We start from the raw sequence: 72089 nt of genomic DNA, 5'->3' as shown, positions 1-72089 counted from the left end.
TCCGGTGACCGTTAAAACAATGAGGGTGATGGATGACTCTCACATGAAAGAAAGACTAGCGCTCTATGTTTACTTTATCGTATATTGTCGTTGTTGCCATTCTCTTCCCCCGTGAAATACTAGACCAAGGACGACAACACATATGCAAAGAACTCAGTTGGGATTATTTTCCAAACAAATCACTACATGGTATAACGCCTTCAAATCGAAATAATATCCACAGATAAATACTAGATAAATACCAGAACTCCAGGGAATCTAAAATTGAAACAATACCCATAGAAGGAGACGCAGACGACTCATATATCCGGTAAGGAAGGGAGAAATCGGTGAAGGAGACACGTGAAAAGCCGGTAGGGGGAGAAGATCGCATGAGAAACCAGCGCGTGAGGTACACGTGGGGTTATTAGGTTTTAGTTTTTCTTTATATTAAAAACTACAATTAAATTGTAAATAAATTTTAAATCACTACCTTCTCGTAAATATTTTTTAAATCCGCAGCCCCTGGTACAAAACTCAGATAGACTGGTGTGTATAGTACGACCCAATCGTTTAACTGTTATGCCTTTGAAAAATAATATTTTCTGGTTAAAGTGTGGCAACATATACTAGATTAGTCGATATTGGTAGCTGAAATTTGTGTTTCCTCAATTATGTGCAGACCATTAACCAATCATTCCCCAGTGTGCAGAGAAGTACATGAATTGGAAGTTTGGAACTATCAAATTAAATGAACATATTGCTTTCATTCATCTTCTTGCTTGCCAACGTAGTAGCCATTCAAACAGTGCAAGTTAACCAACCAACCAAAAATAACATTAAATTTCCTTGTGTTGAAGCAGCAAAATTTCAAGGTCTCAGTGGCTTCAGTGAATCACTTGAGCCCTCATACAATTTTGGTGCCATTGAGCCTTATTACGTCTTTTTTAAAGCATCCACAATGGGAAGTTTAATGAGATGTCATGCCTACTTATCATTCAATGGATGCCTACTTATCATTCAATGGATACAACTCTACCATTGTGAAATGTCACCTTGACATTCAATGAATTTTGAGTTCAATGGTCATTGAACTCTTGAATGGGAAAAATGAAAGTCTTTAAATCTTTAAATAAATATTTTTTTAATATGTTTCATTTGTAGAGTTTAATGCATTGTGAGATAAAAATGAATAGAATTATATGGAATAGTGAATGATGATGTGACATTCCATTGAACTCTATAGAGTTCAATGCATTGTAGATGCCCTTAGCAGTACCTTATGTCGATTAAGATGCCATTTATATTTAAAACTCAGAGATAAATTAGCATACAAAGGCTGTAAAAAACAAAAACCCACCGAAATTACAACGCTTACAATTACTTTATAGCAAACCAAGAAGTAAAAATACTATAATAAGGAAAAAACATAAAGTACATTGCAACTTCTTGCAAATAGCAGAATTCTTCATCCTGCAATACCTCCGTGTCCTTTTCCCTAAATATGTATAGCCTTATTGCCATAATACAGATTATCTATACATCAGCATCCAAGCCACCTTCTAGATAAGATATAATCTTTTTCTTTTCTCAAAGCATACATTAAATATGAAGGAAGAATTAAAATTTTGCAGAATAAATAAACTGAACATACAGTTAAGTGAAGGAATTAACTTATTTATCTACACAGTCGAATGTAGATCACTAGGATAGCCCGGATCTAATTCAGATGTGTGAATTACAACATTACTAAATAGTAAATAGTAAATACTAATCTAAGCAAGGAGCATCAACTATTTATTACAAAGATTCTGTTGCATCTAACAGGCATCCATCCACTGCAATGTGCCTTAGGTCTATGATGTGATTATCACGAAGAAACCCAAATCCAAATGTGCCATCACCATACTGCCAAATCCTTCCCTCCGCCTGATGAGGATTAACAGTTGACAATCCTGGTATCACCAGATCATAGCTTGAATCGATGTAAAGAATACGTGACACGGCTTCCTTTTCTGAGCACAGCAGATGACCCGGTGGCAGAAGATGTTCACGGGTATCATATATGCATTCTTCTTCAGAAGAAAATGGAGATTCAGTGTTTGAGGTCCAAAAAACTGGTGCATAACTGAAGAAAGGTTTGCATGAGTCTCCAATCCTTCGACATGTTATAACACCAATGTCATTATATGTCATAAGAAAGAAGTCCAAATTTGCATCTTCACAAAATCCCTGCAGCAAGGAACAAAATCAATGCCATCCTATCCCCATGACTTAAGTTATCAATTCAAACTCCAATCAAGTTTTCAAATTCTACAATGGAAATGTTTGATTTACCTTCCAAAGACCCTGCAAAGGCCTTAAAGTTGTTGGAGAGCAATCGACAATCTTAACAAAATCCGCAGAGTCCCATTTCTTATTCCCCCGTCTCTCTCTTTCTCTCCTCCTCTGTCTCCTCCAGGCTCTTTCTCCTCCTGGACTCGTCCGGTTTGCAAAGTACTGATAAAGCTCAGAGGTTATCCTGTCCGGAGGGGATCCACTTTCAAACACGCGCGTCTCTTCATTCAGTACATTTAGATTCCCAAAGCTAACACGTTCTTCGATCACAATGTGATCCTCCTTATGAAAAACATCCACGGAAACCAATTCATTTCCCAGAGAAGAAATTAGATCATTCTGAACGAGGGCGATCGAACTGGAATCCAATTTTAGTTGGGAATTGGGTTCAAGAAAATTAACAATTTCACCTTTTGGAGAAATACCCATCCATAGAAAGGGGGCCTTTACGACGTTATAACTAGCGGTGTTGGAAGGTGAAACCCTAGAGCCGGTAATGAAGGATGAACCCCACTCGAAAAAGACCAACGCCGGTGGTTGGTTAGGAATTGCGTTGGGGCTCCTGGCTTGGCTTTCGCTGCTGCTAAGACGCCAGAATCCGATCAAGTTTTCGTATTCTTGTAGCGTTTTGTAGAGATGCTTGAACGAGATCATACCAGAGCCCCATTTTTTGATTTGGGTCTTGGATCCCCATCGACGATCGCACATTGAAAACCATAGCTTGGAGTCGCTCCGGCAGACGGAGAGGAATTGCTTTGAGGTGCAGGCGAATGAGGAGATCTCGGATGGAGTGAGGAAAGACAGGATGCAGAGCTGAACGTCTTCGGGGAAGTCGGAGAAGGAAAGCACCGGTATGATTGTTTCACCGGCATCAAGATTGGCCATTTGGTTATTGATTTGGGATTCTAAAGGAGGAACACACGATGTTACGGTCCCTGATACCAATTTGCTTCCTCGGTTATCTGTACAATCCGTGCATAAATTGGATAAATTGTGTTCCCGGAAGTCCGAGAGAGATTAAAGATCCTCAATTTTCAGAATTTGCATTTAGATCTCTATAAAAGGAGTAAAATGCAAGAAGTGTCCTTGTTTTTTCCTAGTTATACTCATAGTTCAAATGATACTCTTATTTTCTTTCAAAAAGGTCCAGTGGCAGTGTTTTTTTTTTTTTTTTTTTTTTTTTTTTTTTTTTTTTTTGCATTATTTTCATAAAAGTCTTTATATTTTGATTTTATTTTGTGTAGACTTAATTTTTTTTTCTTTTTCAAAAAATACCCAGTTTTATCCATTACTTATTATTTTAGACCCTAGCAGGTCACCAACAGACAAATAAAGTTTTTTTTTTTCATAAAAGACCTTATATTTTTGGTTTTGATGTAAAACGTTTTTTTTTCAAAATAAACTCAACTTTAACTTATTTCTTGATATTTTATTAATGGAGTCGGTTACCAACAAATAAACATATATTCTCTAACTCATGTGTGCTGTAAGAATCAATCACCTAAAAATGATTGAATCTAAAATGCTAAGTCATGTTTCTGCCTTTTTTTTGTTGTTTATCATATTGGGTCCACTTTCAAGCTATGAATGCAAACTTAATAAGGAATGAAGAAAATGAATCTATTATAATAAATGAAGGTTTTTTTTGCCACATGTCCTCTTCTCCTTCATTTGGACACATGATATTTTTCTAAAATTTTAAAATTTTCTATTTTCCACTTGTCATTTTATTAAATTAAATTTCCACATTTAATGTATAAGGTAATATATATGTAAAGTATTTATTAGAAATGGTTTATATATGTAATGTACTCAATACATTAAAGTCTCATTAATTTTAATAATTCAAAATTTTTCTCATTTTCTTATAAATTCAAACTTTTCAAATTATTAAAATTTTATATATTTTTTTTAATTAAACCCATGTAATACATGGGTTTCACACCTAGTGTTTTTATTATGAGGATGAAGTTCTTTATTTAACATATGTCCCAAGGCTAAATGTGTACATATATTGGTTTTGGTTTTTAAAAATTAGTTTAAAAAAAGTTGATTTTGTCTAGACCTATTTCGGCTATAAGCGGTTCGGTTTTTTTAAATGAAATTATGTAAAAAGCCAACTTTTTTAGTTAAAACAGGTTAGTTCGGTTATAGTAGAAAAATCAGGAATTTTTTTTTTCAAATAGTTATTAAAACCTATTTGAATTGGTTTTTAAAAAAACGGTTCGGTTTTTTTCCTTCATTAAAAAAAAATAGTTTGAAATGTGTACCTTTACCAAACGTTATTTTCACAAGATTAATTTTGTTTTCAAATGATGCCCCGATACTATTTTCACAGGGTTTAATTGTATGTTTATTTTAACAGTCCTATGATAACTTTGCAAGTAAGTTGCTATTTTTTTTACCTTTAATCCCATTTTGTCTCAAGTGTTTATCAATATTTTTACAATAAGTACTAAATTTATTTGGCATTGTATGAATGGAGGATCTTCGACATTAGCTATTTTTTACCAATGAAATCACATATCTTCGGCACCATATAGATGGATGAGCTCTAACTTTAGCTTCATTTTAGAGGTTACAAAGGTAAAATAGCTAAGGATCTTAGACATTAGCTTGTTTACCTTTGTAACCTCCAAAATGAAGCTAATGTCTGAGATCCTCCATCCATACAATGTCGAAGATATGTGACTTCATGTTGGAGGTCACAAACATAGAAAATAGCTAATGTATGAGATCCTCTATGCATAAAATGCCGAATAAATTTAGTACTTATTGATACAAGATGGGCTTAAATGTAAAAAATAGCAACTTACTTGTAGAGCTGTCCCACTCATTGTTAAAATAAACATACCTTTAGACCTTATGAAAATATATTTGATTTGAAAACAAACTCAACCTTGTGAAAACAGTCTTGGGTAGAGGTACATATTTCAAATGATTTTTTTTAACCAAAGGAAGAAACCAACTTTTTCCTGATTTTCTACAATAACCTAATTTAACCGATTTTAACCAAAAATCCTTTTTAGCGTAACTTCACTTAAAAAACCAAAAAACCGAACTAGTCTAGACATAATCGGTTTTGTTTTAAACGGATTTAAAAAAACGAAATCAGTTCAAAACTGATATATGTGCACCTTTAGCCTTGGGACATAAGGTAACCGACTCAATTAATGAAATAATAAGGAATAAGTTAAAGTTAAGTTTATTTTGAAAAAATAGGTCCAAAACTGAAAAAAAAAAAAAAAAAAAGTCAAATATAAGGTCTTTTATGAAACAAAAAAAACTCAATTTACATGTAACATGTCGGGGTCTGAAATAACAATTAACAGGTTAAAGTAAGGTCTTTTCGAGAAAAGAAAAAAGTTTTAGGTCTAAAAAGAAAAAAAAAAAGCAAAATACATGATCTTTTATGGAAATAACCCCTTAATTTTACGTATTTAGTCTATGTGTCTAACATGTCAATTTTAATTTGTTGAACAACTTATTCTTATGCCAGCATGTTATCTATACACTATATAATGAATATTTTGCTTTCTAAAAATATATCTACTATAATAATAATATAATTCTAAGTCGTCTAAATCTTTACGCTGAAAGTACAATCAACCACCAATAAAATAATATTAAATTTACCTGTAACGTCCCAAAAAATATAGAGATTTTTTAATTTTTAAATGTATTGAACCATTCATATACCATTTCCTCAAAAGATAAACAGAGTAATAAGTTATTGTTTCAAAACATCAGAGTGAAAATCATAAAATCAAATAGTGCAGAATCTCTAGTGGATGTGATGCAATCAAGTTCGGCTCTTCCTCTTGCTACAAGAAGTGCCTGAAACATTTAATCTTAAAACCATAAGCACAAAGCTTAGTGAGTTTCCCAGAATACCACATATCATAAAAGTAACGACTTATTTCATCCAATGGGTCCATCCTAACAGCCTATTTCAACCAACGGGCCAGTTTCAACCCAATGGTCTATTTCTACCAACGACCTATTTTAGCCAATGGGTCTGTTTCAACCCAACGGTCTATTTCAACCAACGACTTATTTCAACCAATGGGTCTGTTTCAACCCTTGTGAATGTTATGGCCTGCCCATAGTCGTACAATCACATTCATTGCTACATTATACCTGCAGTCTTTCCCGTCATGGTCCACCCATGGGTTTTCATGCAAAAGTCACAAATACAATCTACCATCCTACATAGTATAGTGAGAAAACTCCCCTTTCGGTCGAAGTAGACTAACACCACAGCTCGCAAGAAAGTAAAGGTTGGCACTACCCACCACCTAAACATTAATCAAAATGTCAAACCTCAGTCTACCACCTAAAACCATCAAGTTGTCCAAAAGTCAACATGGTCAAAGTCAACCATGTAGACCACCACCGTGGTCACGCTGTGGTCTGGCCCAAACAGAAAACATGATGGATCTGCCTATCGTATCATGGTCAGCCTTTGACCACACCGTGGTCACGCTGGTAGATCCAAATTATTGTTAAGCTCTTAATCTATTAAGTCCACTATCAATACTTTCCAAAAGGCTTCATAGCATCCTAATAGTCCATAAAAATCCTAAATTTATGGATATGCATGTCCAATGCATGTCATACACCGAATTAGGTCAAAATGATGAGAAATAGGGGTCAAAACCTCATACATGAAACAAAAACAATCATGGGAGTCCAAATCTTAAACATATTTGTAACGACCGAAAAATACAACCAATTTTAAATTTTTCAAAAACAACTCGATTCCATTAAATCATTACAAAAAGGTTTTCAATACAAAACATTTAGCGTATTCCCAGAATCACATTACTACAAAATCATGAGGAGCGGTACGATCACGCCTTCGCCTTGCCACGGTCTCCTGAAGAACCTGAAAAACATAAAACCACAACTGTAAGCCCGAAAGCTTAGTGAGATATCCCCAAAATACCAACCACTTATACCATACACGCATATCATGCCACAACATATCTGATCACAGAATAGCCATGCACTTTGGGTCTACTGTGTGACTGGTCCGCCGCACCGGCCTACAGTCCACCTGGTCCACCCTCTGAGTCTAGCCATAAACCTCGAGTCTACAGTGTGATTGGTCCGCCCGCACCGGGCCTTCAATCCACCTGGTCCACTCTCCAAATCTAACCACATACATCAAGTCTGCAGTGTGATTGGTCCGCCCGCACCGGGCCTTCAATCCACCTGGTCCACTCTCTGAGTCTACAGTATGACTGGTCCGCCCGCACCGGGCCTTCAGTCGGCCTGGTCCACTCTCCGAGCCTTGGAACGTCTGGTCCGCCCTCTTGGGGCCTACAGCCTATCCGGACCGCTCGCTGGGCCTTCGGAACAACCGGTTCGCCCTGGGTATCTTGGCCTACAGCACAAAGCAGGACCCGCCTCAACCCAACTCCAGTCCAAACAACCATGTGCACATATACATACAATCATATAACAATTCACAGTCAACAAGCAGATCAAATAGATCACATAACATATCATGATCCTAACCAGGATACCGACCTAACAGGTCACTAGCATAACATCTCCCTATCTCTCAAGATATTGATCTCAATCAGGTCTGTAACATATACCATCCTAGCGCTCAGGATGCAAACATATCAAAGCAGTAACATAACAACAACTACCCGGATCTCAATCTGATAAGGGCCGGCCTTGGTGCCTTAGACCCTGTTGATATAGTGAGGATAACTCACCTCGAAACTGCCGGCTAAAAGGATAAGATCCCGCTGCTCCAAACTCCAACACGAACTCGTCCGCTGAACACCAAAACACTCAACTCAATAAATACCCTTAATTACCAAAATACCCCCGGAAGACAATTGGTCAACCCTTGGACAAGGTCAAAGTCAACCCCTGACTGACTCTACTCGCCGAGTCAACCCGATGACTCGCCGAGTCCCCAAGCTCAGGACTTCCCTCAATCCGCGACCTAACTCGCCGAGTCACCCCAAGACTCACCGAGTCCAACAACTTTGAGTCCACTCGCACACAACTCACCGAGTCATCCCTTGACTCACCGATTCTCGACTCGACCGGAAAATATTGGGACTCTTCGACAAGACTCGCCGAGTCCAAGAACAGACTCACCGAGTCTAAGGCTATCTTCAACCTACTCGCCGAGTTGTTCATACAACTCGCCGAGTTCCAGGCCATCTTCATCCAACTCGCCGAGTTGTTCTTCCAACTCGTCGAGTTCCAGCTCATCTTCAAGCAACTCGTCGAGTCCACCCATGTGACTCGCCGAGTACCACCGGTCTGAATCCATACAAAAGCACTCCAGGCCATGCAATTGATCCAAAACATAGATCTAGCCTCCTACAACCCATCCATCACGTAAAGTGGCAAACTTTACGTGAATCCAAAGAGATCTAGGCCTTTAACACTTTAGGGCTAGGGTTTGGGACATGATAGCTTCACTACACACTCAAACACAGGGACTTTCAGGCATTCCAACCCTTCTCCATTCCAGATCTGAGGTAGCAACCTCAGATCTAACCTCTAAACTCCAAAACACCAAAAGATAAGCTCCCCACAAACCCCATAATGATGAATCCATAAGAATAACAGCCCAAGGACGAGATATTACCTCAAAAGAACGCCCCAACTGCAATGAAACTCGAATCCAAGCAAAGCCCCTTGCTCCAAGCCTCCCACCCTTCAAGATTTCCTCAACAATTGCTTCTCCAAGCTTCCCAATGCAATATGATCACTCACACACGAAGGCTAAGGGTTTCTGGACTTGAGGATGAGTAAAGAGGCTGGGGGAATGAATGTTATGTTCTTTATATAGGGCTCAACCCCGAGAATTAGGGTTTTCTCCACTCAGCGCCTACTCGTCGAGTCCACCTTACTGACTCGCCGAGTCGGCCACTTAACACGCAACCAAGTCGCGACTCTACTCGCCGAGTCCACCCATGGACTCGTCGAGTTCCCTTCCAATTTTACTCTTTTAGCCCTTCAACTATACTCTTTGCTATTCCGGGATGTAACAATATTATACTCATGGGGCCTCATTGACCAATAACGTTGAAAACTTTATTACAACATTCACTCAAAACAGATAATATGGACCAAACTAACTTAAACTCTGGGATCTACAAGAATTGAATCACAAAGATGGAGCCTTGAAGACTTATAAGGGTCCATGAGATGCTCAAGGGAATTCCCTATGCTTCCTAGATGGTTCCTTTCACCACAATGATCTCTATCTTCCTTCAGTGGATATCAAAAAACAAAATAAGCTTAAAGACAACAAGATAAGGATAGGGTTTGGTTCTCTACACTTAGAGGTGACGAACTTTGAGGGTGGGAGAAACCCTAGCCATCACATCCTTTAAATAGGGCCCGAGGCCCGAGATCTAAGGTTTTGAACCCTAGTCGCATCCACATTGTAGTGAGGGGTTGACCATGTTGTGGTCATTAAATGACGTATCTTGCGTCATGGTTCAGACCCTACCGCATCGTGGTGTCGGGAAAACCCAAAATCACAACATTGCAAGGCGGAAGACTTATACCTGGAATCCGGATGTTACAAATTTTAAATCATTCATACTTTTAAGTTGAAGATACAAATATCTAATGCATAAAGCAACAACTTATATCATCTTTCTGGATAAGAATTCCCTTTCACAAAACCAGGTCTTCAACCTAAAATCAATGTCATACAATCTTGGATTTAAATCTTCAAATTTGAATTCACCATCTCTCCTAATTACAGGATCACTTTACCCTTCCCCTCACTTCCACATTCTTTCTTATTTCAAAATTTGAAACCTAGAATATGATATCCTCACATCAACACCACTCACAACCACCAACCACTCTCATACGCACACCACCATAAGAAACCATTCCTCGTACCATTGACATCAGTAACCATACATCATACCATGCCATCAGGAATCACACACTAAACCACCACCATAATCAATTACTCACCATACCACCTCCATCATCAACCATTCAATCAACGCATCACCATCAAACCCCTAAATCCAATCATCATCTTACCAATGCATAACCTCATCATTGATGCCCTTTTTGGGAGGATTTGTTTAATTTTTTGAAGATATATCTAATTTTTAGGTTCTTTTTTTGTTTTTTGAAGACAACATGTAAGAACCCAAAATTTTGAGAATGTTGACTTTTAGTTAACTATTGACCAAAAGGGCAATTTGGTCATTTATGAGAAAGATATGAGAAAATAAAGTCGTAACTTCATGGAAATGGCCAATAAGAGTTTAAGTCACTTATAAAGGCAGAGTAGGGTTACAAGAGGATCGATATGAAAACATAGTGCACGCATGCACTATAAATACTCTAACCCCAACACAATAAATAAACCAGGTGGACATGCCCAAGCCGCTATAATGGACTATAATAATACAATACAAAATTGACACAACACAATATATCCCCAACAATCTCCCGCTTTGTGTCAATTAGGAAGGCAAATTCTTCATTGTTGTTGACGTTTCTACACTTTGAACACCTTTGGCATTATTCCCAGCAAGGAATTGCGAACCAGGACATACCATTGATCATGTTTGAATATCACTTCTTATCCGCAACACTGTTCGCTTTGTTTGAACTTACGAAGTCCATGATGTATTCAAGACAGGAAGTGGAGTACAGATGCTTGACTGGTAAGTAGAAGCATGTTTTGTGAAAGTTCGCATCTGGCCTCTCTTTTATCTGAAATGCGACACTCCAGTCCTTCTTTCGTATCCTCCCCAACTTCATCGTATCAAGTTCCTTCGGAGGCTCCTTGGGGAGAACAATGGGTTTCTTGTGCAACACAACATCAATCTCCACATCCGTCTTCACAATCTCGTGGATGTAGCAAACCAACATTAGCTTTAGATGTCCAATGATAGGCTCGAACTTCTGTGGATCCTTCGTCAGGAGAAGTAACAGAGAAATCCAATCGAATGGGTTGAGGCAGGGCAGACCTACGAGTGTAAATTCATGAGTTGAACTCACAGCCCCGCGAGCAACCTTGAAGTGAGCATTGATGAAGCTCTCAGTTTCAATTGGTCCGAACACCTTAATAGTTGTGATCTTCTTTAAGCTTCACGTTTCGTATTGTGGACACATGTGCTTCAAATAAAACGAACATAGAGCTTGATTAGCACCCTTGTCAGTTGGAGAATCATTCACAATCAGATCAAAGCTGCGAAAGAGAAAAGCCTTCGGAGTGATTGGTATATCCAACTGTAGGTCCGAGGAAGTCTCCAAGTCGAATGACCCAATAGGCTCCAGCCAGTATTTGTTCGGATTTTTGATGGATTCTTTCAAAATTTGCTCAAATGTCCACAGAGGAAAGATAGTTGTTTGAGCTTTCAAGGTTTCCTCTGCGTCACGAGCAAGCCTTGCTTACTCCTCAGCTTCTCTAATAATGTGATTATTTTCATCAATTTCAACTTCACGATCCTTCCTTCATTTCAATTCATGCTCATCAGGTTCTTCCTCTTCACTTTCATCTATAATCTTCTCTTTGCCTCTCGAACTCGAAACTGCATTAACCTTCGATTCATTAGTTTTGGGATTTTGTCCTTGATGTTCATCACCTGCAGTTGGTTTCTTGACGCTTTTAGTTGTTTCTTTCTATGCCTCTTTCGTTGCTTCTCCCCCTTGTTTTAGAATGGATGACTCTGAAACACCCTGAATCCTGTTTAACATAGAGAAGATAGGCTGTAGTTTCTCTACAAGATGTTAACGAACGGAAACAGTAAGGAGAGAGTTGTGAGTCTCTATCAAATTGTGCAACTCAACATTTGCATCAACAACATAGCTGCGAATGACAACATTTTTTCGATTTGAGATTAGCAATTTGTGTGTTGGAATTTGCTAACTTCACCGAAAGAACCTTTACATGCTCAGTCTTCACAGCAAGCTCATCCATAATCTTGTTTTCATGAGCTTGATCAACCTGAAGCTTGTCGATTATTAAGGAGATGGAAGTCTGAAGCTCGACATTATTTGACTGGATGGCAGTGCGAAACTTCTCGAGAGCATCCTTTTCTGTGTTAAGTGAAGTTCCAAATTTGAAATCACTTGATTCGATTTTACAGTGTTGGGCTCAAAAGATGTCTGAAAAGTACCCATAAAGGCTTCAACATCATAAATTAGTTTTGCAAATTTTACGGTCATATCCTTGCAAGTTTGTGTAGAATCTATAACGACTTTGTTGGTGAGAGCAAGGTTAGCAGAATGTTCTTTTGTAAGAATTTCCAAAAGGGATTTGACAGAAGCATGTGAGTATTCATACTTGATGAGGCTTTGGAGGACTCAATCAAGGAATCTAGCTTGGAGTTTAATTCCTTAAACTGTTTGGCAGTCATGGGAGCATCATCTTCATCACTCTCCGTTTGGATGGCATCATGGTATCGGGAAAACCACCCCAAAATCACAACATTCCAAGGCTGAAGACTTATACCTGGAATCTGGATGTTAAAATTTTAAGTTGTTCAAACCTTTAAGTTGAAGATACAAATATCTAATGCATAAAGCAACAACTTATATCATCTTTCTGGACAAGAATTCCCTTTCACAAAACCAGGTCTTCAACCTAAAATCAATGCCATACAATCTTGGATTTAAATCTTCAAATTTGAATTCACCATCTTTCCTAATTGCAAGATCACTTTACCCTTACTCTCACTTCCACATTCTTTCTTATTTCAAAATTTGAAACCTAGAATATGATACCCTCACATCAACACCACCCACAACAACTAGCCACTATCATCCGCTGCTTCTGTCGCTCACGGTTCCAACACCCCTCTCGTCCCTTCACCGATGATTCGTTCCAAGCCATAGCCACCGTCCGCCGTCGCCATCCAGGGACTGTTTCATCGACTTCCCTCCGACTGCCAGGTGCCACCGTGGGGGTGGTTGTGTTTGGATGCATCTCCGACGTGAAATCGTGTGGGTTGAAGTGTTGCTTAACTGGGAAGCAACAAAAACCACCGCCACCACCGTGAGGTGGTGGCTGCCATCGCAAAACGGTTGTTGCCATCGCCGTGAGCCACTAGGTGGGTGGCCAAGCTCATTAAACAAATCAGATTCACGTAGATGGGTTGTAGTTGGTGTTTATTTGGCCGGAAAATCGAGTATAGCCACCACCACCACCGTGAGGTGGTGGCTGCCACCATCTACCACCACCGGCCACCATAGGGTGGCTGTGTGTGTTTATTTTATTTAGTGTGTGTTTATTTTGAGATTTATCATTGTAATGTGTAAATTACAATTTGGATAATGAAAAGAAAATTGAAAACCACCACCTTAGGGTGGTGGCTGCCGCCTCCTGCCGCCACCGGGCGCCGTGTCGGGTGGCAGTGTGCTTGTCTCGTCGAGTTCGATTCATTTAGGGTGCTTGAAACCCTAATGGGCCTTGTAAGCTCTAATGGACCCTATTTGACCCAAATAAAACCCTAATGGACTTAATGATATTCTAGTGGGCCTAATAGGCTCGATAAAGCCCTAATTGACCTAAAAGCCCAATAAATGGATAAATGGGCTAGTATTTGGGTTAAAAACCCTAATTAGGGCTTGGAAAAGCCTAATGCAATGAAACTCTAATTTGGGGAATTAACCAGGACACACGAGAATTATTTAATAACTTGAGATATTAAGTAATAATCACTGACAAAAATTAATCAAAACAATATTGGACTTAATGGATTAAGTCCTTAATGGGTTAAGTAGGAAACTTAACCCTAATCATCATTTTATGTGAAACCCTAATTTCACTTGGGTTCATTATTGGGCCTTGATGATTGGATTATTAATGGGCCATCCAAGAATAATCATATGGACTAAAATAATTTAATGGGTCTAGGGTAAGGCCCATGTAAGGGGTTTGGGCCATAAATGGGCCACAGTTTGGGCCTTAATAATTATATGATGTCGGGCCTTAGAATAAGACCATGTATAGGCTTGGGCCCAATTTGGAAAATTAGGCCATATGTTAGGCTTTGATTCCTATTTGACTTTGGGCCTAAGGATTGGGCCTTAGGCTTGAATAAGCCATGCTTGGGGTAATGTAGTAATTAACCAAAGTATGTACTTATGGTTATGTGGTGGAACCCAATTATTAATTGGGTGTTATTTTGGTGTTGACAGTTTGAGAATCTATCATCCAGCAGCTGGGGTTGGGTCTGCAGGACTTCAGCAGTGTGGGATTGAGTCTACGGGACTTCATCAGTGTGAGGTGAGTTACCTTCTAGTAGCGGTGGGTCTACGGCCACAATGTCGGCCCACTGGTAGGAGTTGTATGTTAGATGATTGTCTTTGTGATATTCATCTAGGTTTGCTACTACCTGATATATTTATGTGCTAGCATGATATGTTATATGTGATAGTGGTAGCAGGGGGAGAATAGTCCCCAAGATCGGTCGTTAGGACCGAAGGGTAGGTCGGACACCCCATATATGCCTGACAGTATGCTTATGCTATGATATTATGTGGTAGTAGTAGGAGGTGAAATAGTCCTCATATGTCGGTTGTAAGGACCGACGGGTTAGTCAAGCACGCTAGAATGGCTTGACCTGGGTAGTCAGGCACCCCAGAATTTCCTGGCAGTATATGTGTGTTATATGATAGTGGTAGGGGGTGAAATAGTCCCCGATAGTTGGGCAAAATAGACCGACGGGGAAGTCAAGCACCCCGGAATGGCTTGACCTGGGTAGTCAGGCACCCCAGAATTGCCTGGCGGTATGTTATTGTATGGTGTGTGGTATGATGGGGGAACTCACTAAGCTTCGTGCTTACGGTTTACAGTTTTGGTTTCAGGTACTCGTTTTTAAAGGAAAGGAGTCGGCTTGATCGCAACGCATCACACTATGGTTTTCCGCACATGAGATCTTTGGGATTACACTCTGACATTGTTTTATGATAACATGTTTTGATTATTTCTACTTGGGTTTTGACATGACATGATATTATGGATGTTTTATTATACTTTTGGTTATATAATAAATTAATTAAAACGGAATTTCTGGCCTGTATTTTTGGGATGTTACACACTTCTTATCCGCAACGCTGTTCGCTTTGTTCGAACTTACGGAGTCCACGATGTATTTGAGACAGGAAGTGGAGTACAGATGCTTGAATGGTAAGTAGAAGCAGGTTTTGTGAAAGTTCGCATCTAGCCTCTCTTTTATCTGAACTGCGACACTCTAGTCCTTCTTTCGTATCCTCCCCAAATTCATCGTATCAAGGTCCTTCGGAGGCTCCTTGGGGAGAACAGTGGGTTTCTTGTGCAACACAACAACAATCTTCACATCCATCTTCACAATCTCGTGGATGTAGCAAATCAACATTCACTTTAGATGTCTAATGATAGGCTCGAACTTCTGTGGATCCTTCGTCAGTAGAAGTAACAGAGAAATCCAATCGAATGGGTTGAGGTAGGGCATACCTGCGACTGTAAATTTGTGAGTTGAACTTACAGCTCCGCGAGCAACCTTGAAACGAGCATTGATCGAGCTCTTCTAAGGCTATGATTTACTAATCAATCGACATATTTGATATTCATTGTGTGTTCTCGATTCTTTTACCTGTTGAATCTATTCGATCATTCGAGATTTATTCTCAACACATTCAACTTGTAGGCTTTTTAATTTATAGTTTTGAAATTGGGAGCTACCTTTGTTCGACCACTTGTTTTTTATCTCGTCTTTTGTGACTACTTTAATAACTGCAATATATTTTTAATAGTTGCAATATATATAGCAGTACAACAGGTTTGTACTTGCCGTTGTACAAACCTGTTTTTGCTCACCTCAAACAAATGCTAATCTCATACTTTCAACTTGTATGTATTTTTATCTTGTCGACGTGAATGTGACAACACATGCAATACACAACTTTTATCCTTATTTTTTAGCATTTTTTAAAAAAAAATTATAAGAAATACCACCACATGTCATATCATTTATTAGTTTTTTCTTGTGTTGATTTTTATTTTGCAAACTAAAAAATATCTTTGTTTTGTATTTGTTGGATTGTCCTTTTTTAAATATAAAATAAAAATAAGATATAAGTAAAAAAAGAAGTGTGTCATTAAGAACGTTGCAAAAGAAATAGAAAGAAATCTTTTTTTTTATTGTTGAATGATGTAATATATAATTATATATATATATATATATATATATATATATATATATATATATATAGAGAGAGAGAGAGAGAGAGAGAGAGAAAGAGAGAGAGCAACCCTTCCCCTCACTTCCACATTCTTTCTTATTTGAAAATTTGAAACCTAGAATATGATACCCTCACATCAACACCACTCACAACCACCAGCCACTCTCATCCGCATACCACCATAAGAAACCATTCCTCGTACCATTGAAATCAGTAACCATACATCACACCATGCCATCAAGAATCACACACTAAACCACCACCATAATCAATTACTCACCACACCACCTCCATCATCAACCATTCAATCAACGCATCACCATCAAACCCCTAAATCCAATCATCATCTTACCAATGCATAACCTCATCATCGATGCCCTTTTTGGGAGGATTTGTTTAATTATTTGAAGATATATCTAATCTTTGGTTTTTTTTTGTTTTTTGAAGACAACATGTAAGAACCCAAAATTTTGAGAATGTTGACTTTTAGTTAACTATTGACCAAAAGGGAAATTTGGTTATTTATGAGAAAGATATGAGAAAATAAAGTCGTAACTTCATGGAAATGGCCAATAAGAGTTTAAGTCACTTATAAAGGCAGAGTAGGGTTACAAGAGGATCGATATGAAAACACGGTGCATGCATGCACTATAAATACTCTAACCCTAGCACAATAAATAATCCAGGTGGACAGGCCCAACCCACTACTAATGGACTATAATAATACAATACAAAATTGACACAACACAATATAGCCCCAAAAATCTCCTGTTTTGTGTCAATTAGGAAGGCAAATTCTTCATTGTTGTTGACGTTTTGGCACTTTGAACACTTTTGGAATTATTCCCAACAAGGACATGCGAACCAGGACATACCATTGATCATGTACGAATAGCACTTCTTATCCGCAACACTGTTCGCTTTGTTCGAACTTACGAAGTCCACGATGTATTCGAGACAGGAAGTTAAGTATAGATGCTTGACTGGTAAGCAGAAGCAGGTTTTGTGAAAGTTCGCATCTGGCCTCTCTTTTATCTGAAATGCGACACTCCAGTCCTTCTTTCGTATCCTCCCCAACTTCATCGTATCAAGGTCCTTCGGAGGCTCCTTGGGGAGAACAGTGGGTTTCTTGTGCAACACAACAACAATCTTCACATCCATATTCACAATCTCGTGGATGTAGCAAACCACATTCACTTTAGATGTCCTATGATAGGCTCGAACTTTTGTGGATCCTTCTTCAGTAGAATTAACAGAGAAATCCAATCGAATGGGTTGAGGCAAGGTAGACATATGAGTGTAAATTCGTGAGTTGAACTCACAGCCTCGCAAGCAACCTTGAACGAGCATTGATGAAGCTCTCAGTTTGAATTGGTCCGAACACCTTAACTGTTGTGATCTTCTTTGAGCTCCACGTTTCATATTGTGGACGCATGTGCTTCAAATAAAACGAACATAGAGCTTGATTAGCACCCCTTGTCAGCTGGAGAAGCAGTCGCAATCAGATCAAAGTTGCAAAAGAGAAAAGCCTTCGGAGTGATTGGCATATCCAGTTGTAGGTCCGAGGAATTCTCCAAGTCGAATGACCCAATAGGCTCCAGCCAGTATTTGTTTGGATTTTTGATGGCTTCTTTCAAAATTTGCTCAAATGTCCACAGAGGAAAGATAGTTGTTTGAGCTTTCAATGTTTCCTCTGCTTCACGAGCAAGCCTTGCTTTCTTTTCAGCTTCTCTAATAATGTGATTATTTTCTCAAGCCCGAATCTGCGGGCGTTACACAGCTACCGGAGCTGGTGATCGGAAAAGTTCATAGGAAGGCTACATATCGAGTATCAATATCTCTCTGTTGCACAACAATAGCACACCCAACTTTTGTTTTATCGATAAAATAAGGGTTTGGGTTTGTTTCTTTATATAGAGTCCGAGATTCCTATGCAGGTTCAAACAAAAATGGAGTGGAGTCTCCTTCTCCCTGTTTCGAGAAGAAGGGGACATGTGGTTGGTTTTTCCAAATTTGGCAAGAAAGACCATTCGAGTTCCATCCTTTTACATATTTAACCCCTAACTCTAGTTTCTATTTAAATCGAGTTTCTAAAATGCACATTTAGTCTCTTTCAATTCACTTTTCGTTTATTATGGTCATTATTATTATTATATTATTGTTATTATTATTATTATTATTTTAAATAAACTTTACTTATTTATTTAATTAATTACTTGATAATTAGATGGAAACAATCTTATAATTTTTTTTTAACTAAAACCTTATTTATTAACATTTTTTATATTACTAATTATTCTAATATTTATATTCCTTTTTAAAATAGTTAAACAGAAACGGGGTGTTACATTGTTCTAATTTGAAGTTATTTGGAAACAAACAACTAACTTCTCCTGGTATTCCTCTTTTCTCTCGACTCTCGTTGGGAAAAATCAAAATCCGTATTTGCTCCTCGATTGCTGAACAATGAAGATGTTGATGACGTCGATGCATATTTGGGTATTCCTACCAGCGCTATTACAATGTTCAAAGTTGCTATGTTGTTTCAACAATTTTAGAGGACAATGGTTAATTGTTACGAGAGGAAAGAGGAGTTGGGGGAAACAAACTTTAATTGTTACGAGAGGAAGGAAGAGTTAGGGGAAACAAACTTTTTGATTTACATCGATGCTGCCGACGATGATTTCCGATATGAGAGGTAGAGTAGATAGATTGGTGTAGGAAGAGATATGATGGTGACTAGAGGCTCAGTAAAAGAGTAAGAGAGAAGGATAGATGGTGGTGGCGGCGTCGTTGAAGAGATGGTGGTTGACAGGAGCTATGTTATCAATCGCGCGCTATAGCGGTTCGCGGTGTTCCAGGACCTACATTTTCAAAATAGCGTTTAGTAATTGTGGTACCGCTAATATCGGCGCTATTTGCTGCTATTAACCGCGAAACTTATGACCGCAATATCACCGCTATTACCGCTTTTCGATTTTCGTCCATAATGGGCTACTTAGGCTATTAGATCTAGAATTAAATGAATGAGCCCACTACTTTTTTTTGGTTATATATGGTTATAGTATGCCCAATCAGTCAAAACTCAAACCCAATAGTGTGTTTTTATCATAAAAATTTCCACCGTTTTTTTCCTTTTTTTCCGGATGATCTTCTGCATGTAAACAAACCCCTCCTCTTGTATGACTATCCCTTACTTTTGTTTGACTTTTTTTTATCTCTTTATGCTATTATTAAGAAATACTAATAAACTAACTAATGCTTAAACATTAAACTTAATAACTGTAAATGTTCGAATGGTCTATACCGATTATATATATATATATATATATATATATATATATATATATATATATATATATATATATATATATATATATATCAGCGCTTTACCACCGTAAAAACCGCTATTTGATTTTCGATCGCGATAACTGCATAGGACAGGAGGTTACTGATAGAAGAAAAAAAGACAGAGTTGAGAAGAAGAAGACGATGGTAAATAGAGGTAGGGTGGGATTGCAATTTATTTTTTTATTTCTTGTTTTTTAATCGTTTTAATTAAAGAAAAATATAAAAGAAATTAAAAAGGATATAAAAGTTTTTCTATATGAGTGAGGGACCAACCATCATAAAAATTGAAAATACAAGGATCTTCCATGAGATAAAAAATGTTAGAAAGTAAAGCTCGAATTTAAAAATAAGAATAATAATAATAATATAACAAATCTAACAATAATAATAACAATAATAATAATAATAATAATAATAAATAAATAAATAAAACTAGCTGGGTACCCCGCTCCGCGGGGTTCGGTTACGACCATGGTTTTAGTCAATGACAGTTTTGACATGAACGTTTTTTGCTATCAGGTTTATTCTGACACCTCTTATCATGAATTTGCCATCTTATTAGTTAATTTTATTAAATATGTAATGACCACATTAATATTGTAGATGATCTGAAGCGAGTGTTCTCTTTTCTTCTCAGAAGTTGTAAAGTGGTCAATATACCAAGAAGCAAAAAGATGATGTTTCCTTTGTTCCATGTGGTTTCAAGTGTTCTCTTAACTTCTCAGAAGTTATGCAATCAACATCTTAATCTTTCACTTGTGAAATGTTGTAAAGTGATCAATATATCTTTCTATTGCTGTTTAAAGTTTATCCATATGTGAAGAGTGAAAGCCTAAATACACAAAAGCATCATTTTAGTTAAAAAAAGTAATTCATCGCCAAAGATAATTCTTTAACATAAATGAAAGTAACAATTGAATAGAATGGAAACATGATAATATCAATTTGAGTTACGTTTATGAACCAAAAGACACCATCACTGAGTCCAACAGACCTGCACAGAAAAATGGTATTAACAGAACACTTGAAAAAACATGAACTGAACCATTTTTGAAAAATTTGCCCGAAAGATTATATGAAAGTAATATCTGTACACACCAATAATGTTTATAATATGAGTTAAATTCGATTCCATTTCTTGCCAAGGAACCATGACATGTTTTCCTCTTTAGATATATATTTTGATTTCTTTACTCAGTTCATTGTCTCGTCAAGAGCTGCAAGCAACCTAAGGTCATCATTGTATTAATAGAGTGCAATAAAGTGAAAGTTAGCTTCACATGTATAAAAAGGTTCAGAATCATTATGTTATTATTCACCTCATCAAGTTTTGTTGTCAAAATTTGTAAATCCACTTCCACCAGCCTTTCTAAATACCTAAAAAAAAGAGAATGAAAGGAATCAACAGTAGATCCGGAAGCATGTGAAATTTTAGAATTGTCGAATTAGGGAAAAATTTGTGTGTTTAATTGAAGATGGTAAGAAAGTATAGCAAAAATTAGAGACGACATACATTTTGAGAAATTAAAACATAATGTATGAAAATGAGAAAATATGTATCGTTGTATAACTTGGCATGTGTATTTTTGTTCAAGTAGCTTTGAGAAAACCTACCTCTTGCACATCATACAAACAATCACCTAGAATTATAAAAAAACACATCCAACCATAAAAAGATTAAGATGAAGGTAACTAGGTATAAGTATGGGAATTTAAATGACCATTGATCAGGTTCTTAGTTTCTTACCAACAACTTATTTGATGACATCCACGTCTAATTAAAAGCCATATCCTACCATATTAAGTAGAAATAGGTGGATATCCCCTCTAAAATTCAATAATCAATCATATATAACATACCTGTTACCATGTATACCTCGTGACAAACCAATTGAAACCAAAGATTTGGTATCCGTTTGTAAAGTATAGAATGCTTATGCAATTTTGGCACCAATCACTTGATGCTTCACATTAATGTCGAACAAAAATAAAGTTAAAGTTCTAGTGAGTAAAAAGATTCGAACATCATTTTTTCTAATTTTATTAAAATTCATATGATTACCTTATCAGATCCTATGTTTGCATCATTAACAAAATTTTTGTTGCTGCTTCTAACCTAACTTTCTTGCAGATTACACAACAAAGAACATGGATTCAGGTTGTGTACTTTTTTGGTCTTTTATGCCCTTCCCTCTGATAATATTGAAAAAGAAGCTTCAATGAAATGATAAACAAACAAACAAAAAAATTTCTATCCTTCATCAATGGTTTGTCCACTGATAACTTCATTAATGATTTATGCCCTACCTTCTTTGGGTCACCAACATTCGTAATATAGAATCTATTGCATATTACATCTTGATTTTCAACTGCAGGTGCTCTTGCAGCCATGAACACCACCATATAAGCCAACATCCGCTCCTTTAGCATTTATCTACAAAAAGAAAAATTGATTAATTAAATTTTTTTTAACTAAATATACATTAAAACCAATTGAATGTTCAGAGAAATAATAAAAACCTCTATTAAATATTGGTCAACAGTTTATTCAGTGTCAAAGTTCTTGTTTTATCACTGCAAAGAACATCCATGCCTTCCATTTCCTCTATTGTCGCCCTCTGTAGTTTCACATTTTTACATATTAAGACCTTCAGATAACAAACAATCATTCATTAAATGGAAAATTACAAAGAAAAAACATGAGACTACCCTATTGGAACGTTTTGCAACCGATTGCTCATTAAAAAACAATAAAGCTATCATTAAAATAATAATACAAAGTATACATAACAACCCATTTGATGTTAGTATCTTTAATCGAGAATCTTTTTATTCCACGATTTGATCGGAACTGTGTGTGGAACCTGCACTTTGTTTACTGAGATGATGGAATCCTTGTGTTTGCGTATAATGTTGATGTCCCATTTCCATTTGTTTTCATGAATCATGATTCTTTTTATTCCAAGCTTTGATCGAGAGGAATATATGTTTTTATGAAGCAAGAGAGGACAGAAGAGAACGATCCACGAAAACACGGATTAACTTTTGGCAAAAATTGAAATGGCTCCCCTCTAATGTCACCAATATTGATAAAAAAATCCAATAAAAGCCAGAGCAAATATATACTAAAAATATGTATATATTAATCTAGCCCTTATTATTTGCAAATGAATAAAAAAAAGATCCAAAAATGAATTTATAAAAAAGTTACATGATCGATTATGAGGCGCAGAGAAGTAGATGAAGCTCCACTCACTATAACCAATTTATTCAAGTCTAAGTACCTACACAAAAATCTATACTTCTAAAAAAGAACCAGATGCACATCTACATATACCTTGAAAACAGGATTTATTATGCATATGCTTGCCCCATCATATTCCGCTTTTGTATGGCAAGTCTGATCCAAACGTAAATAAAAATCATAAAAACATAGTAGGACTAATAAAAATATGAAAAATGAATACTAAATTAGCATTTCAATTGCCGATTAAAATAATAATAATAAAAAAGTACGAAAAAATTCCTATATTGATGCAACTACAAAGCCTCCAAACTATACTGTTTGTTTCCGGATAGGATGGCTCGCTATATTAACTTCAACCGGTTGTGGCTGAAACCAAAATTAATATAACCTTTTTTTTTGTCAAAAAAAATGAAATAACATATATAATTTATTGAAAATTATCGGTTAAATTAATTATACTTACTTTCACTTCATTACTAAATTTTGCTTCTGATGCATGAACACGTGCACCCACAATCTTTTTTATCTCCCTTTGTAACCTTCGATGGAAATCTTTAAACATGGTTGATCCTCCGGGAAATACAATATTCTGAAGTAAATGAAACTTTATCCAATAAGCATCGTTTACCAAAATAGACATGGGTCACAAGAATTTTTACGGGTTTGTCCTTTTACAATTATAAAATGGTAAGTTGTACCTTATAGATGCAACTATGATTACTACAGTAAGTTTTACCACTTTCCCTTAATTTCATCTCAATTATCCTGTTTCTTTCTACATTTTCAACTCACACTTAGGGCGTGTTTGGCAAAAGTAGCTGTTAGCTGGAAGTGGATAGCGGTTAGCTGGTGGCTGGTAGCGAATAGCTGGTAGCTGGTAGCGGGAAGCTGTAGCTTTTATTTGTTATATAAATGTTTGGCAAAAGTAGCTGGAAGTTTTTGAAATATATAAAATTACATAAAAGGACAATTGATTAAAAATAAAAAATATATATAAATATATTTTTAAGGGTAATTATGGAAATTGATTTCAAAAGCTCCGGAGCGTTTTGTTAAAAGCTACATGAAGTAGCTTTTAAAATCGGAGCGTTTTGTTAAAACTAAAAGCTAAACGCTCGTACTACCAAACGAAGCTTTTTGTTTAAACTAAAGCGTTTTTGTCAAAAGCTAAAAGCTAGAAGCTCCAAAACGCTTCCAAAAGCTCCGTGCCAAACACGCCCTTACTAAAGAAATAGATTTTGGGGTCGTTTATGGAATAGAGAGAAAAGTTTAGGGACTAAAACTGTAACATTACATTCCAATCAACTATCATGCTTATGTAATTAAGTTCTAAGCATTTCCTCCTTGTTAAGAATACGCAAATACCTTTCAAGTTAAATACAAAACATAATGCTTATGGAGTGAAAGATAATTGTGTTACTGGAGCAATTTATAATTACACTGAGCAACTTGTTACAGGCTATAATGCCTCAAACTCAGTACTTAACTGTAAGCACCAATTTTCAATTTTTGATTTGTTTTTTTTTACAATTTTTGAAAAATGGAAAACTCTTCAAAGAATCTTTGATTACAGATAATTTGACTAAAGCACTTATGTATCTTTCTCATTATATTGGGGACGTGCATCAGGTTAGTTAGAAAGTCTTGAGAAAATGACCATAATACCCCTCAATAGGTCTTGGAGTTTACCAGTGATGATGCTTCTCAACTGCTTCATTTCTTGCCTGTTGAACCAATGTCTTCGCATCAGCTGGAAAGATGTACAAAACATTATTTGTTAGTTATTATTCTTGGCTCACAAAAAAATATTTGATTTGAGGATCCAAATCATTGAAAAGAATAACCTGTAGTTCCAGTAGCTAAGAATCCAAGGAACTTGGTAACAGGGATAATATGTGTAAGGCTGGTTGGATCCAAGAGCTTACAATAAAAGCGAATCCAATCTTGAAGTGGTGAAATGAAGTTCTTTGTACACAGTTAAGCATATCTTTTGGTTGGGACATATAATGAAAATAATAACTAACTTGGGCATTTTAACAAAGACCTGGCGTGCAATTACAATGGATGCTGGTTTTGTAGATGTTGAAAGTTGCTGATCTTTAACCCTCTGCATCACTCCCTAACAATCCCGTCCCCATGCGTATGGTTGTTATCATCTGATAAAAAAAATTGAAAAACCTGGTTAAAACATTTTATCGAGCAGTTGGTGTGCATCCTAAGAGCTACAATCAAATTTCATATACTGGATTATGTATCATTCAAAAAACTAACTAATCAAAATATAGAAAAAGAGAATGAAAAGAAGAAGTCGAGAAGGATGGTGAAAATCGAAAATTGAAACCTTACCAGATGATCAACTGCACTCTATCAACGGTTCAGATGTACAAATTCATCAGGAAGGTGGTGAACAAACGAAACATATGGAATCAAAAAACAAATATGAAGTCGGTGGTGTGGTGGAGCGGGAACATATGTGCTGTCGGAACAACTCGATCAAGAAAGAGTTATGTAGAAGAGAGACGTAGCATTGTATTGTCGGCGGTTCCATCCCTCAAAAATCGATGCACGTCTCAACTTATGGTCAATAAATGGGGAAGTAGTGGGTATCACTGGTGCGTCGTCGGAATTCACGATATGAGAGAGAGAGTGTGTGTGAGAAACACCCGACTGCAGCCGATGAACAGACATGGGAAAGAAAGCGAGCGGTAGTTGTGGGGATGCGAACAGAGAATAGAAAGGACATTTGATAGGAGAGGCGGTGTAAAATTCCAGAATGTCGCTGATATAAACATCAACAAATCCGACGAACGATGAAGGACACGTGTCCACAAATGATACGGATATTGACATAAAATGACCCAAAGACGATTTGAACACACATACATAAACAGGGGACCATTTACGCCAAAAGGGACACAGTTAACTATTCATCTTTTAAGAAAACTTATATATATATATATATATATATATATATATATATATATATATATATATATATATATATATCAAACCATGGAACAACTAGCAATCAAGGCAATCATGGATACGAATAAACACACCCTTAATAAATAAGAATACGGCTCCATTTTATCGGCAGAGCCTTGGATTGGGCGTCTAAATTTGAAACTACACCTTTATGAGGAAATGGCTTTTGTTTCTCATGTTTTGTAGAGAAGACCAATACTACATGTGGTTGTTTTCCATATTCTTGTATTAATAAGCTAGTACATGAGCAAACACATTGCAAATAAGAAGCAAAACAATCTTTCAGAATCCAATGGACAGTTGATCCACAATAAGATAACAACAAAAAAAAGGAATTAAAGCGTATCATCAATGATCCATCTCTTATCATCATCAGGAAATAGGAAAACAGACTTTCATCTCTTATCATCATAAACTCATCATATCATCACAAGATAGCGTGCACACCAAGAGGCAAGGGCAAGAGAAAATTAAAGAAAAGATCAAGGTGCGACTTGTCCAGGTCGGTCACCCTCGAGCTGGCTCAGGTTACCCTTCTCTCTGATGAGTTGGGTGTGGTGGTGTCTGCAGTAGAGGCGACCTTCATGTGCAATATAGTTTGATGGGCTGATCACACATCCTCCATGACTACATTTGAAGCAGCTTTTGTGGTATGAAGTTCCATTTACTGAAACCTATATTAATGATATACATATATATTATTTGCAAAAAAAATAATTATTCCGTTCATAATACTTCATTTACGTAAAAGCTAGCTACTGTTGACACGATCTTAGCATAATAAGCTTGTAGGATGAATTTTTTTGGTTGTACCTTTTCAGTTGGATAGACGGTGTTTTTGCAGCCCAAACATTTATCTCTGGTCCCCACGAACATGCTAGATACTTTGTTAGCCATTGGTTTCTGTGAAAATTGCTTCAAGATTATACAGTGCCATTTTCCAAATATAATATAGTGATCTAGATTCAATTTATGGGTCATACCTCACCATCAATGGTTTTCTGTGGCTTCAAAATCTTTGGTGTGCCTGAAAGACCGTTAATTAGAAATCCATAGATGGATATATTTGAATTTGATGGCAATCCAAATGGTTAGTTACGTACGTACCTTCAAAGCTTTTGTCTAAGCTACCAGTCTTCTTGAAGAGTTGATCAAAGTGTGGCCTGCAATACAGAACTCCCTCAAAGGAGTTGTAGTTGCTAAGCTGCAAAACATCAATCATTCTGGCATTATTAATTAGTTAATTAGATCCAAAGCCTCGAGAGCATATATATATATATATATATATATATATATATATATATATATATATATATATATATATATATATATATATATATACTTTATTTGATTTAAAGATTTGGAACCTTGAGGGTGCCATTGCAATGGTGGCATCTGAAGCAAGCTTTGTGGAAGATGCGATTATCTGCAGTGAGCTTGTCCACCAGGTACACAGTCTTGTCACATGCCATGCATTTCTGGGTTGTCCCTGCAAACGCCATGGCTACCCTGCCTACCCACCCTCACAGGAGCACCAGATGAGTTGGAGGAAGGATAAGGTTGAGACTTGAGTTTAGAGAGAGGGTTGAAACTAGTGAAACATGATAAGGGGATGGTCCGGATATATGGATGGATCGGATCGGATCGGGTCCATGAGTCACAATCATTTTGTCTGGATTCCTCCCGAGTAAGCAACCATGCACCTGTCACCACTCATTTCCTCTAAATGATTTCCAACTAAGCAACTACCTGTCTGTCAAGTGTCACCTCAATAATAACTCTTTTTTATATAGTTATTTTATTATTTTATTATTTAGAAAAACCGACGACACCTGTAATTGTGAAACTGAGTTGATGTTATTTGCATCTTGGTCCTTGGGAAAAAAGAAAATAAATAAAAGTTGCCGACATGCACCGAACCTTTTCCTTTTCCCATTAGTGGTTATCATGATATTTCGTTCAAACTTTTATATTCCAAATCCCCTCTAACAGTAGTTAACTTGTTAAGACATTTATTTCAACCTGTCATTATCAATGCTTGAAATCATCATTCATCAATGCCTAATTTGTAAGATATTTATGATGCAGTTATTCATTTGAAATCTAAAAAAAAGACTCCATTTAATGATTTTTAACTTTATTCGTAGTTGATTAGATCTTCTAATGGATTTTAATTTAAACGCATATAACTTTGTTAGGTTAATATTTTGAACCGACAAATCTAATCTATTTCTAATCTAACACCTAATTTTACCTATGTTCACAATTGGGCTTGAACCCTCGACCTCAAAAAGAAAGGTCAACATCAGATACCGCTGGGTTAGAAGCTCTTTTATTTTTGTTAGGTTAATACAATGCAAAAGTTTAGCATAGATCAATAAATAATTCCTGGACTGCAAGAACTTAATGTTGGTGATTCTGTTGTTCATTTAGTGTATTTGGAATAAACATAAATGATCAAGTGTCTATGAGGATTTAAACTATGATCTAATACAAGTTAGGTAATGCCTAATGCACACTTGTATATGCACAAGTTTGATCTCATATACGACGAAATGCAGGGTCAAGGAGGGGTAGCACCCCTATGGGGTTTAGGGTAACGCCCCAAAACCTCTACAAAAACTTGGAGTTGGAATGTGGTGGAAAAAATGCCCAAAAGTGGCAAAAGTGGCAGACTCTGAAACTGTGGTGTAGGTATCCGAGGCTGCCAAGTTCAATCAACGAATCTGCTAATGTTAATCCGTAGACATGCGGATATGCTAGTCTGTTAATGTTAAGCATGGTTGCTTTGTAACTATATAATAAGATGTTGAGTGATGATGGTTTGATGAGTGTTGGTTCGAGGATATGCTAATCTGTTGGTTTGCGGATCTGATTACTCTTTGGAAATTTTGAAACGGTTATAACTTTCTGACAACAACTAGCAACTTCAAAAATTGTATTCTAACAACCTTATCTACTTTGGGAGTACAAGTAGAAGACATACTCATGCTTTTTACCCTCTCTTGAATTTCAAAACACCATATACTCTTAGACTCTTCGTAAAATTGCTTTCTTTTGTGCCTAAATTTAAAGTTCTAATGATAGATTACCCCAAATAAATTCATGCAACATATCATTTATGGTTGAAATATCAAAATGAAAAATGAACGAAAATGATCAGGGGTTAAGATCAAATTTGGTCAATTAACTTTTGCGTGTATGCTCATTTGGTTACTTAACTTTTAAAAGGTCAACTAACTTATAAATTATACATAAAATAGTCAATGTCACTAGGTATAACCCTTAACATTTTGGCTTGGCTATCAATCCCATTTGGTAGTCAATGTTAAGCATGGTGGCTTTGTAACTATATAATAAGATGTTTTAGGTGACAAACTCAGTAATTTGGCATGGTGTCTTTGTCTTTCTCACTACAAAGAATATGTCATTTAGTGGCACATAAAGAGTGTCACTAAAAACCCAAAAAAATGACACTAAAGCCTTCTTAGAGATTGTGCGGCACACATAATAAGTGTCACTAGAAACACTCCCACTAAAACTCTCTAATGACACTTTTTTGCTTTTGCCGCTGCAAATTTTTTGGCTTTTCGTGACACTTTTTTATTTGTCTTGGTAGAAGAAAAGGTTTCCGTGGCACATATTATGTGCCTCTAATGCTCATTTGTTTCAAGAATTTATGCTATTTTTAGTTACATCTTTTAAAATTTTAGTGGTATTTTTTATTCGCCAGAATACAATAAATTATTGTGGCACATTTTGAGCGTGTAAATACACCTGAGATTAAAAAACATTTCAAAAATAAATAAACGGTTGTAATTGTGATTTATGAGGTTTAATTTCAAAATTTTGAAGGCAAGTGAAATTGGGTTTGGGTATAGACGAGACTTCACACCAAAAAAAGATAAATTAATCAATGATCATGTGTTGTATGTTTGAAAATAAATGTACAACAAACACTAACATAATAATAATCTCTCTCAATATATGAGTATATAAATATGTTCAATAAAGACCCAACATTCTTAGCTCTGTTACATGGTTGTGTCAAGTTCAGTAAGACCCTTGTTCACTTCCCTGTCTTCTGTAAATGTACTCCTATTATACCAACTTTCGTCAATAAAAAGTCAACAACTACAAAAAATCAATAATAATTAATAATATATAACCTTTTTGAGTTCTTGTTTGGCAAGAATGTGATAGTGGCTTTCATTGATTCGTTGTCCACATATCATAGCTATAAAGAAACCATACTACAAACCCACCAAAACAATTGTTAACACTATAGTTATAGAATTTGAAACTAAATAATCAATATAAATCCTAAAAATTAATTTCCCAATATATAAACCAAATAAAGTGATAGAATTGAAGTTACCAACCATTGTATAAAACCCATATGGGTGCACTTCATGTCCAAACATTTCTCTGAGTTCATCTCCATAAAATATGTACACCAGCGCACCTAAGAACGCCACAATTTGTTCAAAGTATCCAAACAAAATTGTTATATTATCATCGCAAATGATCAAGAAAATAAAATTTAACAACAATATAGTAGATAAGATAAATAAGTTGCATAATGCATACCAATTGAACAATGACATAAATGGAGACTTTTACACGTAGTATAAACACTGCTCTACATTATATGTAATGAAAGAAAGAAAACCCTTCCTAAAACAATTGTAGAGACACATCAGCAATTGTACATCAATAGAATCAAGTTATTGATATAAAATATTTTAGAACTTACCCTGGTTAACCTCCCACTTGTCTAGAAATGACACGTAGACATATTTATGAGTGCATCTTAAATAACATGGTGCAATCAAATATTCTCCTGTGAATTGGTTAAAGAGGATATGAATCTTCTTAATCGCATGATTCACATCCATAACATTGTTTACAACACAACTCTGAAGCTTTACGAAGAAAACAGAGTTACAGAGCTTCTGTATCAAGGCATATCGGTATTGTGGTTGGTCTGAAGTAACCATATTAGTAGTTTCATTGGCATCAGAACTTTCTGAATCTTCAATAGCTATAGAACAATCATTGATACCTTCAATTCTTATTTCAAATGTAGATGAATGTGAGAGAACAAGATCGATCTAATGCGCAGGGACAAGGTTTGAAAACTCAAACCTTGAGTGAATGCTTAAGATCAATGTCTGCTTGCTAATAGATGTTCAAGTCAAGTCTGGAAAGACCAGTCAAGTCTTAGATAATAGATTCAGCAAATGATCAAGTCATTTAATGAATAATGAGAATAAATGATTAAGGTAAATTCAATAAATGAAGAACAAGAAGAATTTTTGAAATAAGTTTGAAATAACTTAGTAAAGTGCCAAAAAATGAAACGAAGGATCCGTTGTTGACTTGTATTGAATGCTCCTATAAATAGGAGTGAAGGTTACAGTGAATTAACTAGAGTGCTTACATAGGACTGGACAATAGGAATGTTTCTGAGATTCTGATTGTCCAAATACAACAAAAGACTAAGTCCTATGAAACGTTACATCAATACAAAGACAAATATAATAAATGTACTAAGACAAAATAGAGTTGCTCCGGATCAGCATCCACTCCGGACATGAGAGTCATTCTGGAATGCCTTCAGCTTCACCATGTCTTCTTTCCTGGTTCGGACAGATTCCAGACCACTTCTCCACTTTGGAACATACACACTTCGGAATGAGTACTTAGGATTGCTAGAGGTTCACTTTCAGGTTCCAACAATCTCCCCTTAAGTGACCTTAGCAATCCAGTAAACCTAGTTTATTTCTTCCTTGATGAAGGTGTAAACTCTGAACAACCACTCTCGGACATCAATGTACCACGCCAATTGAGTTACAAACTTTGCCTTGACCTGTTCCAGAGCATCAGACTTGGACGCCCGGGATATGAACTTCTTCAGAGCTTTGGTTGGAACTAGATGTTTGTTAAGGACTCAGAAACAGTCCTTCTTGTTTTTCTTTCTAGTTGTGTAGACAAACCCTAGAACTGGTTCTTCAATAGGACCATCTGCAAGAACTTCAGCTTCCGGAAGAACAAAGTCGATTTTGGCAACAAATTGTTTAGTTCCGTAAAGGTGTGCAACTTATAATCACGTCGGCAAAATTCCGCAACATAATCCTTCAGGAAGCTCAGAGTAGCATGGTAAGCTCCCATACTGATGTCATCCTTTTGATTTTCTTTGAAGTAGGCAGCTAAGGTAAGGATGTCATTTGGATTCATGGAGGGAAAGTTAGCATCAGTAACAGTCCGGGGTGTTGGCTTGTTTCGGAGGATGTGAAAGCGGAATAGTGGACAGTTGAGAACAAATTTCACCAAATTTTTTCTTCCGAAACCCTCGACTTTGGTAATTCTGTTCCTCGACCACACTTCCTTGAGAGGTTGTGCATGCTTCGAGTAGAAAGTCTTAAGTCTTTCTCGCTCAGTCCGGATAGTCACCTCTGGATCATTAGATGGGTGAAGAGAAGAAAATTTGGTGTAGAATTTGCTGTAGGGAGAGAGAGGAAGATCCAGTTGTTCGGAGTTGTTGGTAGGAACGTCTTAATACTTGAGGGGGATGATTTCATGATCACAAAGGATGCCTTCACAGTAAAAAGGAGATATCCCATGCATTGGATCAGGATTATCCTTTAGAGCTTGGATCCGAATGCTATCCTCTAATGACTTATTGATTTGTTCCTGAGACCATCCATGAATTTGCTTTGGAGGAGGTCTGGAATGAAGGGATTGTTGCTCGGCAGTCATATGTTTGTTCCCTTTGTCTCTCTGTAGAGCAGATATAACAAGCTTCATGTTTTCATCGATCGTGAATTCCGAAGTGGGATTTGGAAGAGGTTCTTCCGGAATTTCATTAGGGATCCGGAGAGGAGAGTCATGGTCGATTGGATCAATATTTGGGTCCGGAATGGGGGGCTGCATGCAAGGAGTGGCCCGGAAGGCTTGAGCGGTTAAAAAGGATTTTGATTTAGCCATTTGAATGCCCATCCGGAGAGCATCAGGGAGAGAGGAAGGCCAGGAAGTAGCGGACCAGATTTTCCTTTGCTCTTCTGTCATTTCCTTCGGAAGGGATAGCTTAAGAGCTTGAAGACCAAGAACTCCCTTAGGAGCTTTGTCCGGAATATATTCGTCTTCATCTGTACTTCCATCTTCTTCAGAGGAGTTTCCTAGCATTCCGGAGACGAATTGAACTTCATCTTCGGAATTTAGGTCTTCTTCATCTCGTAGTGTAAATTTTGAGGCGGGTTTCCAAGGTTGGCTTGGGCCTTCTCCCCCTCTTGCATCGGGAAGCTTCTAAACCGGTGCAAGCTCTAAGGACTCCTTCACATCATCAAATTTCTCAAACACTTTTTGGAGGCCAGTGTTGAGTTGTTTGGTGAGATTATCATATGCGGAAGATGTAGGGGCTTGAGCAGCTAGGTGATCGAACAGATGCCCCAGGACGGCTAACATCTCATCAAACTTCTGATTTGGAACATCGACAATGTTCCAAGTGGATCGAAGAAGTTTGATGAGGACTTGTTGGATAATGATCTTCATCCCGTCCTTCTTCTTTATCTCATTCTCTAGTCTCTAGATCTGTTTCTCATGACGCACATGGGTCTGCTTAATGAGATCATTGGTAGCAGACACCAAGTCATCATGGACTTTAAGCATGGAGGAGATAGTGTCCAGGTAGTGTTCGACGGAGGCATCATACTTGGCTTCAACTTCCTCCATTGAGTGCTTGAGCCTGAGAGAAATTAATTGATCCAGTTTGGCTTCTCTTTCCGCAATAGATTGTCCGGACTGCTGGGATATAGACTGAAGAATGACATCAAGTTTGGAATCAAGTCCAGAGACTTTTTGATCCATCTTCGTGTTGAGCTCTGTTACGGATGTTTTGATAGATGACACTTTCTTCATAGTTTCAAAGACGTTGGTCTGAATCTCGAAAAGAGCGAAGGGGTCAATATAGTCACTAACTGATGATTCCGAATCAGAATCTGAGTGTTGCGGAGAAGCTTGGCGTGAAGAAATATTGTGGATGGACCCGGCTTGGTTGTAGCATCATCTTCATGCATTTTGGAGTTGAGTTCATCATCCGGAGTGGTTGGTGAGGAGGATCCGAAGTCATGGGCAGACTTGGATACGGATGCCTTTGATTGAAAATGGATTGAAGTCATGAAATTTGTGTCCGGATTAGTTTTTGCTTCAGCATCCAGCATGACTTCTTCGAAGAGCTCTTCATCCGAATGGTTTGGAAGACATCTTGGTGAGTGGTAACAGGCGGTAGTTTAGAAGTGAGTTCGTTGGCTGCATCGGCGTCAGTGGGAGGACCATAAGGCATATTGATTTGGATGGCCATGTTCATCATGGAGATAAGAGTGGATTCCACTTGAGCTCTGGTGAGATCCGGACGTTTGGATGCGGTCCTGTTAACAAAATCTTCCCATTGGGGATCATTAGCACCTGGTCGTCCTGTACGCCTTCCGGGTATCAGACCAGTTGAGGCTTCCAGAGTCGGAGAGACTGCTCCATCTCTGGAAAGATTAGGGTCCGGAACAGGGGTTCCGGAGTGTGTGCTTGTGTGAGAATCGAAAGGGATATCAAATGTGACTCATGGGTGTGTTCCAGGGGGCTACAAGGAACTATGGTTAACACCGACATCACGTTTTTGGTAAGGTGAGGGTGGATTATGTGGAGACTCCCTGTGAGTGTGTGCAGGTGATATTAAAACATTGAGGGGTACCTCAGATGAGTGGACAGGAGGGGTGTTTGGACGACCAGAGTTAGCCGGAATGTCATGAGCATCTTCCTTTGGAGAGGAAGAGCTGACTTTGGTTCTCTTTTTAGGCTTTGAATTGGAGGGAGAACCCTTTCGTTTGGCAGGTTTTTTAACCTTAGGTCCGGACATGGTAGGATTGGCCTCTTCCGAAGTAGGCTCAACTGAGACTGGGGCAGGTTGTGCTGGGTCGAACACAACCGAAGTCTCTAAGTGTTGTTTTAGATAAATGGAATCGGGAGGGATTAAGGCCAACATGTGGTCTGGAAGTCATCGAACCGGACCAAAAGAGGATTGGTCCGGAATCATATAGGCCTTAACAACTTTGAAGGAAACACATACCTCCGGAGGAATGGTTGTAACCGTAAGTGGTTCATGAAGTTCTTGGAAGATTTGTTGGAGCGTCAGTGCCTAGAACCTAGGGCTCGAAATTTCGTTCTCCTTTCTTTTGATGGCAAATTTGCAAAAATCTTGTCATAGGACTTCCAGAAGATCCACTGCATTTGTTCCGTCCGGAAAAGATGATGTAGACGACGTTAAGCCAGTCTTTGCTTAGCGTATCAGTTCCTCCATGCTTTCCGGACATCCCTCTAATGATGAAGTGCATTAGCACGGTCCAGAGTCCGGAGACGGCAAATTTCTTGAAATCTTTAGCCCTGTAATCTTGATGATACCCGATGTAGGACAAAAAATTCTAAAACTCTTCAGTAGTTGGCTCTTGGACCTCGAAACCCCTTGGGTTTGCTTTCACACCAATCGCCTTAAGGAAGGTCGATTTACAGATTGGAACGATTCTGTCACCGATAATTATAGTCTATAGAGCACTGTATTTAAGTTTGATACTGGTAAAGGCACGATGAAGATGATGAAGTGGTAGTGGAGGTTCAGGGATTTTAGTGGGGAGAATGGAGATAGGGTGATTTGCGATAAACTCTATCATGATCCTGATGGATTCATCGTAATCCATGGGATTTAGGGAAAAGAGTTGAGTGGTGTCTCTTAGAAACGGTTTTGGATCGACAGATGATGATGAACCCTTGGAACCTTTGGTTGATTTCTTTCTTGCAATGAATTTCTTTGTGGTTGAGGTAGTTTGAGTGGGTTTCTGTGGAGACGCCATTGTTGCAGCAGATGAGCGCTTGAAGAACACGAAGAACTCAGAGAGAAATCAAGGGTTTTGGAAGTATTGGGTGCGTAAAGAGGTAAAAGGGGTTTTGATTGGTATTGATGAGGATCCGAACAAGAAACGGGTTGCATTAAATGATAAGGAGGTTTAGGGGGCTGAGTTGACATGGGAGGTGAAAAGTGAGGTTTGTTTGTGGCTAAAAATGGAAAATCCAACTGACGATTTGATGGCTACTTTTATGGGGGCGTGCAATCGTGTCACGAGAATCGAGGATGATAGGATAAGGATCTTCCTAGAAAGTAATCGTTGAGAAAAAAACATTTCACCTTATTATCCTTTGGAATTCTGGATGAGTGATTCTGGACAGTGTATGATCCAGAGGGTAAAGGGTTGTACTCTGGAACATGCTTAATTTGAAAAAAGGTACGAAAAGAGAAATAATCCAGAGAGAGTTTCGATTCCGGAGTGAAAATTTTAGTGCACTTTAGGAAAAGGTTTGTGATTCTAGAACAAAAATTCAGTTTGATTTGAAAAAGGTTGGTGATTCCGGAGCAGTGATTTCGGAATAGTGATTTTCAAGAGTTTCCGGAGTGAAATTGAAAAAGTTTCAGGAACATGGTTTAGAAAGCATTCCGGAGTGAGGTTTTAGAAAAATTCTGGAGTGATTTTGAAGTTCTGAAGTGCAGAATGTAATGCCATTCCGAAGTGGAATTCCAGGATGCCATTATGAAGTAGATTCCGAGATAAAAATCCGAACACAATGACAATGTGGATTTAGAATAACAATCAATCACGATGAACTGTACAGCTTAAAACTCAAGTAATGGTTAGAAATAAAGACAAGTAAATTGATCATATGTATTCCAAAAGAAGGTAGTTCCAAGATGAAAAGATTTTGAGATCAGAACTAAATGTTTTCAAATACTTCTATCAAATAGAACAAGTCTCTTGAAAGAACTGAGGGTCTGGTATCATCATACCCATCTTGTTCAGAAAACCATTGAATTTGGTTTTGTCTAATGCCTTAGTAAAGACATCAGCAATCTCATCGTCAGATGGAACAAAAATGAGTTCAATGTTACCGTTTAGAACATGATCTTTTATGAAATGGTACCTTATATCGACGTGCTTAGTCATTGAATGCTAAATTGGATTGTGAGAAATCGCAATGGAACTTTGTGAATTACAATAGATAGGAATATGTTGAAAGTGGTAACCATAGTCCAAGAGTTGAGATTTCATCCATAGAACATGAGATGTACAGTTGGCAGCAGCTATGTATTCAGCTTCGTGATGAGTTGAAAAATCTTTAGCTCGATTAGATATTTGACAGGTAAATCAATAAGACTAACAAACACTTGAACACACAATGAATCAACCAAATGTCGAATGATTAAAATATAGTCACACCTCATAAGAGCTCGATTAAGAACTTCTACTGTAGAGGTGTGCTAAGGTTTACAGTACAATGAATAAGATAATAATTAAAGCATTAACCATATAATGCATGCATGCACTATATATATATATATATATATATATATATATATATATATATATATATATATATATATATATATAAGTAAACCCTAAAACTAAACATGGCTGGACAGGTCCAAACCACGAGTACAAAATGGACCGAACTAATAAGGCCCAATGGCGCAACCCTTTAAATTCAACACTCTCCTCCTTTGCGCCAATTGAGGCGAGAGATCACTTCGGTTGAGAAACAATGGCCTTCTTCACGGTTTTGAATATCTTCTGTAGGATGGCGAGAAGAGTATGACGGAAAACTATGTACCATCGAAGCATATCCATGAAGTTCTTCTTATCTGCTGCTTCGTTTTGTTTACACCTGTGGATTATGTCTAAAATACGTTCCAGGCAAGTCGTGGGGAACAAGTGTTTGTCATCAAGATAGAACACATACTTCTGACCTTCTGGTTGTGTAAACATAACAACACAATACTTAGAATCAATCTTACCCATCTTTATCTTGGAAGCATCGCATGATGTCTCAATGGGTTTGGCTATTGGCCTTTTCCTAAAAACAGAAGCAATTTCCTGATCCATCTTAGCAACCTCATGAATGTAGGAAGCTAGCATTCTCTTGATATGATCAATAATGGGCTCTCATACTGTTATGGATTGGAAAGCATAATGTTGTTCTGAAGGATCCAATCTTGGGGATTCAGGTTCGGTAGATCGGCCAATGAGAACACATGAACCGAATCAGTTGTACCTCGAGTTAACCTGAAATTCACATTGACGAACGCCCCTGCGGAAGTAGGCTTCAATACTTTGATGGATGTAATCTTCTGAGCACTCCATGTCAAGTACTGTGGTTGAGAATATTTAAGATAAAAATCAATAACATCCCGATCAACCTTCGGGTCTGGCGAAGGAATATTCACTATCGCATCGAGACAGTGAAATATAAACGCCTTACGGGTGATAGGCATATCAAATTGTGAGTCCTTGGTATTAGCACAATCAAAAGAAGTAATTGGTTCCAGCCAATGAGTGTTGGGAAACTTAATCGCTTCTTTGATCAGCTTCTCCAGAGTCCGAGCTTTCCTGCACTCCAACGTATCACAAGCCACTTTTTCCCTTTTCTCTCTTTCTTCTTCTTCTCTTGCCACTTTAAGCGTTTCATCAAGCTCTTTATCTCTCTTCTTTCTTTTCAATAATTCTTCCTCAGTTTCTTCTTCCTTATCATTTTGACCTATTAGACCCTTTTTCTTGTCCAACACACTAGAACCCGAAGCTTCATTACCCTTCGGTTTAGTGGTGACTTTCGGCTGATTTGCTGTGTTGCCAGTAGAATTTGTTATAGGAGGTTGAATAGGAGGATCTTGAGTAATATCTCCCCTTGTTGCGGAGTAGCAATCGGCTTCGTAACACCCTCAATCCGACTTAACATTTCCAGAGCTGGAAGAAGTTTATCCGTTGGATGACGTCAAACAAATATAGTGAGAACCGAATCATGTGCCTCTAAAAGATTCAAAAGAAGAGAGTGCACATCGTTCACACAACTTTGGAGGATTGTGCGTTTGGCTCGGAGGGATTCAATTTCCTTATTCGCTTGGGAAAGCTCCAAGGAAAGAGTGGCAACTTGGGTTTGTGATAGAGCGAGATATTCCCTAACCTTGTTATCCAAGGAAAGATCAGTTTTTAAGTTGGTGAGACTTGTTTTAATAGAAGAAAGAAGAATAGTTTTGTCAGCTTGTAGACTTTGGCAAATCACTTCAAATTTTTCCCGTTCAGCCTTAAGAGATGTAGAAAGAGAGGCAATGGCTACATTTGCTTTGTTGGTATTGACTTCTGCAGTGTTTTGAAAAGTTTCCATGAAAAGCTTTGAATCAGAAATGAGATATTTGACCTTACCAATAGCATTGTTGCAAGCGAGAGCGGAGGCATCCACAACTTGAGTTGCTTTGTCAATCGATTGATCATGTTGTTTGATCAAAGTTTCAATTAGAGCATTTATTGCAGCATCAGAATATGTTGAAGTGGAAGTAGTAGCAGAAGAAGTAAGAAATTGATCAAGCTTGGCCTTGAGATCCTTCAAGTGACGCTGGGTGATTGGAGCTAGCATCATCATCTTCTTCGCTTTGAAATCGATAAGGACTATAGTAGAATGACTCAAAGTCCATGTCAGCTCCACCAAGAGTAGGGCCAGATTCGGTTGAGGGTGATGGTGAAGGAGGTGGATTGGTAACAACATTGTCTGTTCCTGAGGGAAGTGCCCCCGTATCAGATACGTTGACACGAACCAAAGGTTCGGTTGTGTTAGTGGTTGTTGAGGTTGCTTGAGTAATAATAGGGGGAAGGAGTATAGTTGATGTAGGTTGTGAAGAAACAGGTGGTGGAAGCGGTGCAATTGAAATAGGTACAGTAGAATGTAACATCCGGATTCCCAAGTATTTAATGTTAAGTATTTATATTGAAGCTATGAGGTGAACTCGGCGAGTAGGCGCTCTTACTCGCCGAGTGGGATCGCGCATTTTTGGTCTGATTTAATGAAGGACTCGACGAGTCCACGCTGTTTAATGAAACCCTAATTTCTCGGGTTTGGGACCTATTTATGGACCCTTATAGCCACCATTTGCGGCTACCAGACCCTTGAGAGAAACCCTAATAGTGCCTGAGCGTTTGTGGGAGAGAAGAAGCCATTATTAGACCTTTGTGGGTTTGTTTTGCAAGAAAGAAGGAAGGAGGACAAACAAGGAAGGTCGAGGAGCTCAGATCTATCACCCATTTCTTCAGAGGAGGCTATTGGAGGTACTATTATGTGCTCAAACTCGTGTATTTGGTGTTTTAGGTGAATCTAGGGTTTTCTTATGCCTTCTTTGGCTTGGATTCGAAGTAAGTAAGGTCCCAAGGTGGATTTCTTCTTATATCTAGACCTTAAGAGGTCCAGAGAGTCCCATCCATCTTGCTTTTTTGCTATTCCTTTTGAGTTATGGCCTTAGGTTGCCATTTTAGGGGTTATTTCACCCAAAGAAGCTTTATGGTCATTGCATGAGTGTAAAGGTCGGACCTTTACGTGATTATAGTGGTTGAGAAGACCAGAACTATGGATTAGAGGAACAGATCTGACCTCAGAAGGTCATTTGAGTACGAGCATGGCAGAAACTTTCCGAGTCCATAAGTGGACTCGACGAGTCGAGTCGGGGTTGCCCCGCGATTCGTGACAGGTGTATCCCGTCGAGTGGAAGGATTACTCGACGAGTCAAGAGAGGCTGAAAGGATTTAGAGGACCCTCATGGACTCGTCGAGTCGCCCATGTGCACTCGACGAGTCGGGTCAAAGTTTTACAATTGACTTTCGTTGACTTTAGGGTTTTGGTCAAGCCTGATGCAGGAGAGTTCAGGGTAGGGTATAATGGCCTTCTACCCAGTTGTAGAGATGAGATCAAGAGAGAATTCTGATCAGGATGTTATTTGAATAATAGGAGGAGACTAAGTCGGGACGTCAAGCACGAGAGTTTATCCGACTTTAGTGAGGTGAGTCTTCTCACTATACTGTACCTGGAAGGGTACCTATGTGTGATCGGAAGGTCTTATATGCTATGAGATGTATGTTGTTATGTGATATGTATGTGTTATGAATGTTATGTATGCTATGGACCGGAAGGTCAAGAGGTTACGAACCGAAAGGTCGATACGGGTATGACCGGAAGGTCTACCGGGAATCGGGACGGAAGTCCCCTGAGACATATGGATCGGAAGATCCTGCATAGTTATGGCCTGGAAAGGCGTATGTGTAGTATGTGGTATTTTGGGGAACTCACTAAGCATTTATGCTTACAACTGTTGTGTTATGTGTTTCAGGTACTAGCGAGGACCGTGGGAAGGCGCCGACATGATCCGTACAAACTCATAGAGATTTTGTTTGAGATTCTGGGAATTATTTTGTTATGATAACATTGGATACATTATACTCTGATATTGTTTTGATGATTAAAAGTGTGATTTAAAAATGAAAAATTGTTTGGAAAATTTACGTTGTTACAAGTTGGTATCAGAGCCTTGGTTTGAGTGATTCAGGTGCATCTTTGGATGAATCTGAACTCAAACTGAGGATTTGAGGAAGTCTTTCATTAAATAAACAATTTTTCTAAGAGAGTAAAAGATTTTGAGAAAAACAGAAGGAAGCAGTGTGTACGATGAGCCAGCGCCCGAATGGTGATTTCCCAAAATACCCTTACATTATGTGTTATGAGATATGTTACGAGATGATATGCATGCTAGAGTTGGCTAGGTATTAATATTAGGACTATAGTGGCCTGATTTTGTGATGCCTTAGCCTAGGAAGGATTTTGCTGCTATGTGATGCTTGAGAGCGAGTAGGTAGCAGTGAGGAGCTGATGAGAGGCCTACCAAGGGTAGCCTATGCCAGTGAGATATAGAGTACTTGTGATATGGGATCCAAGGAGGAGGACTTAGGGTGAATACTGATGCGGTGTGGACAGTAGTATAAGGGCCCGTACTACTAAAGACACGGGAGCAGTGTGCACTCTAAGTAAGAATCCTGTGGGTACTAGGGAACAGGTAAGGTCAAGTTATCGAGTGTGAGCATGCTCGAGTAAGTATCTGATATTATTATGTTGTATTTCAGAGACATCATGGTTGGGAAACGCCACTGACCTGAGGCAAGCGGTGTGAGTGACGAGGAGCTTCATCAGATGATCCACGATGAGGTGTCAACGGCGATCCGGGCCGAGACTCCGGAGATGTTTGGGTCTATCAAGACCACTTTGATTGAGACCTTTGACGAGCGTTATGCAACGGTGACTGAGGCTGCAACTGCTGCAGCTACTGCAGCTGTGGCTGTTGCCAGGCCTCAGGGAGGTGACTCGTTGTTGTTTCGGGAGTTCAACTACACGAAGCCACCTGAGTTTGATGGGACGCAGGATCCTATTGCTGCGATGAGATGGATTGATGATATTGAGGGGTGCTTCTACACTTCTTCATGTCCAGAGCATTTGATGGTACGGTTCGCATTGAACCAGCTTCGCTTGGGAGTGAAGGACTGGTGGAAGTGCGTGATGGCAAGCTTCACCGTTGCATAGATTTCAGAGGTGACCTAGGAGAGGTTCACCACCATGTTTAGAGATGAGTATGTTCCCCCGATAGAGAGGGAATAGTTGGTTCAGGAGTTGTTGACCCTCAAGCAGGGTACTGATTCTGTTGCGGTGGTTACTAGGAAGTTTCATGAGAGGGCGATGCTCTGCCCTGAGCAGGTGTCTTCTGAGCAGGCACGGATGACTCGGTATTTGGGCGTTTTGAGGAGAGACATTCGGGAGTTCGTATCGAACTCGACTTACTGGACATTTGCTGAGCTCCAGGCAAATTCCCAAAAGAGGGAGATTGAGTTGGAGACTCAGGCCAGGGAGGAGGCCGAGTCTCAGAGGATGGATCGGCGACCGACACAGTATCAGCCGGCAGCCAAGCGGGCCTAGCCCGTTGATACGATATCGGGAAGCCAGAAGGGGCGCACTTGTGGGAAGTGCAGCAAGGGACATGATGGGGTCTGTCGATCGGGTGCTTGCTACAAATATGGAAAGGAGGGGCATATCGCGTAGGATTGCCCCAAGGGATTTATGGTTTGCTTCCATTGCAACCAGACTGGCCATCAGAAGGTCGAGTGCCCGCAGTTACATCAGGGATCATCACAGGGATCTACACCTGCTGCTAGGGTTACCGAGGTTCGGCCAGTGAAGGCCGAGGCACCGAAGGCTCGTGGGAGAGCTTTCCAGTTGACAGCGGAGGAGGTCCGCGCAGTGCCTGTAAGTCCCTAAAATTGCTTGTGTATCAATCATATATGTTTGATGGTGCGGAATCCCAATCAAACGGATGAAGTCAGATCAAATAGAAGAGAAGGAGAAGAAGAAGAAGATGAATCTATGATGTATTCAATGAAATGATTGAAGCTCCATACACATAGTTCACACACACTCTTCTCTCTAGTTTCTCTCACACCTTAGAATGCACACACTTAAGCTCCTCTAGTGTTCATCAATCTCTACTTCTCACCCTAACACCTATATTTATACTTGCAGAACATGGGCCGGTAAACAGGGTTTACGGTCGGAAACCAGTTTATGACCATAAACACCTCCCTGGCCGTAAAGTTGACCGTAAAAACATAAGATATTACATAAAAATACAATTTCCTAGAAAAGCAAAGTATAAACCAAAATATTGACCCAACAATCCCCCCTTGGTTTATAGCTTTCTTTTCTTTTCTTAAATGACCCAACAAGCTCCCCTTAAAAAGTAGTTGGCTTTCTTGATAATCTTCATTGGGAACTTGGCTTCAGCATTAATCTTCAAATTCTTCACGACTTCAAGATGAACTTGATGAATCTTCTATGAATGATTTCATCTTGAGCAGTTAGTTATTTCTTCAGAGTTTGGCTTTGAACGCACGTCGGGTTAGGAGGCTTGACGTACTGATTCTTAAAAGATAGCGCTTTCAGCTTGAGAATCTTCAGAGAGAACATCATAGAGAACAAATCTTTTGGATCACTTCAGCAGGTTTAAGATAGCATCAGACTGATTAAGGATGCTTCAATGCAATCCATCACATATTCTTCAATTTCAGCTTCACCTTGCTTCTGGGGTTGAAAGACTGAATGTCGAAAGAATAATCTTCATTTCTTGCTCCTTCGAATGCGAATTCTTCGATGCTCACGGAAGAAGCTTTGGCTCATAAATCTTCAACACAAACCCCATGAGTCTTATCTATACCTGAAATCACTTTTCAAAACAAAACAAAACTAAAAGAAAACTTAGCACACAAATTAAAACAGAAACAAAAATATTTTTGGATTTTTGATTTTTCTGAACAAGAAATAAAACAGATATAACACTATTTTTGGATTTTTAATTTTCTGATTTTTCTTTGATTTTTGAATTTTTCTGATTTTTTTTATTTTCATTATTTTTAATTTTTAATTCTCCCCTAATATTTAAATTAGAAGAAACTATGACAAATTTAACAAAAATAAAAATGATATCTAACTTTAAGAGTGATTTGGGATCAAAGTTTTTAGACAACCTTTATCCACTTGTCGGTACCTTCTATATTCACATCTTTGTCTGGTCGATCGCCGGTATTGTTGTCCACTTGAACACGGAAATTGTGACTTATTTAGGACATACTACTTGTTACAAGACAAGTTGAACTTAAGTTCCTAGTAATTATATCTGATCCTAATTCCTTAAATACTATGTCTTAAGGACCATTCATCTAACGACGACCAGGGATATTGTTGTCCACCTAAATTGAGCAGCGAGATCTACAGACAATCTATATGTGTTCAATAATAAGTGTACTAGAACGTGTTTCCCGTTTCCTGATATGCCCCAGCCATCAAGAACTTCCAGAGTACTCCTTACACCGGGTGAGCAAACAACCATTCAGAGAGAGGATAGATTCAGAATTCTATTACTTATTACTTCAGAGGGGTTGAGAAGTAGAAGGTTGCATATGTTGTGTACCAGGTCGGATTAGAAGTCATGCAAAGGAGACAACATATGGCTAACAAATAAGAGGTATTTCACATATAAAACATGCAGAGAAATAGAGTTGCATATGTTGTGTACTAGGTCGGATTGGAAGTCATGCAAAGGAGACAACATATGACTAACAGATGGAAAGAAAGAAAATGATATTCTACAGACCTAATTTATCGGAATTTACCAGTTGCCCCATCCAACCGGAATTAAGGACAGAATCCACACATCGAGGAAAAGTTAAACCACGGTTCCAAGTACGGGTTCTGTAACGCCTGTGTTTCTGGGCCTGTCATTAATGTTGATATAATAGTCTAGGTTAACCTTTGTAACCCGTTTTGAAATAATAGAAGTGTATTATTTGAGTATTATGTGTTTTGTGCTTAATTGCTTAATTATGTGGTTGGATTAATTAAGAATAAAAATAAGCGTCAAAATTTAAAGTATTAGATATGCTTGATATCTTTGGATAATGTTGTAGTAGTTGAAACGAGGTTTCCGAATATATAAAGAACGCCCAAATCTGACTTCGTATGAGGAAGTTACGATTTTCTAAAGTTTCGACTTAGCGGTATGCAGCCTGAAATACTCGATTTGAGATCGAGCGGTTTTTAGCCGAAACAATCTAAACGAGAATCGAAGATCTCGTTGTTGGTATCGAAGCGATGAAAAGTTAGGCGAGAACGGATGTCAAACAAAGAAGTTATGAATTTATAACGAAGTTTTTCTGTCCCGGCCTATTAAAAATAAATAATAAAAATAAAGTCAAAATTAGCCAACGAAGTCTAAACGAAAGTTGTAGAGCGTAGTCTCACCTTCGCGTGGATATAAAGAACGTCGAAAACGGAATTTGTATGAAGAAGTTATGAATTTCCGAAGCTTATTAAATATTTTGTAATTAAATTAAATCTTTAATTCGGATGTATATCCGAAGGAGTCACCGATCTGATCCGAAGTACGCCCCGCGTACAACGAAGAATGACGCACCTCGCACTCGAGTTCTTCGGATGACGAACGCCATGACGTTTCGGAGCAGTACGCCCCGCGTACTCCGAGGCTCCAGCCTCCTATAAATAGGATGCGAGGGCAGCCGAGTTCTTTTGCTATTTTCTCTCTTCTCCCTCCCGTTTTGCATCGATTTGCATACCAGAAATACCCCGAAGCCCCGATATTATTCTCGAGCCCCGAAGCAAGTCCCGAGATCCCGAAGATCCCGAGAAGTGCGGTTCCCGAGCCGAAGCTCTGCCCGCGAGAAGTTCGATTTTTGTGGAGATCTTCCAGATCTACCGAAGAATACTACTTCTACAAGCCGTAGTGCTGTCCGATCATCTTCTGATCAAGTGAGTGTATACTACCTTTCATAAACACGATAATAATACAAGTATGGTTTGAGTGTATTAAGTATATTGTTGTTTATGTGTATAATTTTGTTGTTATAAGTGTGAATGTATATTCATTCTCTTCTATTTCATAGATCTGATTTACTTTCTATGAAATACGTGTTATGTGGGTGTGCCTCATCTGTTATGTGGAATATGTATTGAATGAAAATGATATACAGGTTTTAAACTATGTATGAAAATATATATTTTTATCTACTAATATGTTGGGTAGAACATGGGTAGATAGTTGGTGTGTAATAAACAGATGAGAGGCCTCGTTGTTGTTGTTGTTGTTGTTGATCTAGTTATTCAGCGGAGTATGGATAACGACCACAGATTCTTTCTAGACAGTCCTGTGGAATGCTAGCAGGTTCATAACCTGTAGGTGTTGTGAACGATGTGTTCACCGGTGTACTCTATCCCCCTCATGGTTGGCTTTAGGATATCTATTGTTGAGGAAACCCCTTAGCAGTGATGTCCGTCCCGATTAAAATCCTAGATTAGGTCCCTTGAGATAGATGTTATTTTAGGGACGTAAAGTGAGGATAACGGGAATGGGTAATCGGGATAGTGATTGGTTGGTGAAATTAAATATAATTTATTTATTGTCGGTTGAAAACCCTATATGCTCACCAGGCTCCCAAGCCTGACCCACTCAGTTTTATTTGTATTACAGGAAGTGGCGCAAGGGCGTAAGATGGATGAATCATCGAGTTGTTTTGTTTACAAGTCTGCATATGTATATATTTGTTGAATGACTTGTAATGTTATCGTTTATGCTTTATGGTCTGTATCGGAACATAACATCCCGAGTTTTGACTATATAATGAAAATGCATCTCTTGATGAAATGCTTTGATAAATATTATTTTATCATGTTTTGTTTTGGGAACAAATTCCACAACACTTTTAAATCAAAAGGATTTACTCTAAAATTATTTTAAAAAGCATAAATGAAATCGGTCTTTTCTGGACGAGATTTTGGGGATGTCATAGTTGGTATCAGAGCATTAGTTTAAGCGAACTAGGAATTTGTAGGATTTCTAGACTTAAACTTAGAATGCTAAGTGGAATTTTGAGATGTGTGTCTGTTGGATTTTAGACACGAGCACTAGTTTATTTTAGGAAAGTTGCCTAAAATGCTTTTATGTGCTAAATGTTATATGTTGCCATATATGATATTAATTGTTCGGATCTACGGTCTGTTGCCGACCGGATCTGGAAACCTTATGTGTGTAGGATTCTAAGCGTATGCCTACGTTATTAGAACTAGCATGTAAACGTTTCGGAGTAATAAGGATGATTTGAATATCTATCGTGAATGAGGATCTAATTTCACCTTATTCGGTGTGTAGATCAAAAATGGTGAGAACAAGGAGTGGTGTTGGAAACGCAGATGAAAACAGGAATCAACCGCCAGTGATTGAGCAAATACCTGTTGTAGCAGCAGCACCAGAACCAATAACAATGGCTGGGGTGCAAGCCATGATTCGGGCTATGTTAGCCGAACAAATGGATGAGATGCGACAGATGTTGCATGATAATAGGGACGAACCTATCATACCTATTGAGGAACCCGAATTGATTCCCGAGCAATCGGAGGAAGGGAACAATAGTCGCATTATGAGTCAAGTTGGGACTCAAGGAGAACGAAGGAACGATCCGGAAAGGAAAAACAACAAGGATGGGCGAATGTACAAGAACTTCTTGGGCGCCAAACCGCCAAGTCTTTCTGGGAGCCCAAAGCCTGTTGAGATAATGGATTGGATCTCCGAAATGGAGATGGTATTTGAAAGTTGTGACTATAGCAACAAACAGAAGACTGTCTTTGCAGTCAGACAACTGAAGACTGGAGTCTTGAGTTGGTGGAAGTTGTTGGCAGATACTATGCCATGAGGAGAAGCCCTGAAAATGTCATGGGAGGAGTTCTTGGAACAACTAAGGGTGCAGTATTGTTCAGAGATAGATCTGATTGATCTGAACAATGAGTTCCAAAACTTAAAGAAGGGGAGGATGAGCATAGATGACTATGCTACTGCATTCACTGAGAAAATGAAGTTATTTCCGTACCTAGTGCCAACGGAACTCTCCAAGATTGAGAGGTTTGCTAATGGACTGCCTGCCGACTTTGGTCCGATAGTCAAGATGGAAACTACTCTGAAAACGGTTGTTCGTGCAGCTAAGAATGTGGAGGCCCAGCAGAAGGAAAAGGGTCTGGAAAGGATAGATGTTGGTGAAAAGAGGAAGTTCGATGGAACTTCAGGGTCCAATAAGAAAAACAAGTTCTCGAAGTCTGGTTCGAGGGGAAGTGGAGGCGAAGCGAAATGGTGCGACAAATGTAAGAAGAAGCATCATGGAAAATGTGAGGTAGTGGCCACATGCTACAAGTGTGGAAAGCCAGGTCACTATGCCAATGAATGTACCCTCTCTAAGAAGGTTTGCTATGGTTGTGGTGAGGAGGGACACATGTCGAGGGACTGCCCAAAGAAGAAGGAGGCAGCTAGACCCAACATTCCGCCAAAGCCAAAGGCGAGAGCATTCCAGATGACACTGGAAGCTGCTAAAGATGAAGCTGATGTCGCTTCAGGTACCTTTCTCGTTAACGAATTGCCTGCCCAAATTTTATTTGATTCTGGAGCCAACTACTCCTTTATATCGCATGAATTTGGTAGAAAACTAGCTTTGCCTGTTGTTAGACTAGATGATGCTTTGCTAGTCGAAGTTGCTAGTGGCAAGTTTGTACCTGTTAGCTATCGCATGAAAAACATCTTAATTGATCTGAATGGGAATAAGTTCCACGAGGAATTATTGCCTATCGAACTTAATGGTTTCGACATTGTTTTGGGAATGGATTGGCTTAGCGCCAATGATGCCGAAATTTTATGCAAGAAGAAGATAGTTAAAGTAAACCCGCCTGGGAAAGATTCGTTTATGGTGTATGGGGACAAGCGCAGAGTAAATTCTGGAATCATTTCTCTAATGAAAGCCTGAAAATGTTTGACCAAGGGGTGTACATCATACTTAGCATTCGTGATCGATGCTAAGAAGGAAAAGAAGGTGATGCAGAATATTCCTGTTGTGTGTGATTATCCGGAAGTATTTCCCGAAGATCTTCCTGGATTACCGCCTGATAGACAAGTGGAGTTTAGAATAGACTTGTTGCCAGGGACAACGCCAATAGCAAAAGCACCTTATCGATTAGCACCGATGGAGATGAAGGAGCTGATGATGCAACTTCAGGAGTTATTGGACAAAGGTTTCATTAGACCTAGTTCATCGCCCTGGGGAGCTCCGGTGTTATTTGTGAAGAAGAAAGATGGAAGTATGAGAATATGCATCGATTACAGAGAGCTGAACAAGGCAACAATAAAGAATAGATATCCGTTGCCAAGGATTGATGACCTGTTTGATCAATTGCAAGGTTCGAGCTATTTCTCGAAGATCGACCTAAGGTCAGGATATCATCAGCTGAAAGTAAGAGAGCAGGATATAGAGAAGACTGCATTCAGAACGCGATATGGACACTATGAGTTCTTGGTTATGTCGTTTGGACTAACCAATGCTCCAGCAGCATTCATGGATTTGATGAATAGGGTTTGTAATCCGTTCCTTGATAAATCCGTGATAGTGTTCATTGATGACATTCTGATTTATTCGAAAAGCCAAGAGGAGCATGGCAGACACTTGTGAGAAGTGTTGGAAGTCTTGAAGAAGGAGAAGTTGTATGCGAAGTTCTCCAAATGTGATTTTTGGATTCGAAAAGTCCAATTCTTGGGTCACGTGGTCAACCAAGAAAGTATAATGGTTGATCCGGCAAAGATTGAAGCTGTGACAAAATGGGAACAACCGAAAAGTCCCATGGAGATCCGAAGCTTTTTGGGATTAGCCGGATATTAACGAAGGTTTATCCAAGGCTTTTCTTCGATCGCTACTCCATTAACAGCTTTAACCCACAAAGGAGCTACTTATGCTTGGAATGATAAGCATAAAGAAGCATTCGAGAAGCTAAAGAAGAAGCTATGCGAGGCACCGATACTTTCTCTACCCGATGGAGTTGAAGACTTCGCTGTCTATAGCGATGCGTCTGGGGTTGGATTGGGTTGTGTTTTGACCCAAAGAGAAAAGGTGATAGCATACGCGTCTCGACAGCTGAAAGAGCATGAAAAGAACTACCTGACTCATGATTTGGAGTTGGCAGCGGTAGTTTTCGCTCTGAAGATATGGAGGCATTACCTCTATGGAACTAAGTGCAAACTTTTCACTGATCATAAGAGTCTCCAATATCTCTTTGGTCAGAAGGAATTGAATATGAGGCAACGACGCTGGCTAGAATTACTTAAAGACTACGACTGTGAGATAGTGAGATACTTTACCACCCCGGTAAGGCTAATGTTGTTGCTGATGCTCTCAGTCAGAAGGTCAATCTTGAAAGGAAAAGGCCCAGAGCGTTGAGAATTGAAGTTGTCTTGACTATTTTGGAAAGTATAAAGAAAGCTCAAAGCGAAGCTTTTGAAAAGAATGACCGAAAGGAGGAACGTTTGGGCAAAACGTTGGTGTTCGGTGTAAACAGTCAGGGACTGAAGGTGTTCCAAGATCGGATTTGGATACCTAAGACAGGAGGAGTCAGAGATCTTCTGATGGAAGAAGCTCACAAAACCATGTTCTCGATTCATCCCGGTAGCACTAAAATGTATAGGGACCTAAAACCCTACTACTGGTGGCCGACGATGAAGCTTGATGTTGCAAAGTATGTGGCTGAGTGTGTGACTTGTTCGAGAGTAAAGACACAACATCAAAAACCGTACGGGAGTTTAGAACCTTTTCCTGTGCCTATGGGTAAGTGGGAAGACATTGCTATGGATTTTGTCACTAAACTGCCCAGAACAAAGAATGGTCACGACATGATTTGGGTGGTCGTGGATCGATTCACTAAGAGTGCGCATTTCATAGCAGCCAAGGAGAAATGGTCTATGGAAAAGCTTGCGAATTCTTACGTGAAGGAAATTGTGAGGCTTCACGGTGTTCCGTTAACAATTGTATCAGATCGTGATAGTCGTTTCACCTCACGATTTTGGAAATGTCTACAAGAGGAAATGAGTACCAAGTTGTGTTTGAGTACAGCTTACCATCCGCAGACTGATGGTCAGAGCGAATGAACGATACAAACACTTGAGGATATGCTAAGAGCATGTACCTTCGAATTCCTAGGTAATTGGGATGAACATTTACCTTTGGTAGAATTTTCCTATAATAATAGTTTTCACTCGAGCATTAAGATGGCACCTTACCAAGCTTTGTATGGACAGAAGTGTCGTACGCCGTCTTGTTGGCTTGAGGCTGGGGAAAAGCAGTTTATGGGACCGGAGATGGTTCATCAAACTGCTGAAAAGTTGAAAATAATTAGGGAAAGAATGGTAGCAGCTCAGGATCGTCAAAAGAGCTATGCTGACAAAAAGCGAAGACCGATGACTTTTGAAATTGGAGATTCAGTTTTGGTTAAAGTCTCGCCGTGGAAGGGACTTATAAGATTTGGTAAAAGGGGAAAGTTGAGTCCAAGGTTTATTGGACCGTTTAAAGTTCTTCAGAGGATTGGGAACCAAGCTTACAAGCTCGAACTACCAGAAGAACTGAATGGAATTCATAACACTTTTCATGTGTGTTATTTGAGGAAGTTCACGGGGGAAGTTCCCGACATGATTCCACTTTCGGAGTTGAGAATCGATGAGAACAAAAGGTTGATTGAAGAACCAGAGGCAATTGTTGACCGAAAGACTAAGAAGTTGCGACGCAAGATGGTCGAGTTAGTGCTTGTCCGATGGAAACACACGACTGGGCCGAATCTCACCTGGGAGACGGAGAGTGACATGATGGGTCGCTATCCGCAATTGTTTGTTGATGTGTGATTCCGGGGACAGAATCATTCTAAGGTGGAGAGAATTGTAACGCCTGTGTTTCTAGGCCTGTCATTAATGTTGATATAATAGTCTAGGTTAACCTTTGTAACCTGTTTTGAAATAATAGAAGTGTATTATTTGAGTATTATGTGTTTTGTGCTTAATTGCTTAATTATATGGTTGGATTAATTAAGAATAAAAATAAGCGTCAAAATTTAAATTATTAGATATGCTTGATATCTTTGGATAATGTTGTAGTAGTTGAAACGAGGTTTCCGAATATATAAAGAACGCCCAAATCTGACTTCGTATGAGGAAGTTACGATTTTCTAAAGTTTCGACTTAGCGATATGCAGCCTGAAATACTTGATTTGAGATCGAGCGGTTTTTAGCCGAAACAATCTAAACGAGAATCGAAGATCTCGTTGTTGGTATCGAAGCGATGAAAAGTTAGGCGAGAATGGACGTCAAACGAAGAAGTTATGAATTTATAACGAAGTTTTTCTGTCCCGGCCTATTAAAAATAAATAATAAAAATAAAGTCAAAATTAGCCAACGAAGTCTAAACGAAAGTTGTAGAGCGTAGTCTCACCTTCGTGTGGATATAAAGAACGTCGAAAACAGAATTCGTATGAAGAAGTTATGAATTTCCGAAGCTTATTAAATATTTTGTAATTAAATTAAATCTTTAATTCGGATGTATATCCGAAGGAGTCACCGATCTGATCCGAAGTACGCCCCGCGTACAGCGAAGCATGACACACCTCGCACTCGAGTTCTTCGGATGACGAACGCCATGACATTTCGGAGCAGTACGCCCCGCGTACTCCGAGGCTCCAGCCTCCTATAAATAGGATGCGAGGGCAACCGAGTTCTTTTGCTATTTTCTCTCTTCTCTCTCCCGTTTTGCATCGATTTGCGTACCAGAAATACCCCGAAGCCTCGGTATTATTCTCGAGCCCCGAAGCAAGTCCCGAGATCCCGAAGATCCCGGGAAGTGCGGTTCCCGAGCCGAAGCTCTGCCCGCGAGAAGTTCGATTTTTGTGGAGATCTTCCAGATCTACCGAAGAATACTACTTCTACAAGCCATAGTGTTGTCCGATCATCTTCTGATCAAGTGAGTGTATACTACCTTTCATAAACACGATAATAATACAATTATGGTTTGAGTGTATTAAGTATATTGTTGTTTATGTGTATAATTTTGTTGTTATAAGTGTGAATGTATATTCATTCTCTTCTATTTCATAGATCTGATTTACTTTCTATGAAATACGTGTTATGTGGGTGTGTCTCATCTGTTATGTGGAATATGTATTGAATGAAAATGATATACAGGTTTTAAACTATGTATGAAAATATATATTCTTATCTACTAATATGTTGGGTAGAACATGGGTAGATAGTTGGTGTGTAATAAACAGATGAGAGGCCTCGATGTTGTTGTTGTTGTTGTTGATCTAGTTATTCAGCGGAGTATGGATAACGACCACATACTCTTTCTAGACAGTCTTGTGGAACGCTAGCAGGTTCATAACCTGTAGGTGTTGTGAACGATGTGTTGTACTCTATCCCCCTCATGGTTGCCTTTAGGATATCTATTGTTGAGGAAACCCCTTAGCAGTGATGTCCGTCCCAATGAAAATCCTAGATTAGGTCCCTTGAGATAGATGTTATTTTAGGGACGTAAAGTGAGGATAACGGGAATGGGTAATCGAGATAGTGATTGGTTGGTGAAATTAAATATAATTTATTTATTGTCGGTTGAAAACCCTATATGCTCACCAGGCTCCCAAGCCTGACCCACTCAGTTTTAGTTGTATTACAGGAAGTGGCGCAAGGGCGTAAGATGGATGAATCATCGAGTTGTTTTGTTTACAAGTCTGCATATGTATATATTTGTTGAATGACTTGTAATGTTATCGTTTATGCTTTATGGTCTGTATCGGAACATGACATCCCGAGTTTTGACTATATAATGAAAATGCATCTCTTGATGAAATGCTTTGATAAATATTATTTTATCATGTTTTGTTTTGGGAACAAATTCCGCAACACTTTTAAATCAAAAGGATTTACTCTGAAATTATTTTAAAAAGCATAAATGAAATCGGTCTTTTCTGGCCGAGATTTTGGGGATGTCACAGGTTCAATTAATGTGACGAGTAGATTCCCATATATATCTCCCTGCTCAATTTATCCGAGCGTCGTATTGTCAGGCTGAACGTATCTAACTAGGTCAAGATTTGTCAAGTCTATAAATTTCCTAAGTTCAACTCTCCCTAGTCAAATCCATATAAAATTTTTCGTGCCTACCGACGCATCAAACCAGAGTATAGACCCTTCAACTTTGGGTATGTTACGCAGAGTCAGATTGCCCGTTATCACTTGATAATATCACTTCCCAAAACATCTCCCTCAAGCTCATTTCATAACCAACATATTTTTTTGATTTTTTGATTTTCTAATGTTTTTTTTTTTGGATTTTTTTTTATAATTTTATAATTTTTGTTTTGTTTTTATTTCTCCCCCTAAATTTGTGCATAGGAGAGAAATGAAAGTAAATGCGCAAATTTAAACTATCCTAAAACAAAATTTTGTCTTTGAAGCGAATCAGAATAAGATAAAATCAGGAGTATAGAGAAGAAAACGCAAACCGTAAGTCACCGATTGAATTTGCATCCAGAAGGTCTGAGACCAACACACATAATCTCATAACAGATCCGAAAATTCTTCATGTCATTAAGCACTAACCCCGTTTGTGATCTCTTCCTTTCTTCCTTTCCCGCAAAGGACGCATACTCCCAAACAATGTTCTGAGTGTTGTATAGTTGAGAGATGCCTCCTATCATGTGCCTGTAACAACTACTACCAACAAACCGAAGTCTGATGATATGCCTCCATAGCTGCTCTGACACAGAGCGGGATCAGTTGGTCTTTGGAACCCAGTCCATTTTGAAACTGGGTCGACCTTTGTCATCCTTGCACGATACTCTCTCCCATGACATATCCTGTTTGTCACAAATAGAAGATGATGAAATATTAGAGTCATTTGTTGATTTAGGAGAGTGAGCCTTTGGAACCCATTTGTAGTTGGGTTTAACTCATTTCTTTTTCGATCTGATGGGTGGCTCAGTACTTGCTTTTGATCTTGATGTCGGCCGTTGAGATGACTTTGATTTTGACTTTACGGGATCATCTCTTTGATTTGGCTTCTTGGCCGACATTCCCTTCTTAACTTTGGGATTTTGATTCTTGGCCTTGGGAGTTGAATTCTTGGCCTTCTTGGCATTCCAGTCGTCAATGTCTGATCGTGATCTCGAGGGGTTTCTTTTGAAGTATCTCCCTCTTGGCGCGTTCTGCCAGCCTTGTGCGTAGTAAGGAGCGTACGTGCGATTTGGACAATTTCTGGCAATGTGTCCAGGTGTTCCACAGTGAAAACATATCTTTTTCTTCACTGTGAAGTTGTTTCTTCCTGCCCCTGGTGGCGTATCTTTGCCTTGTCTCTTGTTGTTCCCACATGCACACTTGCCACAAGAACTCTGTTGCGTTGGAATTGGTGGCATGTATTTCTCAATGGCAGGTTGATCAGAAGCAGTTGAGTTCGAAGCAACAGATTCAGAGTTCAAGGAGATGTTGGTTTGTTCAATGGTTTTCTCCTTGTTCTCATCTTCTGCTACTTTACCTGCACATGAAGTAGAAACATTGGTATTTTCAACCTGAATAAATCCTCCTGACACAAATCCAGCTCGTTTGCCATATCGAAGATGTGGCTCCCTGTCAGTTTCGTCCTGTGTCATAGGGATGGCTGTGTAGTTATGATTATAAGGAGGAGGTACACTATCATACCCTAGACCCTTGTTTTGATTTTCTTTGAATTTTAATTGGGTTTCATATAAGGACTCGACTGTCTGACTTGACGCAGTATAATTTTTAAAACTAACGTCTGTTTTTCCACACTTAATTTTTAAAGCGTCAAGTTCTTCAGTTATAGCAGCAAGTTGTCTCTTAATATAGTTATAATTTTCACACTTGTTGCTATACTCTTCCTGAAACTTCCTAAAGTCCTTGGTTTTTGCTTCTAATTCAGCCTTCAGGGGTTTCTGTCCTTTCCTGAGTTGATATCCTTTATATCTCAGGTCCTCAACTTCCCTTTTTAATAAATCAATTTGTTCCTGAAGAAATTTAATCGTATCTTCACTAGATAGCGTACATGAATCTTCACATGATTGAGAACATGAAACTTCATTGACCGGGAGGTTTGTGGAACTCATTGTTTTTCGACAATTCAAAGCGTTAAGTTCTTCAATTATATCAGCCAGACTAAGACGATTGAGATCTTTTGTCTTCTTGATGTCAGCCACATCCATATCCCACGATTTTGAAAGTGAATTCAATAGCTTTTTGTTTATCTGAGATTTGGACAAGAAGATCTCAGCTATATTCATCTCAGTAGTGAGTGTAGTAAATCGTTGCAACTGAGTTTCGAGGGTTTCTCCAGGGATATAATCGAACATGTTGAAGTTTTGTCTTAACATCTCCAGACGACTCTCTTTCATGTTTTCAACTCCCTCGTAAACCTTAAAATCAATTAAAAAGCACAACTAGAAGTTAAAAAAAAAATCAAACTTAAATTTAAAAATGCCCTTTCACTATAAACCTCAAAAGTCAACCTTAAAACGTCAAACTCAAAATCTAAATTTAAAAATTTAAAAGTTAAACAAAAAAGTCAAAGCTTAAGGTCAAAGGTCAAATTTTAAAAGTCAAAGTCAAAAATTTAAGTAAAGAGTAAAAAACAAAAGTCAAAAGTTTAAAAATAAAATATAAAAAAATAAAAACTAAACTTTTTGGGTTGAAAAAGGAATTTTAAAATTAAAGGAAAATCAATTTTGGGCTGAAAATGACAAAAATATGAAAGTTGGAAGCGGTAGGGAATGGTTAAGTTTAAAATTTCAAAGTGAATGCACAAGGGGTTTGATAGTCGAGATGGTTAGGCGCTTGGGTTGCTGATCCGGAGGTCGCAGGTTCGATCCTCGGCTCCCACAAAGCGCGTCTTATTTTTTTTTGATGCGAGGCGAGGCTTCTGTGATGCGATGTGAGGTGAGGCGAGGTTGCTGCGGTGCGAGGACGTGCGAGGCTGCTGATCAAGAAGGCGTGCGAGGCTTGCTGCTGCTTAGAAGTGTATAAAGTTTAAACAATCAAATGGTTTAACAAAATCCCTTGTAGCTCAACTGGATAAGGCGCGTGGTTTGAAGAGTTGGAGGTCTCAAGTTCGAACCTCGGCACCTCTAAATCCCTATCTTTTTATACTAAAGAGCAGCTGATGCGAGGACGAGGCTGCAAACTCCGGACCGTAAACTCTTCAGAAATCGTTGTTCTTGATGAAAAATAGCGTTTTTTCACCCTTTTTGCTCCAAAACTCGATCAAAAACTCGTTTTTACGAAAACCGCAAAGAACAAACCCCCTTATTTTTTCGAGATCTATCCAAAAACACAAAAATCTCTTCAAAATAAGATCAAATAAGCTCCATATCTGAAAAAAAATGATTGATACAACCAAGCTCTGATACCAATTGTAAGTCCCCAAAATTGCATGTGTATCAATCAGATCCGTTTGATGATGCGAAATCCCAATCAAACGGATGAAGTCAGATCAAATAGAAGAGAAGGAGAAGAAGAAGATGATGAATCTATGATGTATTCAATGAAATGATTGAAGCTCCATACACATAGTTCACACACACTCTTCTCTCTAGTTTCCCTCACACCTTAGAATGCACACACTTAAGCTCCTCTAGTGTTCATCAATCTCTACTCCTCACCCTAACACCTATATTTATACTTGGAGAACATAGGTCAGGTAAACATGGGCCGTAAACAGGGTTTATGACCGTAAACCAGTTTACGACCGTAAACACCTCCTTGGCCGTAAACTTGACCAAAAACACATAAGATATTACATAAAAATACAATTTCCTAGAAAAGCAAAGTATAAATCAAAATATTGACCCAACAGTGCCCGATGTTGTGGCTGGTATGTACTCTTTAATTATTTTGTTGAGTTGAGATATTGTCCTTATATGATAATATGTGTAGGTACTTTTCTTGTGAATTTTGTACCTGCTTTGGTGTTATTGTTGGATTAATGTCTAAGTCCATAACTATAATTGGTAAGACTTGACCCGACCCGGCATGGTCCATTTGGGTTGCATGGCATCATGCACTTGGATAGACTATAATGAGAGAAATAAGACACTTATGGTTATTAATATATTATAAGTTCTAGTATATTAATAATAGGAATAATAAGATTATTTAATTAGTATTGATCAAGAATTAATCTAGGATTAATTAAGTGATCAAAAGAAGACTAATTAAATATATGGGTTGATTGTGTAAATCATCCATACTTGTATAGTGGAATAATGCTCCATGGATAATCAAGTTGGGCTAAAACCCATAGGATGGTCCATGGATGCTCCATGGTGTATTTGAACCCATGGATCCAAGGAAATGGAAAGTCATGACAATTAGGGTTTACCCTAATTGTAACACTATATAAAGATCTTATTCTTGACAAAATCGGCCACTAGTATCATTCTAGAGAGGGCTAGCCGATTTTCATGAAGTGTAGAATTCTCTCAAGTTATTCCAAGTGTATTTGGTGTTGTGTGAACCATTTGAGGTGTCACACTTGGGGCACTTGGCACTCAAGCTTCATGAAGACTTTCTACATGAAAGAGGTATGTATTCTATCTTGTTATATTCATTATTTTATATGCTAGATTAGGATAATACCTTGGATGTTCATATTTGTATGTATAATAGAGAAAACATAGATCCAAGGTATTTAGGGTTGCATGTACACTTAGGAGTGTTAGAATGCTCAAAACCCAACAGTGGTATCAGAGCCTAGGCTTGTTTTCTTGTTATACTTGCAAATGGAGCTGAAAAATCGAGTTTTGATGCTGTCTGCCCAGCAGACTCACCGAGTCCATGAATGGACTCGCCGAGTCCAAGGCAAAAAGCATCCAACTCGTCGATTTGGTTCGTGCACTCGACGAGTTGGACCCCCCAGGCAGCATAAATTCGACTTTTTTGGCTGGAATTGGACTAGGAACATTACCCTAAGATGTTTTTGGACTTATAAACTTGTTTTTGATGTGGTAATGTTCATGCTAATCCAATTTCAAAGATGATTGTCAATAGATTCATGTTTTGTATTAGTTTAAGGTTTATACTAATTACATGAAAAAAGTTTGATTTGAATTATCTTGTTCTTATGAGTTGCTTAGATTAATAGAAAAGTTGAGTGAAATAGTTGTTTTCAATCCAAATTAATCTAAGAGTTGATTCTAAAATGTGTTTTTGTAACTTGTCCTCAAGCTATATGAAAAGTCACATTTAAGTTTCATAAAACTCTTAATAGTTGGCAAAGGTTACAAAAATGAAGAGTCTAGTTCCAATTAAATGGGTTTATGACTTCATAACTTGTCCTCAAGTTATGGAGGACCAAGAGTCTCTTCATTAAATAATAAATAAATAAATAAAAGTGTAACCTTAATTAATTCCATAACTTATAAAATAAAGGAAAAAGTTAATTCTTTTATTAGTTTAAAGTCTTCCATAACGTGTCCTCAAGTTATGGAACTTGAAGAGTTTTTAGATTAAAACTACTTTAAACACATAAGTTATGGAATTAATTAGTTTTGAATAGTTTCAAAACTTGCCCTCAAGTTTTGGAATTTGAAAAGTTTTCACTTATGAATACTTTAATTCCAAGTTAGCCCTTAGAATTTTAAAGAGTTAAAATTCAACCCTTATACCTTATAATATTATAAGTTAATAATATATATATATATATATATATATATATATATATATATATATATATATATATATATATATGTATGTATGTATAAGAGTAAAGTCAGTCTTACCGCTAGTACGCCTCATTCACGAAGCCGGTCTATAAGGTGGGTATAAGGTTGTTGCCTATAAAATGGCAACTTAATGGGTGTCCATTCTCACCCACCGCTTTCTTGACTGGTGGAGGGTCGTTAGTCGAACGGGTTTGACAGGACTATAATTCTCCCTTCATTAAAAGTATTAATGATAAATACTAAGTAACTAAACTCTTAATAATACTCAATCTTAGTTACTTAGGAAAAAGTGAATAAGGTGCTAATCCATGAAATTACACTTTGCACTTTGTTTAAGTCGGTTAGTGGAGCGTGTGTGGTTAACCGACACACTAACTCGTATTTAACAAGGTAGGCAAAGGGTAACTTAATGTTTATCATAGTATTGATGGAGCGTGTGTGGTTAACCGGCACATCGATTGAGGGGTAAACACTTAAGGGTACCAAGTAATTTGCATGGTTACTTCACACCTTGTTTTGTGATCCTCGGCATCCCAGTCACAAAACCTGAAGGGCACACTTGAGATTGAAACATGCCATTGAAAAGTTCAATGAATCTCAAAAGATCTAGGAGTTTCAAATCCAATTAAAACCTAATAATACATTTCGTTTATCTTGGTGGAAATTGGTGAATCGTCATTCACCTACCTTCAAATATTTTATAGCTTGGATTACAGCATCCCTCTTCTAAGTTATAAAATAGTTTGTTGGGTCCTAGCCTTAATATTTCATATTGGGTGTTATATTAAGGACTTTAGATCAACTATCTTGAATATCTCCCAAAAGATGTCTGGTTTAGACATCTGTGATCTTCCCAAATCTCTTGAAACAAGGTTTCCTAAATGAAGATGATGTCCTTTGGAAATCATACTTCTTTAACCTCCTCCAATTATTCTCCCTAACCCACAAGTTCAAGGTTACTCAAGCCCTATTGGCAAGGCAAGGTCTAGGTGTGATCATATCTTGGAGATGTAGTCACATATTGATAAGCCGGGAGAGTTGGGTGTCAAAGTCTTGAGAAAGTTGGTGGTTCAACTACTTTCTAAGTCACATAGTGAGTTCTTTTGGAACACCTATGAAACAGACTATGACAAGACCCTTAATGATCTTATCTATTTGCTAAGATCAACTCCCTAAAACTTTATGGACATTGACAATGGTGACACTGGAAATCCAGAAAAAGCATTCTCTTCCTAAGGAAAGGGATTGACCATAGTCAACTAGGTTGACCAAATGGTAAAGAGAAAAGCTAAGTCTGAGATAATACCATTACCAAAGCGTCCATATGTTAAATTGCCAGAGGAAGGGGCATTGGTTGCGAAGCTGCCAATTTTACCTAAGGATGTTAAAGTCAAAAGTTTGACTCTACTTCAGGTAAAGTCCACTTTCTAACTCTGCTAAGTTTCTATTATGAGACTCTTGATACATGATGTGACTAGGTCACATGTTGATGTTTTAAGAATCAAAGAAAAGTGAAGAAACTTAAAGAAAGAATATGTTGAATTAGATGGATTTCTATCGCGTAGTTTGAAGATCGGATTCTTGAGCTACTTCTTAGGAGTTATGAGATATTGCTTAGGAATAGATAACAACAAGTTATCATATGGATTGTAAGGATAAGTTTTCCGCAAAGTTTAAAATAAAAGATAATTTTTTATTTTATTTATTTTAAAATATCCTTACAATGGCATTTGAGGAAAAATTGTTGCTTATATGATTCCACTAATAGCAAGAGTGGAAATATGAAATTGATTCTTTCATTTGTGGTAATGTCTAAATTTACCAAATAAGGAAAGAATCTCATCACCCAAGTTTCAATTGGATCGGAACTTGGAATCATGCAAGTTGTATAGCATGATGAATGAGAACTTTCAAGTATTGGAAAATTAAGACTAATTACTCGGTCACATGGACGTGTGAGTCAAGTAAAGGACTAAGGGATCGAGTACACATTCTTGTGCACTGATTAAGTCCACCACAAAAGATTGATAAGACTATTTGCCATAGTTTACTAAAGCTCAGTAAATATGATTATACTTACAAGCTTAAGTGTAACTGAGACATTGGAAAAGGTTCCAATGTAAGGCAGAGCGAATAAGAAGAATCAACTTAGGCAGAAAGATAAAAGTTTCTCAAATCTGAAAAGATGGGAGAGTACTTTAGTATCAGTTTTTGTGATCATCTTAATGATTAAGAAACCATATCAAAATTATTTCTCTAAGGAAATCTTAGTGCATTCTTATGACTAAGAAGAGGAACTTGAATTGTTGAAATGGTTAAATCAAGAAGATGATTCATACTTCGTTCCAAAAACAATTCTTAGAGTCATACTCCAAGATTGTAACTTGAGTGACATGTCTTAAAGAAGGTTTAAAACACTTGTTAAATGTAAGAGTAAAAGTTTTCTACTCTTGTACATTTGAAATTGGTAAGTTGTGATGTTTTGGATAAAACAAATACCAACTAAGGCCAATTGTGTGAAGTGTTTGTCTTGATTAGAATCCACACTATCTCTTGAATATCTGACAAGAAAGTCTTATATGTCAAGAGGACAGTGGGAGTCCTAAAGGTCTTGAAAGTCTCAAGAACTAATCAAGAATAAAACCTGAAGTTCTTCACTAGCACACGACTTGAGGTTTATAACCTATTGTACTGACATATTCTGTGCCCATTCCAGTTAAAGTTGGCTTTGCATATGAGTTCTTAGAGTTCTCAATTGGTTGCACAACAACTTGGAAGCAATGGCAGGCCCTTGAGCTGCCAGGTGGCAAGAAATTAAGATTGAGTTCAATCCATATGAGTTTAGATTTGTCATTATCCTTGTCCTGTGACTATGGTTTTGACAATTCACATGGATAAGAACACATACACCATTAAATGTAAGTGTCATAAGGTTTCTCTCCGATTCATGAAAATGATGGTGAGGAAACACTTTCACTAAGTAGATTTTAGCTAGATAGCAATTGTGATATTTGCATTCTCAAAGTCGTTAGTGGAGCGTGTGTGGTTTACCGGCACACTAACCTGGACTTGTGAGAAGTGGCAAAAAGGTCTAACCATTATGATTACGACATCCCTCTTCATAATTTTTTAGACACACAAGTGTGCTATCTAAGGGAAGGTGTATGATTTTGATAAAGTCTTATCAAAACAATCTAGTATCAGAAATCTGAACTTTGGTAAGAAAGTCAATGAAGTATTGATTTCTAGAAGTCCAGCTGATTTCTGAGTACATGTCAAAGCTAGTGGGAGCATAAGTGTTATGCTAATAATCATCATGTTAGTGGGAGCATGATAATTATGATAAGTATTGCAAGCTAGCAATGTTAATTATAGAAAACAAAAGGTTTCAATTGGGAAAAGTTGTTTTGCTATAATTAAGGGAGAGGAAATTATACTTCATCTCAAATCTATAAGCTTAGATCGTGAGGTTTTAATCATTTAGTCAAGGATATATATATATATGAATTTCATGTTGCAATGGCTCAACATAAGGAAATTCTGTATATGGGTCCATTATTTGTGTTCTAAAACTCTATTATGATTACGACATCCCTTTTCATAATCTGAATTATGAGAACTTGGCAAATTGAAATGGAAATGTTATAGCAAAAGACTGGTTTAGTCTTTATGTGAGACATCATGAATCGTGTCCTATATGCTTCAGATATAGGATCGATTACATGTGCTATATTCATCCGTTCTAAAATTTTCCAAATGCCTGGGGCATTAAGAAGGGAAAAGGTCTAGAATTGGATATGACTAAAAGGATTAAACAATTGTCGGGGACAATCTAAGGTTTACCAAAGATTGGTTGCTCAAGGACAGTTGGAAGTATAGTGATAATTCTGGAAGGACCATATTGACATAATCTGTAAGGAGGCAACTCTTGTTCAGAAGTGATAGTCAAAATGGAATCTGGAAATGTTTCAAAGTTAGAAATTATTTAATCTGTGTAAGATTAGAAAACTTAATGCAAGAAGGATGTTTCCAAGGAGCTGATCTCCTTTGGAATGCTCTGTAATGGTTGTTGTCAAGTCTTTCTGACTTTGTGCATAATCATTACAAGAAGATCAATGCATATAAGTTTAGAATCTAACAGATTTCAGTAAATGACATGAATTTGGAATTCTTGTATTTGCAGTAAGGATTTGGGAGTGTGAAAAGAGAATCATTGAAGTTATGTTCAATGGATCTAGTTCACAAAGTAAAGATCATAGACAAACATGGTATGCATACTTGGTGTATGGCATGGCTAGTGTTTAGAAAACATAGTGTACATGCTTGGAGCATGGGACAACTATTGTTTTAAATTCAAGAATAAAGTTGATAGCTGAAACAGTATACAATGAATAATGTGTAATCATATGGTGATAAATAAAAGGTGTTTTATTTATGTTCATAGGTTTTGATACCATATTGGATTCAATTATTATTGTGTTTCACTTTGCATGTTTTGACTTCCCGAATAAACTGGGTTATTCTTCCAGAATGACTAAGTTATTCAAACCATCCACAGTCGGTCATATGTTGGAAGTAGATATGAATTAAGACTATCATGGGTTGGCTTGTAGAGGTCTAAGGTGTTGGACAAAGGGCTACAACACTCATGAGTGCTCATAAGTTCTGAGTATTGGATTCAACCCGCGCTCATTGGAATCACTTCATGGATTTTATCACGAGTGATCATGAGACGATAATATCTTATATTCTTCAAACCTAGAGATATGAGTTGTTACTATGAGTTGATAGTACATTGATTGCACGAAAACGCATTTGGTAACTTGGTGCTATAAAACGTGTCTTTGTGTATGATTCAACAAGTAGTACAACAAGCCATATGAGTCGAAGTTTATCCATTCCTTTTACCTTCGGGATAAAAGCGATATCTGTGGGCCCCTCGATGATTTGTTGATGACAAATGGAAGTGCTCGGCCGGGCCAGGACTGATTTGATTTGTTCAATTAGTCAGTCGTCATAAATCGGAAATCGGGAAACAACAGATGGACAGAGAGAATGATTTACAATCCATGTCTCAGTCCATATGATATCTAGAATGGAGGAATATATGATCCCTTATCTAATGGACAACTCACTGACAAAGGTCAGAGTTCATCTACAAGGTCAGAGTTCGACAGAAGCTTTTGAGAGCTACGATTGCCAGTCGGTTCCTGAAGTCATACGCAATATTAGTTTTAGACTTATCCAAGTGGGAGACTGTTGGATTAATGTCTAAGTCCATAACTATAATTGGTAAGACTTGACCCGACCCGGCATGGTCCATTTGGGTTGTATGGCATTATGCACTTGGATAGACTATAATGAGATAAATAAGACACTTATGGTTATTAATATATTATAAGTTCTAGTATATTAATAATAAGAATAATAAGATTATTTAATTAGTATTGATCAAGAATTAATCTAGGATTAACTAAGTGATCAAAAGATGACTAATTAAATATATGGGTTGATTGTGTAAATCATCCATACTTGTATAGTGGGCTAATGCTCCGTAGATAATCAAGTTAGGCTAAAACCCATAGGATGGTCCATGGATGCTCCATGGTGTATTTGAACCCATGGATCCAAGGAAATGGAAAGTCATGACAATTGGGGTTTACCCTAATTGTAACACTATATAAAGATCTTATTCTTGACAAAATCGGCCACTAGTATCATTCTAGAGAGGGCTAGCCGATTTTCATGAAGTGTAGAATTCTCTCAAGTTATTCCAAGTGTATTTGGTGTTGTGTGAACCATTTGAGGTGTCACACGTGGGGCACTTGGCACTCAAGCTTCATGAAGACTTTCTACATGAAAGAGGTATGTATTCTATCTTGTTATATTCATTATTTTATATGCTAGATTAGGATAATACCTTGGATGTTCATATTTGTATGTATAATAGAGAAAACATAGATCCAAGGTATTTAGGGTTGCATGTACACTTAGGAGTGTTAGAATGCTCAAAACCCAACAGTTATTTGACTCGGGTGCAAGTCGGTCATTTGTTTCCTTGGCATTTAGTCAGCACTTTAGTATCCGACGAGAGGCGTTGAGTCGACTTCTACGAGTTTCTATAGATGATGAGCGAGCGGTGTATGCTACGGATGTGATTCAAGGATGTATACTTGAGATCTTCGTTGTGGAGTTCCCGGTAGATATGGTCCCGATTGCGATGGGGGACGTATGTGTCATAGTGGGCATGGATTAGGTGAGCCGATTTGGGGCCGTGATAAACTGTGAGCATCAGTTGGTGACGATACGAGACCCTAGTGGGGGAGTACTTTCGGTGTACGGAGAGGGTACCCGATGTGAGTCAGCGTTTTGTTCGACTGCTAGGCCGAGATAGAGTTTGCAGTAGGGCTGCAGAGGGTTCGTAGCCTTTGTGATGGACACGCGAATGGCCGCTGGGAGGCCAAGTTCGATTGATGAGGTTCCGATAGTGTGTGAGTTCCCGGATGTTTTCCCCGAGGAATTTTCGAGTGTGCCTCCCGAGAGGCAGGTGGAGTTCCGTATCGATTTGGTTCCGGGAGCAGCGCCTATCGCCAAGGCGCCTTATCGCCTTGCGCCGCCAGAGATGCAGGAGTTATCCTTGCAGCTTCAGGCGCTGTTGGGGAAGGGGTTTATTTGACCAAGTAGCTCGCCATAGGGAGCGTCAATCCTTTTTGTCAAGAAAAAGGATGGTTCACACCGGATGTGTATTGATTACCGGGAGTTGAACAAGTTGACGGTCAAGAACCGTTATCCGTTACCGAGGATCGACGAAATGTTCGATCAGTTGCAGGGGGCGTCTTGGTTCTCCAAGATAGACTTGTGGTCGGGTTATCATCAGATGAGGGTTCGGGATGAAGATATCCAGAAGACGGCGTTCAGGACTCGTTATGGGCATTACGAGTTCGTGGTGATGCCTTTTGGGCTCACCAATGCACCATCAGCATTCATGGATCTCATGAACAGGGTATGCAGGCCGATGCTGGATCGGTCGGTGATCGTGTTCATTGATGATATTTTGGTGTATTCGAGGTCTAGAGAGAAACACGAGGAACATTTGAGGGAGATCCTCGGAGTTCTGAGATCAGAGAGGCTTTATGCCAAATTCTCCAAGTGCGAGTTCTTGTTACAGGAGGTCCAGTTACTGGGGCATCTCGTCAACCAGAATGGGATTTTGGTCGATCTGACCAAGATTGAGGCAGTCATGAGGTGGGAGGTGTCGAGATCGCCCACCGAGATCCGGAGCTTTTTAGGATTGACCGGGTATTATCGGAGATTTATCAGGGATTTCTCCAAGATCGTCGTGCCACTCACCAGGTTGACCCGGAAGGGTGTTGCTTTTTCATGGGGCCCGGAGTAGCAGACCTCGTTTGAGACACTTCGCCAGAGATTATGTGAAGCCTTAGTGTTAGCTCACTCGGAAGGGATGGAGGATTTTGTGGTGTATTGTGACGCATCGATATCGGGGTTGGGTGCAGTGCTCATACAGAGGGGGCATGTGATAGCGTATGCATCGAGGCAGCTAAAGCCTCATGAGGCGAGGTATCCCACCCATGACCTGGAATTGGGGGCAGTGGTGTTTGCCCTCAAGATTTGGTGTCATTATCTATATGGGGTTCGGTGTACCATATACACGGACCACAAGAGCCTGAAGTGTTTAATGGATCAGTCCAATCTGAATATGCGTCAAAGGAGATGGTTAGACATGGTGAAGGATTACGATTGTGAGATCCTGTACCACCCGGGCAAAGCCATTGTTGTTGTAGCTGATGCGCTGAGCCGAAGGGCGGAAAGTGCCCCGATTCGAGGCACTTGTATGAGATTGACTGTGATGACTTCGGTGTTGGACACCATTCGGGAGGCCCAGGCTGAGGCTGTGAGACCGGAGAACCGCAAGAGGGAGAGGGTGATTGGTCAGATACCTGGGTTCGTTACCGATGGTCGAGGGCTGATGACCTTTCAAGGTCGAATTTGGGTTCCATATGCAGGCGGGGCACGTACCATTCTGATGGAGGAGGCGCATAGATCGAGATTCTCGATCCATCCCGGGGCCACAAAGATGTATTTGGACCTGAAGAAAGATTATTGGTGGCCCTGTATGAAGATGGATGTCGCGTGGTTTGTTGAGAGGTGCTTGACCTGTTGCATGGTTAAGGCCGAGCACCAGCGTCCGCATGGCAAGTTGCAGCCGCTTGAGGTTCCCTAATGGAAGTGGGAACAGATTTCCATGGATTTCATCACCAAATTGCCGAGGACCGCAAGGGGTGTCGATACAATTTGGGTGATCATCGACCGGATGACAAAGAGCACACATTTTCTTGCTATCAGTGAGAGCTCTTCTGTCGAGAGGTTGGTAGAATTGCATGTGAGGGAGGTGGTATCACGTCATGGGGTACCGATATCGATTGTGTCCGATCGAGATGTACGTTTTACTTCCAGATTCTGGAAGAAGTTCCACGAGGAGTTGGGTACGAGGTTGCATTTCAGTACCGCCTACCACCCACAGACGGACGGGAAAAGTGAGCGGACGATTCAGACGCTCGAGGACATGCTACGAGCATGTGTGTTGGACTTCGGAGGAAGTTAGGACATGTAGCTGCCGTTGGCTAAGTTTTCGTACAACAACAGTCACCATTCTAGTATTGGTATGCCTCCTTTCGAGCTGTTGTATGGGAGAAGGTGTCGTTGGGGAGAGGTAGGGCAGCGTGTGATGGGTATCACTGAGTTAGTGCTTCAGACATCTGAGCAAATACAACAGGTTAGACAGAGGTTACTGGCAGCTTAGAGTCGTCAGAAGAGTTATGCGGATCGACGACGATTCGAGTTGGAGTTCCAGGTGGGGGACTTTGTACTCCTGAAAGTATCTCTTTGGAAATGAGTGATCCGATTCAGGAGGAGGGGCAAGCTGGGGCCCCGATACATCTGTCCATTCAGGGGTGACCGCAAGGGTGGGCAAGGTAGCATATCGGTTAGAGCTACCTGCTGAGTTGAGCCAGAATCATGATACCTTCCACGTATCACAATTGAGGAAATGTATAGCCGACGAGTCGGCAGTGGTATCTTTGGAGGATATTTAGTTGGATGCGAGTCTGAATTATGCGGAAAGGACAATCGCGATCCAGGATCGAAAGATCAAAGTTCTGAGGAATAAGGAGGTGTCACTGGTGCAGGTCCAATGGCAACATCGGAAAGAGTCTGAACCGAACTAGGAGCCGGAGTTGGAGATGCGAGAGCAGTATCCAGAGTTTTTTGTCGAGCAGGACTTCGAGGGCGAAGTCTGATTCTAGTAGGGGAGAATTGTAAAATCCGGATTCCCAGGTATTCTATGTTAAGTATTTATATTGAAGTTATGATGGGAACTCGGCGAGTAGGCGCTCTGACTCGCCGAGTGTGATCGCACATTTTTGGTCTGATTTAATGAACGACTCGACGAGTACACGCTGTTTAATGAAAACCTAATTTCTCGGGTTTGGGACCTATTTAAGGACCCTTATATCCACCATTTGCGGCTACCAGACCCTTGAGAGAAACCCTAATAGTGCCTGAGCGTTTGTGGGAGAGAAGAAGCCATTATTAGACCTTTGTGGGTTTGTTTTGCAAGAAAGAAGGAAGGAGGAAAAACAAGGAAGGTCGAGGAGCTCAGATCTATCACCCATTTCTTCAGAGGAGGCTATTGGAGGTACTATTATGTGCTCAAACTCGTGTATTTGGTGTTTTAGGTGAATCTAGGGTTTTCTTATGCCTTCTTTGGCTTGGATTCGAAGTATGTAAGGTCCCAAGGTGGAGTTATTCTTATATATGGACCTTAATAGGTCCAGAGAGTCCCATCCATCTTGCTTTTTTGCTATTCCTTTTGAGTTATGGCCCTAGGTTGCCATTTTAGGGGTTATTTCACCCAAAGAAGCTTTATGGTCATTGCATGAGTGTAAAGGTCGGACCTTTACGTGATTATAGTGGTTGGGAAGACCAGATCTATGGATTAGAGGAACAGATCTGACCTCACAAGGTCATTTGAGTATGAGCATGGCGGAAACTCGCCGAGTCCATAAGTGGACTCGACGAGTCGAGTCGTCGTTCCCCACGATTCGTGACAGGTGTAACCCATTGAGTGGAAGGATTACTCGACGAGTCAAGAGAGGCTGAAAGGATTCAGAGGACCCTCATGGACTCGCCGAGTTGCCCATGTGCACTCGACGAGTCGGGTCAAAGTTTTACAATTGACTTTCGTTGACTTTAGGGTTTTGGTCAAGCCTGATGCAGGAGAGTTCAGGGTAGGGTATAATGGCCTTCTACCCAGTTGTAGAGATGAGATCAAGAGAGAATTCTGATCAGGATGTTATTTGAATAATAGGAGGAGACTAAGTCGGGACGTCAAGCACGAGAGTTTATCCGACTTTAGTGAGGTGAGTCTTCTCACTATACTGTACCTGGAAGGGTACCTATGTGTGATCGGAAGGTCTTATATGCTATGAGATGTATGAGTTGTATGTTGTTATGTGATGTGTATGTGTTATGAATGTTATGTATGCTATGGACCGGAAGGTCAAGAGGTTATAGATCGGAAGGTCAGGAGGTTATGGACCAGAAGGTCGATACGGGGATGACCGGAAGGTCTACCGGGAATCGGGACGGAAGTCCCTTGAGACATATGGATCGGAAGATCCTGCATAGTTATGGCCTGGAAAGGCGTATGTGTAGTATGTGGTATTTTGGGGAACTCACTAAGCATTTATGCTTACAGCTGTTGTGTTATGTGTTTCAGGTATTAGCGAGGACCGTGGGAAGGCGCCGATATGATCCGTACACACTCATACAGATTTTGTTTGAGATTTTGGGATTATTTTTTTATGATAACATTGGATACATTATACTATGATATTGTTTTGATGATTAAAAGTGTGATTTAAAAATGAAAAATTGTTTGGAAAATTTACGTTGTTACATAGAATGAGATGGAGAAGGTGGAGGAGTTGGAACAGATTCGTTTAGTGGTACCTCTGGGGTTGGAGAACAAGGAGGCGTGTTTCCTCTTGGTGAACCTGCATTTTGATTGTCTTCGCCTTCGACTGATTTCTCTTGCTCGTGATCAGAAGGAACATATTCCGAATCACTTGACAAAAGGGCTTTCGATTTCCTTGCCATTTTCTTAACCTTTTTCTTCTTTGGAGCCGAAGGGGATGGTTGTTCAGACTTACGCTTTTTCGGCGTAGCTGATTGAGATGAAGGGCCTTCGGTCTCTCTTTTCTTTGGATCTAGTTTCTTTCCCCTCTTCGTTGGTTTTTCAATAGCATCCAGAGCACTCTGCATCTCCGGTGTTAATAGCCTTGCTCCCGTGGGTGGGAGTTTTCTATACTCTGCCATGACATTACTCTCAGTGGAAACACAACGGTACATCAATTCAGGAATAGTACCAATAAATGAGTACTTGGTTGGATCAATGACAATAATCTTCTTTATGTGAAAGGTAGCAATTGATGAGCGCAGAGCATCCGCCATCACAGGAACCTAAAAGTGCTCAATCACCCTGTGAGTTATAAGAGTCCAGAACCCACCACAAGAAATCTCTGAGATGCTTGAAGATGAATTGAGACTCTGTACCACTTGAGTCCAAAGAAGCGTTCCATAATCCAGGTTTAGACCACGGTAAAGACCATAGAGAAAGGTGATAAACCCTTTTCTTGCACCGTATGTACCTGCAACTTGTTCTGATAATCCCTTGACTAGAAGAGTAAAAATTCCATTCCATTGTGGCGGAAGGCAGGATTTCTTGAACTTGGTTACTGTGGTGAGGATATTAGTATACCCCATATTATAGAACATCGTGAATAACTGAGTGGTAGTAATGGATTCAGGAATTCACCAAGGAATCATCAACAGG

General features: G+C 38.8%; 3 protein-coding genes across 16 annotated transcripts; all 3 read right to left on the bottom strand.

Moving 5' to 3' along the window:
* Nucleotides 1–1588: 1588 nt before the first annotated feature.
* Nucleotides 1589–3320, bottom strand: LOC145080508 (F-box family protein). Its single transcript, XM_079023212.1, has 2 exons — nt 2317–3320; nt 1589–2211 (listed from the first exon to the last, which is right to left on the bottom strand). The coding sequence occupies exons 1-2, from the start codon at nt 3199–3201 to the stop codon at nt 1780–1782; spliced, it is 1317 nt and encodes a 438-aa protein (XP_078879338.1). The 5' UTR covers nt 3202–3320; the 3' UTR covers nt 1589–1779.
* Nucleotides 3321–20215: 16895 nt separating this feature from the next.
* LOC145095726 (actin-related protein 3-like) lies at nt 20216–26022 on the bottom strand. 14 transcript variants are annotated; one of them, XR_013687789.1, is made up of 11 exons: nt 25448–26022; nt 24946–25257; nt 24791–24851; nt 23565–23690; nt 23192–23254; nt 22375–22472; nt 22162–22288; nt 21174–22047; nt 20953–21082; nt 20809–20848; nt 20216–20686 (listed from the first exon to the last, which is right to left on the bottom strand). XR_013687789.1 is itself a non-coding variant. In XM_079035947.1 (9 exons), the coding sequence occupies exons 4-6, from the start codon at nt 23661–23663 to the stop codon at nt 22380–22382; spliced, it is 285 nt and encodes a 94-aa protein (XP_078892073.1). In that variant the 5' UTR covers nt 23664–23690; nt 24791–24851; nt 24946–25257; nt 25448–26022; the 3' UTR covers nt 20726–21082; nt 21174–22047; nt 22162–22288; nt 22375–22379. The 14 variants fall into 14 exon arrangements, 2 of the variants coding, with proteins under 2 accessions (XP_078892073.1, XP_078853818.1); XR_013694962.1 differs by lacking the exon at nt 20216–20686 and having other exon boundaries at nt 20726–21082; nt 21174–21231; nt 21469–21494; nt 21602–22047; XR_013694446.1 differs by lacking the exon at nt 20216–20686 and having other exon boundaries at nt 20726–21082; nt 21174–21494; nt 21602–21646; nt 21715–22047.
* Nucleotides 26023–26294: 272 nt separating this feature from the next.
* LOC145087544 (LIM domain-containing protein WLIM1-like) lies at nt 26295–27681 on the bottom strand. The gene is made up of 5 exons (XM_079028310.1): nt 27454–27681; nt 27194–27290; nt 27070–27113; nt 26900–26989; nt 26295–26760 (listed from the first exon to the last, which is right to left on the bottom strand). The coding sequence occupies exons 1-5, from the start codon at nt 27586–27588 to the stop codon at nt 26569–26571; spliced, it is 558 nt and encodes a 185-aa protein (XP_078884436.1). The 5' UTR covers nt 27589–27681; the 3' UTR covers nt 26295–26568.
* Between the last annotated feature and the right edge of the window lie 44408 nt (nt 27682–72089).

This window comes from Lactuca serriola, chromosome 1, assembly GCF_051521515.1.
Source record: "Lactuca serriola cultivar US96UC23 chromosome 1, Lser_US96UC23_V15, whole genome shotgun sequence".
NCBI classification, from domain to species: Eukaryota; Viridiplantae; Streptophyta; class Magnoliopsida; order Asterales; family Asteraceae; genus Lactuca; species Lactuca serriola.
This window is presented reverse-complemented; position numbering and strand designations above follow the sequence as displayed.

What these genes read in the sequence shown, in the direction of transcription:
- LOC145080508 (XM_079023212.1), bottom strand. Translation starts at nt 3,201, where the DNA reads ATGGCCAATCTTGATGCCGGTGAAACAATCATACCGGTGCTTTCCTTC. An exon ending in CTTTGCAGGGTCTTTGGAAG is followed by an intron (nt 2,212 to 2,316) that starts GTAAATCAAACA and finishes TCCTTGCTGCAG; the next exon opens with GGATTTTGTGAAGATGCAAA.
- LOC145095726 (XM_079035947.1), bottom strand. Translation starts at nt 23,663, where the DNA reads ATGTTTAAAGATTTCCATCGAAGGTTACAAAGGGAGATAAAAAAGATT. An exon ending in AATTTAGTAATGAAGTGAAA is followed by an intron (nt 23,255 to 23,564) that starts GTAAGTATAATT and finishes CGTTTGGATCAG; the next exon opens with ACTTGCCATACAAAAGCGGA. An exon ending in TAATAAATCCTGTTTTCAAG is followed by an intron (nt 22,503 to 23,191) that starts GTATATGTAGAT and finishes TGTTATCTGAAG; the next exon opens with GTCTTAATATGTAAAAATGT.
- LOC145087544 (XM_079028310.1), bottom strand. Translation starts at nt 27,588, where the DNA reads ATGGCGTTTGCAGGGACAACCCAGAAATGCATGGCATGTGACAAGACT. An exon ending in ATTGCAATGGCACCCTCAAG is followed by an intron (nt 27,291 to 27,453) that starts GTTCCAAATCTT and finishes GATGTTTTGCAG; the next exon opens with CTTAGCAACTACAACTCCTT. An exon ending in CCGTCTATCCAACTGAAAAG is followed by an intron (nt 26,761 to 26,899) that starts GTACAACCAAAA and finishes TCATTAATATAG; the next exon opens with GTTTCAGTAAATGGAACTTC.